This window comes from Myotis daubentonii, chromosome 5, assembly GCF_963259705.1.
Source record: "Myotis daubentonii chromosome 5, mMyoDau2.1, whole genome shotgun sequence".
In the NCBI taxonomy this organism is placed as follows: Eukaryota; Metazoa; Chordata; class Mammalia; order Chiroptera; family Vespertilionidae; genus Myotis; species Myotis daubentonii.
Window position 1 is genome coordinate 88704089 of NC_081844.1, and position 72089 is coordinate 88776177.

General features: G+C 38.1%; 1 protein-coding gene and 1 pseudogene across 1 annotated transcript; both read left to right on the forward strand.

The window, feature by feature from the left end:
• Positions 1-18412: 18412 nt before the first annotated feature.
• LOC132235821 (small ribosomal subunit protein uS5-like) lies at positions 18413-20165 on the forward strand (annotated as a pseudogene).
• Positions 20166-22160: 1995 nt separating this feature from the next.
• Positions 22161-30570, forward strand: MARCOL (MARCO like). Its single transcript, XM_059699543.1, has 4 exons — positions 22161-22209; positions 25524-26233; positions 28499-28620; positions 30525-30570. Exons 1-4 carry the CDS (start codon positions 22161-22163, stop codon positions 30568-30570), a joined length of 927 nt encoding a protein of 308 aa, XP_059555526.1.
• The last annotated feature ends 41519 nt before the right edge of the window (positions 30571-72089 follow it).

Genomic DNA, 72089 nt, shown 5'->3' on the forward strand with positions numbered 1-72089 from the left:
GTCCAAAGTACATTTACAGTTGTGAGTATGCAAACCACAGGGTCTGTTCTTGTATTTTATTTATTAATTATTATATTATTTTCCATATGACTAACTATAACCCTACTTTTACCCCACCCTGTATATTTACAATATATATTCTTTTGATGAATTGACCCCTTTATCATTGTATAATGACCTTCTTTGTCTCTGTTAAGACCTTGATGAAAGAAATTGAAAATACAAATAAATATAAAGATACCCTCTGTTTATAAGTTAGGAGAATTAATATTGTTAAACTATCCATGCAACAGCTGGCATGGCACAGTGGTTGAGCGTCAACCTATGAACCAGGAGGTCACGGTTTGATTCCTGGTCAGGGCACATGCCTGGTTTGTTGGCTCAATTGCCTGTATGGGGTGTGCAGGAGACAGCTGATCAATGATTCCCTCTCATCATTGATGTTTCTATCTCTCTCTCCTTCTCCCTTCCTCTCTGAAATCAATGAAAATATATTTTTAAAAAATGTGGAGTAAAGGGAACCCTTGAACACCGTGGGATTGTAAATTAGGATAGTCATTATGGAAAACAGTATGTAAATTCTCCAAAAAGTTAAAAAATAAAAATAACATATTGTCCAGCAATCCCACTTCTAGATACGTATTCAAAGAAATAAAACCTGGATCTCAGAAAGATATACTAGTATGCACTCCCATGTTCATTGCCGTATTATTCACAATTGCCAAGGTATGGAAACAACGTAAGTGTTCATTGACAGATGAATAAAGACTTTTTGATATATACTGTTAAAAGATAAACTGAGGCATATTAAAATTGACAAGAATTTATTTGGGAAAACATCTATTCAAATCATCCAGCTGTGAATGGAAAGTAGTGAGGAGTAAAATAGAAGTTAGGGGAAAGGCTTTTTTTATATATAAAAGAAGACATGGAAGGAAAAACCCCTAAACTTATTTGATTGTCTATAGCTTAACTGGTTGCCTTATTTGAGAAAGCGTGGTTGGCTATTCATGATTGGTTTTCTTAGGTTTTGTTTTCTCAAATTTGGTTGCATTGACTCTGGCTTAGTTTAGGTTTGCTTACTACACAGGCTACGAAGGCAATAGAGTTGCCTCAGTCCAATGGCCTCCTTGTTTAATTACTTTAAGAATATATATAATTGAATATTATTCAGCCATAAAAAAGAAGGACATCTAACTGTGCCAACATGGCTGAACTTGAACATAAAGCTAAATGTTGTAGCCAGACACAGAAAGGCACTTATATGATCTCGCTTACATATGGAATGTAAAAGGTTGGACTCATAGAATCAAGAGAAGAATGTCCATTGCCAGGAGCTGGAGGTGGGAGATTGAAGGGAGAGATTCAAGGATGTTGGTCAAAGGGTAAAAACTTCAATTATAAGATTATAATGATAAGATGAATACATTTTGTAGATCTATTATATAGCACTGTGACTATAGTTAATACGGTATTGAAAAGTATGTAAGTAAAAAGTATGTAAGATCACCTGCTGAGAAAAGGAAGCAGTGGTGAAAGGGCACCACACAAGTCTCAGGTCAGAGCAACAATGGCACTTAACATGAACTATTTTACTTTTCATGTGAATAGTTGGACTTAATAACTACAGTCCTGAAGTCCTCATTGTGCATGAAACTTCTGACCCAATAAAACCAAACACATTTTTGTGGTCATTTTATTAGATGTACAAGGCTTTCAAAATCAGTTTTATAGACTTAGACAGACACCATAAAATACTCTCTTACTCACCATTTCAAGAGGAATTGAGCTCTTCCTACAGGCGTCATAACTAATTATAGGTTCATTTGTGGAACTTACTGAAAACCTTTAAACTCTTTTATGTAAGTGAAACCAGCAGAATCCCATGAACACGTCACTGCATATGACTGCATTCCCACCTCTCTAAGGACACCAAGCATTTTGTTCCCAAATCCTAGAATCTGGGAAGAACTTTGCTTGTACTTTCTCATGAGCTCTTCATGTGCCTGGTTTGAAGGACACTTGTATCATGCTGCCTAGAGGAGAAGTTTGATACTGCAAAAACACACTGAGAGGGATGCTCTGCTTAATAACAATATGTAGACCAGCAGTCCAATGAGCAAAAAGATGGCAGAAGGGAATAATCATTTCTTTTCTGCTCCTCTAGCTCAAATGTCACCTCCTCAATGGGGACATTGGCAACTGTTGTCCTCACCTTCAACCCTATCGGTACTAGAAACCACTCTGTCTGTGCTCTTGCTACATCTGCACTATGAACAGTCCTTCTATTTTCTCCAGGGATGTTGAGCCCTTGGAAGGAAATGGGTTTGGAGTTAGACAGATATCTTTAGTTTGGCTCCCATGAGCAATTTTAGGTTAAATTATACTTGCTAATCCTTATAGTGCCGCACGTGCAATGATGGTGAGACTTCACAGATGTAATTTTAGAAAAAAAAATGAACATGTATAATGTGTATAAAATCTCTATGCATACTGTGTCATATACCTATAAGGAATTATGCTTTTAATAATAGTTTTGAAGGAAAATATCTTCCAGTCCTAGGGCAACAGCCCTGAAATACACTCAGTAGCCTTATTGAGAATGAACAGGATCTTCTAAGTATTTCTAGTTTTGTCTTTAGTTTCTGTCATAATTTTCCTTCTTTTAAATGAATAGACTTTATTTTTAGAGTACTTTTAAGTTTATAGCAAATTTGAGTGGGAAATACATAGAGGTCCTAAATATACCCTCATCTCCTCTCCAGCACCAACATCCCCCACCAGATGGGTACACTTGTTAAAATTAAAGAATCAACATTGACACATCATTATTATCCAAAATCCATAGCATACACACTGTAACAGCTCAATTTTGAAAATGAAATGTATTTTAATAAATACTACCTTTATAATTATTTAAAGTGTGTATACATTTTTGGGAGACCCCTGCATATACCTCTCTATCTGTCTATCAAACAGTTTCCTGTTTCCAAGTAACTTACCTGCATCCAAAGACAGAGAAAAAATTCATAGAAATAGGAAAATATCCAGTGTCCAACAAATAAAATTTATAACTTCTTGTATTCAAAGAAATAGAAAAAATTTACCCTAAATCTGGAAATATATTAATAATATAAACAGATCTAGGAAAGATACAAATGATATAATTGATAGATGAGGCTATTAAATAACTAATTATTTTCTGGAAGGTAGAGGAAAGATAGAGTATATAAAGAAAAAAATCTATCTATATATATTTAATCTATTTATCTTTATATGTGTAAAGCAAAATGAGAAGTAAAATATACCACATGGTATCAACAGCAGGTTAGCAATTGAGAAAGAAAAGACTTTAAGACAGCATTAAAAATGAAGAGAAATTAAACTGAAGGGATAGGGGGGGAACACCTGAAAAAAATATTGGAGAAAGCATTAGTAAGTTGTGGGACAACTTTATGCAGCTTGGAAGATGGGTGATTTGAGGGAATTAAAAAATTTTGAATAAATAATAGTTGTTTAATTTCTAAATTTGATAAAAAAATATAAACCGGTGCATCCAGGGATCTAAATGGACCCCAAGTACAAAAAAAATGACAATCCTTAACCTGGTCCTAGCCTATAAACCCTTTATCTGAAGCCCTGTCTCAGCATTTGAACCTAACCATTATTCTCATTTCTCAAAATATTCCTTAGTTCTTATTTGCCTCCTTTCATCCTTATTCTTGGAATGCTGGTTGTCACTCATGTGCCTCTGATTTTCAAATAATTCTGAGAGTCAGATCCATTGTGAATCCTGGTCATGACCACATCCTCTCTGCTATTCCTCCACCCCACTCAAACAAATGCACTCTCCTCAGTGTTCCCCTGAGTTATACACATATTTGTGTATAACTTTAATCACATGTTTTCTTCTCCATTAGCCTGTGAACTTCTCTTACTCAACTTCAAATTTCCAGAACCTAATTAAGTTCCTGAATCAGTAGGTTCCACCCAGCAAGTATTTGAGGAAAGAATGGAGAATGTCAGCTCTATGAATCTCTCTTTGTTGTCATTATATATCGTCAGTATCTAGTAATACTTAAAGTAATTGGAGGTCAATTATTATTTTTTTAAGGAAGGAAGGAATTTTTATTGCTTAACATTTGTAAAATCAGAATGATTGGTGGACTTCTATGTGCAAGACATTATTCTGTGCATGGAGAAATAAGTAGTGGTAAAGATCCATCAGCTTATATTTGTATAGGTAATTGTATATGTGTTTATTTGGTGGTGGGAAACATACAAGTGAATAATTAAATAACAAAGATCATCTTAGGTATCACAAAGCACTGTGAAAACAGTCTATTGATCTGATTTGGGGTGGGAGTATTTTGAATTGTTAGGGAAATCTTCACTGAGCAGATAATATTTGAATTTCTATTTCTAGAAAGAAGAAACTAGCCATTTTAGTTTCTAGAGCAGTTTCCCAGTAGAGTAAACAGTAAGATCTAGGGTCCTAAGGTGAAGACTACATGGTGTATTTGAGGAAGAGAAAGAAGATGAATGTGGAGGGCATTTTTGCACAATGACTAAAATCCACCTGGGAGATACTTGTTAAAATAAGAATGTTGCATAAGAACATCATGCATATGCTGCCTAAAAGGGAAGGTTGAAGAAAACAGCCCCCATTCACATTCACCTTGACTATCTAGAGTTTTAATTCCGTGACCATTAGGAGTATGCTCTTAATCTGTCTAATAAATTCCTCACCTCAAAAACCCTCACATCAGCATTATTATTTTCCTGGAAGAGATTATTAATATTGTGCACAAATTGTATAGACTGTCCTACAAGTTACTGCCAGATGAAAGCTGTCAGCCCTCAAGGCTTTGCTGGGGGAAGATCCCAAATATACTCGTTGAAAGAAAATGACTTGATCGCAATTATCACCATATGCTGATGAGAGCAAATTCTGGATATGTTATGTGTAATTCATTTCATTCTACTTAAACATCATAATTGACCATTGTTCCTGACTGTTTTAAAAAGGCATGAAATAAGCTTCTTTGGTTTCTGGTGTCTTTAATCGCTGAGGAAATAGATTACAAAATCAGGGTGGAGAACCTGGCTGGCCTCCCTATAAGATATTTAGATGCATGCCTATGGATCCACTTATAAATACAGCCTGTAGAACACCCACAGTGCTGAACCCTATTAACATATTCCCTGCAGACCTCACAGACCTCGCTGACATGAAGCCATCAGGCAGCCTTCTTTTGGTTAGCATGGTCTCTTTGTTCCTCTTGGCTGGTGAGTACTGTGTGTATATTTGAAATGAAATTCTGGACCAGACTGGTCAAGGTCAGCAGTCATGATGTGATAGTGTTTATGATAATGATGATGATGACAATGAGGATAAAGATTACAATGATGATAAAAAAGGTCAGTGATGGTGACTACCCATCACACTTTTAGAAGGATTTTTACTTACAAATTAGCTGCTTTAATTATATCATATCTCACAGATGGCCTCTTCTAGGTCACGTAGGCCCCAAGTGGCTAATCTAGAACTTCTAGGCCAATGGTGTTCCCCTCAGCAGATCACAATTGACAGCATAAGGTTACAAGTAAGCTTCATTTTTTCAAGGAAAAAATTTATATTTAAATTAGAAATTTTCATTTAAAGTCACCCTCAAGAAATTCTTATCTAAAGAGCTTCAATACCAGAATTTTTCTGAGATGTTTTCATTTTGCTGAAAGCTGAGTCATTCTTGCTTACCCTCTAAGTAAGGAGAGTAAAGAGATGATAGACAGATGATGATAGATAGATAAATTATTATTATTAATAATAATAATAATAATAATAATAATAGATAGAGTAGAAAAAACTCAGGACTGGGATTTTAAGAATTGCCTTCTAATTCTCATTCTGCTACTACCTTTCTCTTTAATATTGAACAACTCACTCCCTTTGGCTTCTGTTTCATCACATGAAAATAGAATGTGCACCTTATATATTTCAAGACTTCTTTCAATAAGAGGTTATGCTTAAGTACATTGGCTTTAGGGTCTAGGCGCCCTGGGTTTGCCTCCTGGCACTGCCACTTACAAGGCGTATGTCCTTAGACAAGTTGCCCACGAGCTCAGTTTCCTTATCTTTAAAACAGAAATATTAGACTTAATGTAAATGAAATTTAATACAGTGCTTAAAATGTAGAACTCTTGCAAGTAGATGGCAAACATTGTTAGTGTTAGTGGAAATGGTGATAAATCATATGATTTTTTCAAATACTCTCAAAATTATTTTGTATTATATCATTATATTAGCACCTGGTTTGCCAGTTGTCTTTATTATCCTTTAATTGAATGATTCTAGATTTTGGAATGTCAGCCTCTTTCTGGTAAAATATAGGCCTCTTTGACAAAGAAGAGATCCAGAGTTTGCCTTCTTTTCTTCAGGTATAGTCTAGTTTTGTGGTAACATTATGAAGAAGTAAACAACATATTGGCTAAATGTCACATAAATCATAAATAGCAAATGAAGTGGAGAGAGCTTTGTATTGGCCACTTGTAATGTGTCCTCTAGCTCAGCTGTGTAATTAACAAGGTGAGTGACCTGGATGAGTTTTCTTCTCTTTTCTGGGCCTCAGTTCTTCATCCACAAAGCAAGACAAGTGTAATGGAAGATCTCTAAGGACAACTTTTAACTGTAAAATTCTGGAATTCTTATGAGGTGTTGTGCTTAATCAATGTCTGTTTTCTCATTGCAGGGGCTGTGAGCCAAGGAGGCTCTCAGGTAAGTGCTCTTTGGTTATGACCATTTCTCTATTACAAGAGGTTGTCTTTCAACAACCGTGATGTGCTGGGAAGTTCTGTGGCTAGTTCATTAAGATTTCTGAGTTCATTTGGTTGGTCTTGCGAGAAGGTGGAAGAATGATAATATGACACATTGATCTAGATAAAGTGTCATTGTTAGTACAGATGCATTTTTTAACAGTGGAAAAGGACTTGAAAATGACCTCAAATTTTTTTATTAGTCGGATATCACATTTCCATAATAAGGAGTTTATATGTAGTCAAACTTTGAAAACAGAATAGTGCTTATACAAGTATGGTGTGAATGTTGTTTATTTTCCATATCAGGATAATTTTGAGAGTGAAAATAGTACTTATATGAATTATAACAAGAAAATCATCATAAACTGAGAGTACCCTAGGCAACTCAGAGTATATAGTTACTCTAGATCTGAACACTTTGTTCATAAGTCACTACAAATGCTTCATAAAATGCATATAGTATTTCTGCTCCTTATATATATATATATATGTTAGACCTATCAATAGGACTGGGACCTCTAGGAGTGTTGAGTTCTAGGAATCTACATTTAGGAAGCTTCCTGACATAGCTTTGTAAGTGATGACTCTTTTTTGTTCATCAATTTATTTTGTTCATTAGAGTCCACATATGAGTGAGATCATGGGATACTTGTCTTTCTCTGACTGGCTTATTTTGCTTAGAATAATACTCTCCAGGTTCATCCATGCTGTTTCAAAGGGTAAAAGATCCCACTTTTTTACACCTGCATAGTATTCCATTGTTTAAATGTACCACAGTTTTTTAATCCGTTCATCTACTGATGGACACTTGGGCTATTTCCAGACCTTAGCTATTGTAAATAATGTTTCCATGAAAGCAGTGTGGAGTTTCCTAAAAAAATAAAATAAAAAGGTATTTTTTATTCCTTGAAAGAGTTAATGATATCAATACCATTGATCATGAAATAAAATGAAGAACTTCATTTAAATCACAGGCTTTCTGCAGCAGCTATGAGAAAACAGCTACAGGTGAAAAACCTTGTCCCAAGATCCAAAAACCGGTCTGTGGTACTGATGGACAAACTTACAACAATCGCTGTGAATTCTGCAAAGCAGCTATGTAAGCACATGAAAGCAGATATTGGAACAGCACCCTTAGTTTGGGTCAATGGGGTATGAGTTGGGGAAATTATTAAGCCTCTACTATGATAAATATTTTGCATATAATTCTCATTTAAAATAAGGCAATATTATTATCCCCAAACAAAGCTAGGTCCCCATTCAGTTCATTCAGTGTGAAATAACCCATTTCCACTGTGTCTCATTCTGAGCGCCGTCTTCTTTCTTTCAGGAAAAAAAATGGAAAGCTTGGTTTCAAGTATGAAGGGAATTGTTGAATCCTCTGAGGTTGCAATGTTGGAAGTGCCTTCGGTTTGCCTTTTGCTTCGGAAGATTTATTTCCTGATACCCAGTCTCCACCGCAATGTAATTCCCACCAATAATTAATCATGAAAAAGCTATTTTAATAAAGGTATCTTGGCAGAACTTCTACATTGATGTTCTTTTCAGGTAATAATGAAGCCACCTTTGATTTAGTTAAGCTGCTCAGAGAAAAGATACAATTTGAAAACAAAGATAGGGCATAGCATGTATCACCACGCTTAGTGCATCCAGAATTCTTCATTCAGTACTCTGAGTCTCAATTCTTCACAATTACAAAGATGATGTCAAGAATAGTAAGGCTCCATCCAATAAGAGAAAATATACATCATCTGACACAAATTAGCATTCTTTCGTACATGGTATGCTTGGGAAGTGTTTTCCCCGCAGGACACATTGGGCTTGTTTTAAAGCATCTCGAGAAGTGAGTAAGGAGCAAATAAGACTAAATTTTGGTCACTTCTGTCATCAGGGCCGCTGAATAGGTTGCAGGACAGCTGAAGTCTTTAGCCTAGTTGATTCTCGCTTTATCAGTTTACCACAGTGTACTGCATAAAATATTATCATTTTCTATGTGTGCTAAGTGATTCCAACGAAGTTTAGAAGTATAGGTTTATTGAAAAGGCTTAGAAGTATAGGTTTATTGACATGTGGGTGCTTAAAATCTAAAAATGGATTGAGAAACCTGGCATTTTCAGAGTGTATATAGACTATTTGGAAAGTCAAATGTATATACTAACTAACTAAAATATAGTTTGATATGCTTCTGTTTATAAATGTACCAGTGAATGAATTGTTCCATTTATTAATTGCACAAATAACTATTCTATGCTTATGATATACGAGATACCACTCCAAGCATAGGCAAATGAGATCCCTACTTTAAAGGACTTTATGCTTTAGTGAATGCACAAGGATAAATATTTTTAAATATATTTACATTACTAATAGATTTATAAAAGAAACAAAATTAGACATATAATGAAGAAAATGGTACAATTTGGAAAGAGGACTTATTTGAAATTGGTCACTTTGATAGAATAGAGAGCAAATAGTAAGCAAATATGGAGGAAGATGTTTTAAGCAAGCAAAAGAACCACAAACATGAAAACAACAGGCTGGCCAGAGTGGCTCAGTAGTTGAGTGTCCACCTACGAACCAGGACTTCATGGTACAATTCAGGATCTGGGCACATGCCAGGGTTGTGGGTTCAATCCCTAGTAGGGGGCATGCAGGAGGTAGCCAATCAATGATTCTCCATCGTTATTGATGTTTATATTTCTCCCACTCTCTTCCTCTCTGAAATCAATAAAAATATATAAAAACAAAACAAAAACACACACAAAAACACACACCCAGTAGTGGATATAAGGTTGGCATGATCAGGGAGAGAGGTGCCAATTCATAAAGAGTCTTGGGAGCCACATTAAAACATTTGGATTTTATCCTAAGAATTCTAGGAAATAATTGAGTGTATTAAGAGAAGACTTTAGAGAAGGGATGGCATTTTAGCTGATCCATGGCATGGAAAAATTTTGCCAGTTCATAAAGGAGAGAGTATCCCTGGATGGCTTTGCTCAGTGGTTAGAGCATCGCTGGTCAGGGGCATGTACCTGGGTTGTAGGCAGAATCCAAGCCCAGGTCAGGGTGTGTGCGGGAGGCAACCGATCAATGTGTCTCTCTCACCTCACTGTTTCTCCTCCCCTCGCTCTCCCCTCGCTCTCCCCTCCCTCCTTCCCTTCCACTCTCTCTAAAAATCAATAGAAAAAATATCTATAGGTGAGGATTACAAAAAAATAAAAGGAGGGGGTAATAGTTTAAACAGAAAACAAAACAACTGTCCCTCCCCCAACCAGAAACATTGTGAAAAATGGTACCTTTTGAGAAGTTTGTTTCCGAAATCCCACATTGAGTATGTGGAAAAAATACGATCAGAACTCATACAGGGCACTCTAATATTACCTGCTTTAACATGGTGCTTCTACAGCAGAGGTCTCTAACTAATGATAAATATGTTGGGTGTGGCTTAGGGATGGTTCTCTAACTTACAAAGTTATTTTCAGTTAGATGCTAATACTTCAAAATTGAAAAACTTCACATAAAAAACTGGATTGCTAAAAACTCTTGGAAAATGAGAAGACCTGCTGAATAACCAACAATCGGGTAATTTCTGATTCTAGCTGAGTCGTTCACACAATGCCCAGGATCAGCTTCACTTTTGCACATTAGCTCCTGGTTCCAGATGGGAGGTAAGGTTTATATATCTACTTTAAGGCACAACTGTCTTGAACATCTCATTGAATACTCTTGATTTTGGAAAATTTACAATCTAAAGTACCAGCCTGCTCCATCAATAAAAACAATTCCTTGATAACGTGTTAGTATTTACCTCTTTATCACTTCCATCAAGTGGCAATACTTTGTTCAACTTTGAAATCACATATGAAAACATGGCTTACACACACACATGCGCACACACACACAAACTTGCACTTCCCTTTTTAATCCTCTTCCTTCAAATGTCTCCTAGACTTACCGTCTTTCAATAGAATATCATTAACTGTCTTAGCAAGCTTTCTTTAAAATCCCTTGTTCCAATAGTGTCAGCTTATACTAGTGATCAAGTTAGAAATCTAAACAAAAAGTAATAGCTAACATTCATTGAGTCTTCTAGTATTTTAATGTGCCAGACATTGTTCTAAGGACTTTACACATTTTTAAAAATATTTTTAATTGATTTCAGAGAGGAAGGGAGAGGGAAAGAGAGTTAGAAACATCATTGGAGGAAACCAAGATGGCGGCATAGGTTAACACCAGAGTTTGCTGCCTCGAACAACCACTTCAAAAATACAACTAAAAGATGGAACGGACATCATCCAGAACCACAGGAAGGCTGGCTGAGTGGAAGTTCTACAACAAGGAGGAAAGAGAATAGCATACCGAGACTCAGAGGAGACACAGTGCTAAAGTCAAATACTAAGGTGTGGAATGCATGTGGAGCGGGCTGGTGGCTGAGGGCGTGGTTGTCTGTTTCAATCGGGAGGGAGTCTCAGACTCTGAGCTCCAGATCAGGGCGAGTCTCTAGGGACCCAGACTCAAATGGGAGAAGCAGTACTGTCTGGCTTTGGTTGGAAGCCAGAGGTTCTCTCCGAGGTTTGCAGCGGTTGCTGGGACTCTGAGAGGCAGAGCCCCCGGGGACGGGACTGAGAGCAGCCATAACTGCTGGCTCAACCCCCCTGTTGATCCCCTGGGACATGCCCCGCCCAAGCCCTGCACGGAGGCATTTGCCGGATAGCCTTAGGCAAAGGCTAGATTAGCACCTCCCTAGAGGACAGAAGTTCTCTTACTGCAGACACAGCTGATTCTCACAGCCACTTGGCCTGGAGATCAAATCCCCTCCAGTATTACCTACAACAATCAAGGCTTAACTACAACAAGACTGCGCAAAAAGACCACTAGGGGGTGCACCAAGAAAACATAAAAAAATGCGGAGACAAAGAAACAGGACGCAAATGTCAGAAATGGAAGATATAGAGCTCAAAACCACACTTTTAAGGTCTTTCAATAATTTTCTAAAAACTGCCGATAAATGTAGTGAGATCCTCAAGAAATCTAATGAGACCCTCGATGTTGTGATAAAGAACCAACTAGAAATTAAGCATACACTGACTGAAATAAAGAATATTATACAGACTCCCAACAGCAGACCAGAGGAGCGCGAGAATCAAGTCAAAGATTTGAAATGCGAAGAAGCAAAAAACACCCAACCAGAAAAGCAAAATGAAAAAAGAATCTGAAAATACGAAGATAGTGTAAGGAGCCTCTGGGACAGCTTCAAGTGTACCAACATCAGAATTATAGGGTTGCCAGAAGATGAGAGATAGCAAGACATTGAAAACCTATTTGAAGAAATAATGACAGAAAACTTCCCCCACCTGGTGAAAGAAATAGACTTACAGGTCCAAGAAGCACAGAGAACCCCAAACAAAAGGAATCCAAAGAGGACCACACCAAGACACATCATAATTAAAATGCCAAGAGCAAAAGAAAAAGAGAGAATCTTAAAAGCAGCAAGAGAAAGAACCTCAGTTACCTACAAGGGAATACCCATACGACTGTCAGCAGATTTCTCAACAGAAACTTTGCAGGACAGAAGGGAGTGGCAAGAAATATTCAAAGTGATGAATACCAAGAACCTACAATCAAGATTACTTTATCCAGCAAAACTATCATTCAGAATTGAAGGTCAGATAAAGAGCTTCACGGATAAGGAAAAGCTAAAGGAGTTCATCACCACCAAACCAATATTATATGAAATGCTGAAAGGTATCCTTTAAGAACAGGAAGAAGAAGAGAAAGGTAAAGATACAAATTATGAACAACAAATATGCATCTATCAACAAGTGAATCTAAGAATCAAGTGAATAAATAATCTGATGAACAGAATGAACTGGTGATTATAATAGAATCAGGGACATAGAAAGGGAATGGACTGACTATTCTTGGGGGGGGGAAGGGGTGTGGGAGATGCGGGAAGAGACTGGACAAAACTCGTGCACCTATGGATGAGGACAGTGGGTGGGGAGTGAGGGCGGAGGGTGGGGTGGGAACTGGGAGGAGGGGAGTTATGGGGGGGGGAAGAGGAACAAATGTAATAATCTGAACAATAAAGATTTAATTTAAAAAAAAAAAAAGAAACATCATTGATGAGAGACAATCATTGATCGACTGCCTCCTGCATGTCCCCTACTGGGGATTGAGCCTGCAACCTGGGCATATGCCCTTGACTGGAATCGAACCTGGGACCCTTCAGTACGCAGGCTGACACTCTATCCACTGAGCCAAACCAGCTAGGGCTATATTTTTTAAACTGCACAACAACCCAAGGAGATAAGCATTATTATTGTATTTATCTTACATAAGGGGAATCTGAAGCACATACACTAGTGACCAGTCACCAACTTAATAAGAGGCTGAGACAGAATCCAAACTGTCTTTCTTCTCCTCCTTCTTCTTCTTCTTCTTCTTCTTCTTCTTCTTCTTCTTCTTCTTCTTCTTCTTCTTCTTCTTCTTCTTCTTCTTTGCCTTCACCTTCTCCTTCTCCTCCTTCTCCTTCTCCTTTTCCTTCTCCTTCTCCTCCTTCTCCTTCTCCTTCTCCTTCTCCTCCTTCTCCTTCTCCTTCTCCTTCTCCTTCTCCTTCTCCTCCTTCTCCTTCTCCTCCTCCTCCTCCTCCTCCTCCTCCTCCTCCTCCTCCTCCTCTTCCTCCTTCTTCTTCTTCTTCTTCTTCTTCTTCTTCTTCTTCTTCTTCTTCTTCTTCTTCTTCTTCTTCTTCTTCTTCTCCTCCTCCTCCTCCTTCTCCTCCTCCTCCTCCTCCTCCTCCTCCTCCTCCTCCTCCTCCTTCTCCTTCTCCTTCTTCTCCTTCTCCTTCTTCCTCTCCTAGATATCTGGGCCATTTATTTAAATGTTGAAAAAACAAAATATTAAACAAGTAATTTTTTCTGCTTTGAGAAAGACTGTAACTCTTTTGGCATAGGCTTTTTAATAGGTCCTCTCAGAACACAAATATACATTATTTTTATTTATTTACTTATTGTTTTTTATATTTCTCTTTTTTAACTGTCTTTCAATGTAGGAATTGTGTAAACATTTATTCATGGACTTATTAACAATTAGTGTTAAAGTGTTCTGAGATACCAGTGAAAAGCAGAGGAAATAAATAAGCCTGAATATTTGAATTGTGCTTACTAAATCTGCCATACTAATTATGAAATAGCCAAGGACTCCCTGAAACATCTTGAAATATCATGTTACACATGGTGGGTATCACCTGATAAAGGTGAGGAGCTTATTGCATTAAGTTCTAATACAGGCCAGTGTTTTTTAAAAATAGTAACAAAGAGGTGAAATTTAGGATATGGATCCAGTAACAATATAGTTCTGTGACATCGGTCTCTCCTTTCTCTGTAGAGAAAGGAAGGTAACATCAGCTACACAACTGGTTGCTTTAAAAGTTCAATGATATCATTCATATAAAGCACTCGGCACAGTGTCTGGTCCTGGGTAAATGTATAATAAACATTAGTTATTTTTAATATAGAGTATATAAATTGAAAGTAAATCTCAGGAAAAGACCAATAAATCAGGATATGAGTGTGGCAGAGGTTATATGAGAACCAACAGGCTTTATGTTCTTGGGCAATCTGTTTTCCCTCTCATAGATGTTATGAGAACTGTGGGACCCAGATAGCCTTGGCTCACAATACCAAGATCTCCAAGTCTTCTAACAAAAAAATAAAAAAGTCTAGAAAGCAGCCTTAAGTATGTGATGGCATCAAAATGTCATAGGCTGTCTGTATCTGATCTGGCCAGAGAGTTTAAATGGTCACATATACTCATAATGTGACTATTTATATTCTGTGGCCATTATCTAGCAAACAACTACATGAAGGAGTGAACACTGTAATAAGAATCAAATCCAAGCTTTGACGTTACATTTGGAGTTTTGGTGATTTTTTCCCTCAATCTTCCCTTTCCCATAAGTAAAATAAAAAATGTGGTCTAGATGTTCTTCTCTAAGGTACTTATAGTTGTGATAGTCTACTATTTAATTGCCTAAATATCCCAAATTTCCTTGTGATGTGTTCATTGGTGTCTGAAGCATTGAAATAAAAAATGTAACAAAAAATCCATGGATAATGTGGGATAGAAGTGTTGACACAATGTTTCTTAAACTACTAAACTGGTATTTCTGCTATAAGTTATGTGATATGATCTATTGAAAAAAAGTTAAGAGCTACACAATTGTTTTAAAGTGGATTTAGAAAAATAAAAGTAGCCCATAAAACAAATCATATTGGTTAAAATAAATGGCTCTAAATACAAAAGTTGATCAACTTAAAGAAAAAGTATAAGTATTAAATAGAACAAGTAGTACATATGTATATATACTACTATATATGTGCCAAACAAATATATGTTTTTTTCAAGAAAAACTGATTTCTTTTTGGAAACCCCAAATCAATAGATTATAGAGTTAACTTGTTTGTTTGGTTTGATAATGGCCATAAGTACTTTGAAAATGCAGTGTGATCCATGAGCTTGCTCTTGAAGAAATATGTCTACATACCCCCAAAATTTAATTCTACTGACTAATGGAACCATCTATCTCAAATTAAAAATGACTATGCTAAAAAATAAATCACTATGCTAGAAGCCAGTAGAGTTCCCCATAACCCTCCTGAGCAAGAACTTGACCTTGGCATCAGAAATGTAGGCTGTTAACTTAGTGTTAATATGTGAGATATGACACAGTGTATACCAGAGGAGACTCAGAAATCATCTCCATGTGGTGAACCAAGTCTCTTTTGAGCCATTACTTGGACTGGAATCTTAGTTCTGTACTGCCAAAGAGCAATTGATCTTCAACTAAGGGATTTAAAAATGTTATTTTACAAGTCACTATTTCTAGGAAGGACATTTGATGTTTCTAGACAGTCAGGAATGGGGTTGCTTAGACAGATATGTTAAAATATCTTTACTAGGGTAAACTGTGTAAAAATAGTTATTTAACAACCTTGTGCTTGAGCTTACTTACCAAATATTTACCGGTAGAGTGTTACCAAAGTATTGTTTTAAATATTAACCGAGATAATGCATATAAAATTCCTCAATAAATGATAACTATTATAGTTATCATGGGGTGTTAATTCAATGTGGAAAAGTAATTATTGTCTTATCAACAGTATATCTATTACTGCATAATAAATCACCTGTAACTTAATGTCTTTAAAAATAAGTCATTTATTTGTCCACAATTCTGCAATATGTTCATGTTCATCAGAAATGGCCTGCCTATGCTCCATATTGTGTTGGCTGGGTGGCTCTATCGGGATCCAGAATGGCTTCAGTCACTTCTGATATTTCAAGGGAGTCCTTAAAGAGGCTTCTCTCTTTGTCTCTCTTTTTCTTTATCTCTCTTTCACCCTCTCCACATTCTCTCATCCAACCCTGCCAGACTCTTAAGGCTAAGACCTAAAAATGGCATGTTGTCAGATCCACTGTATTCTATTGGTCAAAGAAAGTCACATGACCAGCTCAGAGTCAAGGTTAGAGGAAATGGACTCTTCTTCTATAGGAGAGGGATAACTTTGTAAAGAGAGATGTGAGGACTTGTTGGTGTTGATCTTTGTACATTATTCTAAAAATAAATTATTTCCTTTAAAAATATGAGCAAACATTATATGGAGGGTGACTAGAAGTAAAGTTTGAGAAAGGAGTTTATAGAACACCTGGACTTGAATAGCTAAAAATAATAAATCTGATGATCAACATGGGACCATATTGTGTAACTTGTTTTCTTTTAAGTATGAAGACAAAGTTTAAAAAAAAAGACACTGTAATTATTTAGAGGGTGGTGATAAGGAGGTTACTTTGGAGTTGAGAAAGACATTATATTGCATATTTTTTCCTTAGAATTTTCAAACTTGCACATCAAGATTTCCAAATAATAAAAGCCTCTGGAATAAGTCAACAGATGCAATATTAAATAAAGCATAATTATAATAGTCATGGACTAATTATGGACTAACTGGTCCATGACTACCAGTATTATAATTATGATTTATTTAATAATGCATTGTTCTCTGGTCACCACCTATGTATGCAACTAAAGTGAAGGTGGCAGAGGTATAATGACAATAGCTAACATTAACGGGACATTTTAATATGTGTGTCAGATATATGCATCGACTCAATGAACAATGATGAAATTAGGTATACTTACATTTTAAATTGGATTGAAATTTTGTGTGTTGAATGAAAAATTTAGGCCCAAAGCAGAAAATAAGTTACCCAAGATTCTATCTCAAGCATCTGCAACCCACCAGGGCTCCACATTCTGAAAATAATGACTCCATAGGGGTAAAGATTAGGTAAATGATTAAATATGTTAGTCAACTGAGAAATGGCAAAGGGTCTTAAGTTAGGTAGATATTACCTAGTGCTTACCCTTTGGCCTCTTTCTTAGTAGGATTGTGAAGTATTTGATGAGAGTTGGTCACCAACTGGCACTGAATTTAAGAGTCATTGTCTTCCATGCACTATTTAAAAGACCAGACCAAACAATTTGTCTGCTGGATTCAGTTCAACCTATTTATGTCTGTGTCTGAATAGCTTAATGAATGCTATGTAGCTGATACCTTCTATCTTTTACTATGTATGCTCAATTTTCACACACCTCTGGAGGTTCAAAGAACAAAGCTTGACATGTGCCTGAGGAAGAATTGAAAGGAAAGGTAGTAGGGAAAGTATTTAGCAGGAGAAAACAAATAGGGAGTTCAAAGTTCCCTACCCTTTAGCTGCATGACAAATGGCTTGTTGAGATTGAATCAGATAACTGGGCAAAGGATGCTATAAAATAGCTCACAAGCCGAAACCGGTTTGGCTCAGTGGATAGAGCGTCGGCCTGCGGACTGAAAGGTCCCAGGTTCGATTCCGGTCAAGGGCATGTACCTGGGTTGCGGGCATATCCCCAGTAGGAGATGTGCAGGAGGCAGCTGATCGATGTTTCTCTCTCATCGATGTTTCTAACTCTCTATCTCTCCCCCTTCCTCTCTGTAAAAAATCAATAAAATATATTTAAAATAAAATAAAATAAAATAAAATAAAATAAAATAAAATAGCTCACAATCAGAAACCAAAGAGATTAAACTGCAGATAGGAACTTTTCCCACCAGACCCAACCACTTAGTATAATTTGACTCTTTCAGTGGGCTATTATAATTTTAGAAATAAGAGGAAAGGGAAATCGAACGAGAGAGAGAGAGAGAGAGAGAGAGAGAGAGAGAGAGAGAGGCTTGCAGAAGATCACATAGCTTAAGAAACAGGAGACAAACAACTTGGGTCATTTGACTTCATTGCTGCTGTTGTTTCCACCCAAATATGCTGATTTCTGGAAGAATAGCCTTGACCAAGAATCCCACTCCAAGATACTGAGACAGCAAGCATTTTCTGAGCCTACTCCAAAATAGAATTTTGACCTTTCTCCCAAATGTAAAGGAAGATAATAATGGAAGACATTTCTAAAGGTGGGAGAATTCTCATCATAAAAGGCAAAATCAAATATTCCATTTAAGATAACTGAAGTATTAAAAACAATTATTGCTTCTTTTCAGACAAAACACCAAATGGCGGATGACGCACGTGCTGCGGGAGGGCCCGGAGGCCCTGGGGGCCCCGGAATAGGAGGTCGCGGCGGCTTCCGTGGAGGATTTGGCAGCGGCATCCAGGGCCCGGGTCTCGGCCGGGGCCGGGGCTGGGGCCGAGGCCGCGGAGCTCGTGGAGGCAAGGCCGAGGAGAAGGAGTGGATCCCTGTCACCAAACTGGGCTGCCTGGTCAAGGACATGAAAATCAAGTCCCTAGAGGAAATCTGTCTATTCTCCTTGCCCATCAAGGAATCGGAGATCATTGACTTTTTCTTGGGGGCATCCCTCAAGGACGAAGTCTTGAAGATCATGCCTGTGCAAAAGCAGACACGTGCTGGACAGAGGACCCGGTTCGAGGCATTTTTCGCCATTGGGGACTACAATGGACATGTCAGTCTGGGTGTTAAGTGCTCAAAGGAAGTAGCCACTGCCATCGTGGAGCCATTATCCTGGCCAAGCTCTCTATGGTGCCCGTGCGGCGAGGCTACTGGGGAAACAAGATTGGCAAGCCCCACACAGTACCTGATGCCGGGGTCCAACCCCAGCAGGTCCAGGGGTTCCCAAAGGCGTAGACGGAGTCGGGGAAGAAGGAAGGACACGGAGACAGTGTTCAGTTGATCAGCAGCCTAGCCAGGATCTCTAGCCCGGATCTCCAGCCAAGTTCTGGTCTGGATCTCCAGAGAGGTTCTATGTCCATGTTCTCTTGCTAGGTTCTCCAGGCAGGTTCAGTCACCAGGTTCTCTAGTCAGGTTCAGTGTCCAGGTTCCAGTCAGGTTCTCCTGCCAATCTCTGTAGTCAGGTTCAGTCCAGGATCCCCTGCCATGCTCTCTCGCCAGGCTCCGCCTCCAGGCTCCGAGGCCAGTCCCTGTCCAGGATCCTCCGGCATGCTCTCGCCAGCGAAGTTTTTCTGTCCCTAGAGAACGTTCTGTGTAGGTTCTGTGCCTAGGCTCTGTCTCTCTTGGTCCTGTCTTCCAAGCCCTGTGTCCTAAGTTCTGTGTTCTGAGTTCTGTCTCATGAGTTCTGTGTTCTGAGTTCTGAGTGTTTCTGTCTTGTTACAACTGTATTTTTACCAGTTGATTCCAATCCTATCAATCTCTATTCCAAAGGTTAGGGCGTTTCTTATCTCCATTCCAGGGAGTAAAGATTATGTAGCTTAAGCATGATTGTTCGTAGTTAAAGTGATTAATTACCTGCCTGGCACTTAGTTGAGGGGTTTTATTCCCTCCCTAACTTCAGGGGAAAATCCCTACCTGGGGAAATAACCTTTCTCAGAGAGGAGACCTTGGTTAAAACACATAGTGCCAAGAAGGTGAGCAAACATATTAAGAACCGTATGCTATATATGGCAGGTCCCTTGAAACAGTAAGGATGGACCGGCTCCCGGCAACCTTGCAAGGTGACTGGCCGCTGTGGCTCTGTACTGGTGCGCCTCACCCCTGCCCCCAGGGGTACGGGCATTGTCTCGGCCCCTGTGCCCAAGAAGTTGCTGATGATGGCTGGTATTGACGACTGCTACACTTCGGCCAGGGGCTGCACTGCCACCCTGGGCAACTTCGCCAAGGCCACCTTTGATGCCATCTCTAAGACCTACAGCTATCTCACCCAGATCTCTGGAAAGAGACTGTGTTCACCAAGTCTCCCTATCAGGAATTCACTGACCATCTTGTAAAGACCCACACCAGAGTTTCTGTGCAGAGGACCCAGGCTCCAGCTGTGGCCACCACATAATTTTATACAAGAAAAATAAAGTGAATTAAGCCTGCTAAAAAAAATAAAAAATAAAAAAAATTATTAAAAAGGCCTTTGGAATAGTTTGGAGAATAAGCACATAGTGAGTGCACTGCTTTAGTCAACACAACAATACCTCCAACTACTCAGGAAGGCTATCTCTGAGACCTCAGAGGATAGGCGTGATGAGCCTGTCTTCCCACTGCAATATCCTCACATACAAGGCACTCAGCCCTATTGGTTATTTATACATGCCACTTTGAAGTATGATAATACTGAAGTTAAGAAAAAAGCATGCCAAAAGAGATGATGGTGGTATTTAAGAAATAATTTTCCTGAAAAAATGCGAAGCAGCTGTTGTGGTCTATTTGTTGATATTTGGGGATGTACTGCATTAAATGCTATTGATGAGTTTCTATATGTAAAATTAACTGTCATCATATTTACCCAGTTTGGCCAATATATAGTAGAGCAGATATAGCAAAATTTTAATTGAAGAATCCTGGTGGTATGTATATGGGTTTTCACCATGTAATTCTTTCAACGTGTCTGTATTTTGAAACTTTTCATAATGAAATTTTGGTAAAAGTCACTTGATCTTTAAAAAATGTCTATATACATATACACATTATTGGGTATATTATATGGGTTATAACATATGGTATATATATATATATATATATATATATATATATATATATATATATATATATATATAATTCCAGCCATTACAGAGAATAATTATGTACAGGGGAAAAGTTGCCTTTTTACTATAATAATGTATACTTTTGTCTTTTTTGATGCCTTAAAATTGTTGGCTTGATTAAATAAAATAATTTATCATTATCAAATTTGGCCTTCTAAATAAACTAATGTGAAAACCAAACATAATTCAAAACCCCTAAATCTGAGGACCTTAGAATTGGAAGGGATTGGAAGAATCATTTTGTTTACCTTCCTTCCCAAAGCTGAAATTTGAATTCTTTAGAATTCAAAAATATTTATCCTGCACTTATATTAGAATGAATTCTGTCATCCTGAGCTACAAATTCTATCAAATTCTATCACCCTTCACCATTTAATGCCCTTCAGATGATGAATGCAATGCCACTCCTAAGTCTGTCTTTATTCATGCTTCTATTTCTTACTGCCATCAACAAACTTTATGCTCTCTGGTCTCCAGACCTCACTTTACCAAGGTCATTTTCTTTTGAACATGCTTCAATTAATTCACATTTTTCTTATGTGGAGCAGCCATTATTAAAGACATTATTCTAGGGCTTTATAATATTATGTTTATGACTGACTAAGTATCCCAAAGTGACTTTCACATGAGCTTCTGTTTGGCGTAGTATCTTGAGGCAAGAAGGCTCAGAGTGTAATGTTATTCTCAAACATGAAATCTATTGTCTCCTATTACCTCATAAAACTAAATTACCTGTCATTATTTCCCACTGGATGTATTCATCCCTTAGTAATTGCCAATACTCAATGTGGTTTTACTTGCTTTTAAAATATAATTTGAGGTAAATAATTGGCAGCTAATTTACTTGCAGAAAAAGGTCATGGGAATGTCTATTGTAGACATATAAACTTACAGGGTCAATAAGACTACTGACTAATGATAAATCCTTTCTTAACAATTATAAAGTGAACACTAAGTTTACTTTCCCATATGGGTTTCTCCATTTTTATTTAATTTTTTCTGTGAGAAAAATATCCTATTGAAGCATATTAAAGTTTGGATATTTATGGGAGTTGAGGTGTGAAGCTAATTTAAAAAATGACAATCACTCAAGAAGCAACACCTTACAGTTTGCCAAAGTTACTCTGTAATTTTATTTTCTCACAATGACCATGTTTAGCAATTAGGGTGGAGGAGTTTTCAAATATATAACATGGTGGTGATCAACATGCTTTATTCAGAAAGCTTCTACTGAAGAGTTACCCTTAGCTCCATTCAACCCAACTGAGTCTGAAACAACTGGCTTTAACATGAAGGCTTTTCTTTTCCTTCCCTTCATGTTCTTGGCCATGTTCCCAGGTAAGGAAAGTTGCATACAATGACTTTTCTTCCAACTCTCAAAGTAAAGAGTTAGAAATGTTCAGTGATTTACTGAGACATTGTCAGAAAATTTTTAAAAATGTGAGTATCTATCAGACATTGAAATGGAATAAGGTAATTTCATACAACATATAGATCAGGGTTATAAAAATAGTGATTGGGTGAGACAACAGTGGATAGTTTGATGTGTCTGAAGAGAAACAGAAGCAAGGAAATGGGAAAAGTAAGACATTAGACTAGAAAGAAAAATTAGTCTAAGAGGATTAGGTGAATTTGTAAATGCTCAAATTTATGTTCCACAAAGAATATGATTTTGTGTGATGATGCAGGTCTATATGGTAAAATAGAAAAGGGTTCGAATCCTGGCTTTTCACTTTTCTACTTATGTTCTTTGGAATAATTTACTTAACCTATTTTAGCCTCAGTTTTCTCATTTGCAGAATGAAAATAATTAGACATTCCTACAGGGTGTTATAGGAATCACGTGTACACTAGCACTAGACACCATTACTTGCATTCTTCTTAGGTGCCTCTCACTCAAAATACTTCTCTCTATTCCTTACCTCTGTACAGTTAGGTTGTCTGTTTTCAGAGTTGTAAATTTCCAGCAAGCAATGAAAATTTCTCAAGATAATAAATGACACAGATAATATATTTCTCAAGACAATAAGTTAGGATAAATGAAACCTATTTCAATTTATCTCCAAATTATGACCTCCTACTTGATCATTCTTTTCTTATAGCTAGTGAAAGGAAGTAATGAAAATAAAGTGCCTATGACCTTCAGTTGCTTATTGTTGGAACACAAGATATCGTGGCTCTCTTCTCATTTTAAGCCTTGCAGTTGTTTTCAGATTGTTGAGTACAGGGGTGTTCAGAGCCATTCTGTTAAGAGATATCTGTCTGTGGTGATATTGAAAATAAATTGGATGTGTGAAAAGTTGTACAGATATGCCATTTAGGAAACTGTCAAAGTAACAGAGTTAAGAAATAAGATTATAGAGCTAAGTGATAGGATGGGAAAAAGGAGGAGGAATGTGTGTGTGTGTGTGTGTGTGTGTGTGTGTGTGTGTGTGTGTGTTTCTCAGGGGACAAAAGCATACAGATAAAAATTCCTTACTAAACATGATGCCAGGTACCATATTTCTTGTGTATTTCAGTGTCTTGATAGATAACATTTAGTATGTATTCAGCAGGAATTTGTGGCTGGAAGAAAGTACATTAATAGCATATGTAATGGTTATATGGTTTTGAAGGATGAAGAAGAGTGAGAAATCAGGAATGCCTATTATAATATACAGCGATGACAAGAATTAATTTAGAGTTTGTAAAATCAGAAGAGAAAAGTATGGAACAAAAACTGAAGATAATTATTTTACAAAATTTTAACTTAAAAATGGGCGGTTAAACCATATTTTAATATCTTAGTTATCTTTTTTTACTTAAATATTTCACCACTGGTTTTTATCCTACAAATTTATGTATTATTAGAAATGTCATTAAATCATGGTTTGTAATAAAGAAGAAAATAAACTAAGGACTCATTGCTAAAAGACTGGTTAAATAAATTATTGTAAACTTAAATGAGATCATATGCAGCCATTGGGGTCAATAATTAAGGTGCTCTCTCTATATTGATATAGAGGTAACCTGACTACATATTTCAATGGAGAAAATGAGTACAGTAGTGTGTACAATGTGCTACCAATTGTGTTGAAAAATATATTCAAATAAGTTTGTAAATACAGAGATATCTGTAATAATACAGAAAGCCCTGGTAAGTATCATTGTGTTCTAAGTAGAGATTGGAGGTATTAGGACAGAAGATAAAGGGAAAGTTACTTTAAACTATTTCCCTTTTTTATATCTTTAGGTTTTGATGCAATTTCTTACTAGTATATGGCTTTGTATTATTTTGAAAAGCCAAACAAACTACAACAACAACAACAAAGATCATCCAATCTTTTTATTCATTTCATCTAAATTTTTATTCTATTTGATTTCTACTCAAAGTTAGTGCCTGCTAATGAACAATGTTTGGTTCTTAAAACTCAGGCATACACTCATTGCTCTGCTAAAAATAATTCTTTTATTATCAGTTTTTCTGGCTATATAACCTGTACTTCTTATATGAAAAAAAAAATACCAAGGAAGCTCATTAAGAAAAATAAAAAGAACCTTAATAAAACTTTTGTGGAAACCCCAAATTAAGAAGGTGGGGGAATAAAGATGAGTCATCAAATAGAAAAGGCAAGAAAGCCAAAAATAAACCCTTGTACCAAATTGAGTACAAGAAAAGCATAAGACCTAATGGAATACCATTGTACTGAACAGCTCTGAAGTCATTCCATTTGCTTATACATTGTGTTCCAGAGCCTACACACTTTGGAATAGAATCTGAATAAATCTAATACATATATAATATATCTAGTATAATAAATCTATCTATCTATCTATCTATCTATCTATCTATCTATCTATCTATCTATCTATCTAATCATCACATATACATACAGATTGGGTGGGCTTCCAAAATAAATTTGAGAAGCAGGTAGAGTAGATAAGATAGAGTGAGTAAATTCTGAAATATGGGTTTTAAGATAGTCACATAATATCTACCATTTTTTTGAGTGGTTTGACCACAAGATAAAGACACAAATAACCACCAGAGAGAGTATGAGCGATTGATTAATCCTAAAGATTTTATGAGAAATGTGGGCATAAAGGTTATGGAAAAAAATATATTCTCAGTAAGGAAAACCACTGCCTTTGGGATGGGGTTAGTGGGAAAGAATATATCTACAGAAAACAAATATAGAGATGGAGAAGAGAATATGAAAGATGGACTCACGCTTGACAGCTTTTATATCTGGGGAGTTGATGACATTTACATAAGATAATGTTGGGAATATGAGAAAGGGTTCTGTGATATGAAGAAAGCTTACATAAGGCATTAATCAGTTTTTTTTAATTAATCAGAAAATCATTAAAAGGAATTTGTGGTAGTATTAAGGCCCAGTGCAAATAATTCAAACTCTGATTTAGAAACGAATCAAGCTCTCTTGACCCCATGCTTTTGGGAAACCATGTAATATGGTCAAGAAAGAAATGGAGGACACAAAATACTCTAAGGTATCAAAAGTGATGGGGAAAAGATTCTGTCTTGAGGTTTGGTCAAAAAAATCAAAGAGGCATTAAATACATATTATATCTTGGGATGAAGGATGTTGATTTTAAATTCTTGAGGTTAAGTAACTTTATTTTTATTTTTGTCCTTTTTTTTTAATCTCCAGTGTCTTCAACACAGACTTTGAAAACAAGTGTTATTAAACTAGAGGAGGGTCCAGAACCTGCACTTATCTTAGAGAGAAACAATGAAGCTAACCCTCAGGGGGAACAAAAAGAATCTAATGAGAAGGGTGATAGCAACACACAAAGAAAATCAGAGATCTTTATTTTTTCTGGAAAACCAGGGTATTCTAACCAACCAGGGAAACTTGGGAGTCTTAATCAGCAAGGGAAGCCAGGAATTTTAAATCAGCCTGGGAGTCTGCAAGGGAATTTAGGAGAATCTAACCAAAAAGCTAGTTCAGAAATGTCTAGTGAGCACGAAAAACCAGGATCATCTACCCAGCAAAGGAAGCCAGGGTCTTCTGGCCAGCAAGGGGTTTCAGGATTATCTAGCCAGCAAGGAAAACCAGGATCTTATAGCCAGCAAGAAAAGTCAGAATCTTCTGGCCAGAAAGGAGAGCCAGAGTCATTTAGCCAACAAGGAAAACCAGGATCTTCTAGCCAGCAAGGGAAGCCAGGATCATCTAGCCAACCAGGAAAACCAGGATCTTCTAGCCAGCAAGGGAAGCCAGGATCCTCTAGCCAACTAGGATCTTCTAGCCAGCAAGGGAAGCCAGGATCATCTAGCCAACGAGGAAAACCAAGGTCTTTCTACAGTCAAGAAGAAAGAAAAAATGTAGGTAACCTGTTGGGTGGCAATATGAAGAGTCAGGTATGTGTTAATTTCTTTTTTTCCCTTCTTTGGTCAACTTATTTCAGCAATTCTATTTTCCAAGTTTTGAAAATTGTTAACAGAATACACTTTACTAATGACAAACACTTTGCAATGACAGTGATTCAATAAAAGAAGAGAGAATTTGGAGGTGGTTATTTTTGTATACATCTATGATCATTAGTATCATGGTCTTACATCCATCCCTCATTTACTACCACTCTTTTCAACTCAGGCATTCCTACCTTTACTGGGCTAGCTCAAACCCTCATTAATTGAGCCTCATTTCCACCAGATTTAACTTTCATGCTCATTTCCATCCCATCCATAATCTATACCCCACTCAGGTGGCATTTCTAAATCACAAATCTGACCTGATGAAAGTTCTTCAGTGGTGCCACACTGTCTAGAAGATAAAATCCAAATCCCTGAGCAAGGCATTGGAGAGTTTTTAACATTGCACCCCATGTCTGTGATTGACATCATGGAACATGTCATGCCACTCTTGCTCACTTATTATAATACTAGAGGCCCAGTGCACGGAATTCGTGCACAGATAGGTTCCCTAGTGGCTACCAGCTGCCGGCCAGGGTCTCCCTTCCCTGGCTGCCAGCTGCCAGCTGGGACTTTCCTTCACTCTGTGCTTCCCGCTGGTGGTCAGTGCACATCATAGTGAGCAACTGAACTCCTGGTCAGTCGAACTCCCTAGGGAACACTTTGCATATTAGGCTTTTATATATATAAATTGTACAAAATCCTTTGATTTTCTACAAATGTATTCCTAATTCTAATGATATCCTTTATTATGGTGTGTACCTTATTGCCTTATAATTGATTTTCTCTCTATTCAGTTAGCATGAACTTCATAAAGAAAGAACCTTTTTTTTTCCAAACCTGTATCCCCAAATCTCAGAATAACATAGGCATAGACTGGGTTCTCTTAAACTATTTGTCGGATAAGTCGACAAATGCCTGATGTCTGGGAGCCATCATGCAAACAGGTGCATATCCATGACACTTACATTGCCTTCTGAGGCCTACTGTGCTTGCCAGTCTCTCTTCCAACTACCAGCCTCCTAATTCCATTTAACAGTGACTCTGTACACTTCACTTAAGACATCCAAAGGGTTTTATAGAACACTACTTTGATCTCATTTTATTAATGAAACTTCATTTTTTATCTCATAACTGGCCATTCCTCAACTCCCTTTCAATGAAAGCTGCCTGTACCTCTCAGTGTTTACGTCTTGGCTGGCATGAAGTAGTAATGTACCAGGGATGTTCCTGCCATCCAGACTTTAATGCCACCACCAGACGGGTCTGAGTGTTTAGATTGTCACAACAGAGAATGTGAAAAGAAAAGTAATGGATTGATGTGAAAAGGATGGTAAGCTCTAAACCAGGGGTCTTCAAACTTTTTAAACAGGGGCCCAGTTCAATGTCCCTCAGACCATTGGAGGACCGGACTATAGTTTAAAAAAAACTATGAACAAATTCCTACGCACACTGCACATATCTTATTTTGAAGTAAAAAAACAAAACGGGAACAAATACAATATTTGTATTTGCATGTGGCCCGCGGGCTGTAGTTTGAGAACCCCTGCTCTAAACCAATAGAAAACACAAAAGTATTTATTCATCTTCCTTGGCCCCGAAAGACTAAGCCTCCGATTGAAGGTCCTCACCATTGTATCCAGTGTTTCTGTTCCCATCTGCTAGTCAAAGCTTCTTTATATTCACAGGCTTCTGTCATTCTATAACTTGAATCTGAGTAAATGCTTCAGGTACTGCTTAAATGACTGCATAAATCTACCTCTTGACTCATTTTCTTTCATGGGACAAGAAAGAAGTAAGGTTCAATAAATTATGACCATATGTGTTTTGTATTTGCCAGTAGACTTTTCCCTAATTGTTATTTCTCAGCTAGGGGAAGGTTTGTCTACAAAGGATTAAAGTAGAGGCATTCTGACATGTGCTGAAGCAGTGGCTCTCAAATCAGATAACGCAGGGTTTGAATCCAGCTTGAATATTTAATCCATAGATGGTCTTGTCACTTAAATACAATACACCTATACCTATACAATAGAACAGATTGTACTCGTCTTTCATATTGTTGCATGGATTAAGTTAAAATACAAAGGCTCAACAAAACGATTGGTTTAGTATAATGCTTAATCAATAGCTAATCAGCAATAAATATTTCTTACAATTTCAGAATTCAATTAGTCCCCTATATTTCCCTAATGGTCTTTCTCATTACTGTAGACTGGCAAGGGCAGCAGCAAGAACCCAACTGTAAAGATAAGATGTCACTCTATCTACAAACCAGTCTGTGGTTCTGATGGTAAAACCTACGGTAACCGCTGTTTATTTAATGAAGCAAAAAGGTAAGAGGACTTGATGTTTCTTTGGATCAGAAATATTATTCTGTCCAAAGGGAATAAAGAACATTCCTCTCTGTGTCTTTGTAGTTTCCTCTCAATAGTACCTTGGGTATTTGTCCTGAGGCATGTGTTATATTTAGCTTTTTAAGTTAGAAGGAAATCTATTATTCAGTCATTCATTTTCCAAATATTCATTAAACACTATATAGCATGCATTGCTCTAAGCACTGGTGGTAAGATGGTGAGCAAAATACATAGCATTTCCAACTCCCATGGAGCTTTTATTTTTGTGCAATAGAAGACAGCAAATAAATGAAACCTATTAGTCAATGAAGGGGACTTTGAATCTCATGGGTCCCTAACTGTAAACTATGAAAATAGATTTCAAACTTAAATAACAATACTAAAAAGATTGGATTTGGTGAGCCATGCCAACCTTTAACAATTACACTTTGTTTATCTACAAGACAAGAAATAAGGTGATTATAATAAGGCTGTTTAAAATTACAACATGTGGCTAAAAAACAGTTAGATATCTCAGTTTTCAAAAATCAATGAATGTTCATCTTTGAAGGTGGGAATAAGGCAAAATCATACTGCTCTTGTTTTTTATAGTTCCATAGTTTATTGAGTGCTTGTTAAATCATTATTGCAGAAATAAATGTTAAAGGCAGCGTTCCCTATAGTCTTAAAGTTAGAGTTGAAAGGAAAGTTAAGCACTCATTTTTTCTTTATTAATTAATTTTCCTCACCCAATGATATGTTTATTGATTTTAGAGAGAGGAACGTAGAGAGAGGGAGAGAGAGAGAGAGAGAGAGAGAGAGAGAGAGAGAGAGAAGCATCGATGTGAGGGAACACACAACTTAGGCATGTGTTCTGACCAGAAATCTAACCCAAAACCTTTTGGTGTGCCGGACTACACTCTAATCAATTGAGCCACCAGGCCTGGGCCATTCTCTCATTTTACAGATAAGGTACCCACCCAGGGACGAGACAGGACTGGCACAAAGTTCATAAATGTTCATAGCATTCAATGTGAAACAGGCAAGCCACAGCCTAGGCTTGCTTTTTTCCATGTGATTTTTATTTACTGATATATTTTTTATTCATTGAATTTATTGGGGTGATATTGATCAACATGATCATGCAGGTTTCAATGTTATAAGATCTGTATATTGCACTGTGTGCTAACCCAAAGTCAAATCTTCTCCCATCACCATATGTTAGGACTCCCTTCCCTTCCCACCCCCTTCTCTCTGGCTACCACCAACTGCTGTTTGTGTTCAGGACTTTCAGTTTTATATTTCACATATGAGTGAAATCACATGGTTCTTAGGTTTTTCTGTCTGACTTACTTCACTTAGCATGATATTCTCAAGGTCCATCCATGTTGATGTTGTTGCAGTATTTATTCAATTGTGTATATGTACCACATCTTCTTTATCCAGTCCTCTATCATGGTTTCACTGGATGTTTCATGTCTTGGCCACCAAGAATAATGCTGCAATGCACATAGGGGTGCATATATCTTTGTAAATACATGACTTGGGGGTTTTTGGGTATATACTCAGGAGAGGGATTTCTGGGTCCCCTGTGATTATTTTTTAAAATATATTTTTATTGATTTCAGAGAGGAAGAGAGAGGGAGAGAGAGATAGAAACATCAATGATGAGAGAGAATAATTGATCAGCTGCCTTCTGCAGGCCCCTACCGGGGATCAAGACCTCAAGACTGACATGTGCCCTTGGCCAAAATCAAACCTGGGACCTTTCAGTCCACAGGCCGTCGCTCTATCCACTGAGCCAAACCACTAGGGCCCATGTAATTTTTAAATCACATTATTTTCTCTATGGTGGTGCCACAATTACTTGGTCCTTGATTTCTCTCATTATCTTTTTTTTTCAGGTTGAGTGGTGGAAACCTGAATCTGTATCATGATGGAAAATGCTAAGCATTTACAGCAATTAAATTACCTGGAACCTCAAAATTCACTTTCAATTTTCTTTAAACAGTGGATTTCCCTGGGAGTGCAACTGAGGTTAGCAAGAGTCCTCCAGATATAATGGATCCTACACTACTTTCAAGTTTGTTCCACTGCAAATAAAGTCAGTTCCAAAGTTGCTTCTGACTTCTGGGATTGTTTATTTTCTAGACTTCCCCAAACCTTGTGTCTATCATTTATCTGTTCCCAAATTGCCAAAGTGACTGATACTTCAGGACCTATCACTGCAATTTGTACACCCTAATAGTTAAAAAAAATTTCAAAATTCATGTAAAAAAAAAAAAAAGGACTCCCCACTTTAGAAATACTTATGCTATAGGTTGCTGGTAACACACTACAGGTGTTTCTAATGAAGGTTGTCTTTGGACACTTGACATTAAACTGATTTAAGATGTTTTTAAGGATGCATTGATTGGCTTCAGAAGATCTTGAGGCCATATGCAAAATAAATTGTCTGTGTTCTTTTTTCTTCAGGGTGTCCAAAACTCCCATTAAATTCTTAACGGGATACATGAGTGCAGATATATTTTGAAATGATTACAGATATTGAAATGTAGATATTTAATGTATTTATATGAATTGTTAATAGGACTGTTAGAGTCTAAAACTCAAATGATTAGAAGGCTCTCACTAGGATATTAATCATGTTGATTAGCAACCTGGGTCTCAAGGAAAGAAAAAAGACCCAACACAATGGTGGGGATTGAACCTGTAACCCAAGATATGCACCCTCATCCTGGAATCGAACCTGAGGCCCTCTGATGTCAGAACAGACTCTCTAACCACTGAGTGACACAGGCCAGGCAGGTATCTTTACTTTTAAACTTTCTAATCCATTCCTCCTAGAGCAGCAGAGTGATCTGTTTGAAATGTAAATTATATAATGTCACTACTGCTCTCCCTGGTTATAACTCTTGAGTCCCTAATATTTGGGACCTACAAGACATTCAGTATATTAAATTATTTCTTGTACTAAACTCCTCCTTTTAAGCTGTAATTTAGGCATGATGGCCTTTTCTTTTCCAATTCTGGTATACCCATGATTCCTCCAAATAATTCTTCATTCATTGCATCCTCTTAGAAACTCCACACACCATCCCCACCCTGCCTTTGTCTTTAACACTTTAAGAATACTTTATTCAGAGACAACTTCCTAACCACATCCACTGTCTCCCCTGCTATATAATATCGCCTTCTAAACACACAGTATATTTTTCTTCGTAACATAGATCACTTATAAGTGCATGCATTATTGATTAGATATGCCCTCTAATATTCCCACCAGCAACAGATGCCGCGTCCAGATCCAGTTCTTCCAAATCCTCTCTCGTATCTGTTGGAACTCCATAACTATAGCCAACCTGGCAGGTGGCTTTAGTCCTTTTATGAGATGTCAGTCTTATAAGCACATAAAATTGGAGTATATACGCATCCCATGGTCAACATTTTGAAAAGTCGGAAAATGAATAGAAGATAATAAACCAAAATACTAGAAGTGGTTGACTCTGGCTGGTGGAATGAAGATATTACTTCTTTTCGCCTTCTGGTATCACCCTTTTAAAATAAAACATTATCACTTTAAAATAAAGAGGATGTGACCGTCAGTTGACCAGCCGCCCACTGACCATTGACCTTTAGGTGGATGTGGGCTGTTTGGAGGCCCTCCCCCTGCCCCCGCCCCTGGCCCTGGAAGGTGGTTCCGGCCTCCGGTGGTTCCGGCTTCCTGCCGCCGGAGCCATTTTGAGGCGCAGCCTTGAGAGGGCGAGGCGTCGAGCGGCTGGACGCCCACGTGAGGGACCCGGGCAGGTCGGGCCAGGCCTCCGTGTCAGCTGCCGAGACGTTGGCGGTCTGGACGGCGGAGACCGCGCGGCTGGCTGGCGGGACCCACGGCGAGCCTCGCAGGTAAGTTCCTTCGCTTATTCAGCCTGCGCCGAGCGCACGAGCCCTTGGCCTCTGTGGTCCCTCGCGGCCCTCAGGGGACGGAGCCCAATTTTGAGTTTCCACCAGGGACCGGAGAGGGCTGCACCCCAATGGTTGGCTGGCAGCGGGGAGACCAAGGGCAGGCCTCTGGGGAAAGGCATCTGCGGGGGAACCCAAAGGGGCCGTCGAGCGCTGAGATGGGGAGGGGTGGTTTGCGTGTTCGATGCTGGTGGTCGCCCTGTGAGTACCCGCCCCCCTTCCCCCAATGCCGGCCGCTTTATGCCGTTTGCTTTTTAAAAATGCTACATGGTACCCTGTGGCGGAGAAGCGAAAAGAAAAAGGAAGGTTGTGGCGGTGGGCTGACCTCCGCTGGGGGCAGCTGGGCGGCCTCATGGCGCCGGTGCCCCACCAGAGCCGGAAGCTCAGGCGAGGAAGCCGGAAGAGCTGAGGGTAGAGGAGGACGTGCCCTTGGCCACCCTTCTGCCTGGTTCTGGGTTAGCAGACGCGGTGGGAGAATCAGATCCTAAGCGGGAGGGAGGCTTTAGCTGCCATTTCATGGATCCGGGGGGTCCCAAACGGCCATGGGTGAAAGCAGTGCTTGTGGCAAACCTCCCTAGAGCTGTGAAAGGCGGAATCCCTGGGAAGCGAGGAGAACGGAGCGGGGAGGCTGCTGTGGTGGCTGAAATGAAAATGGGCCAAGAGCCCCGATGCTGCCCAACCCCTAATACAAAGGGAAAGTTGAAATAGTAACCACAGACTTCTGATAATAAGAGGAATCTACCCCAAAACTTGGAGGAGAAAAAGTACCTGCTGTTTGTTTGTTTCTGGAAGATGTGACTTTTATCATGCCTTTGATAGGCGATTCCAAGCATGGGGTGTTTCATTAGGCCCAAGGAGCAGCAGGGTAAAGAAGTTCTGGTGGTGGAGACTGAGGAGGCCCCCTCAGGGGCCCTGGAGTAGCTCATATATCCCGAGTGGGACATCCTTGGCAAATCCCAGTAGGTGATGCCTTTCCCAGGCAGGATGGGCGTGTGTTCTCAGCACCAGAGCATGGTGATCCGTGGGAAGAGGCAGGGCAATGGCTGTCACCTGCCCGTCTTGCGCCTTTCTGCTATTGGGTGTGTTGGCAGGGGTCTCCAGCCTGGCGGGTGGGGGTAAGAGGCCCTATTGGTTGATCATTCAAATGTATTAAAGCCTGGGATTGTACTTTAGTCCACCCGGATAAGGTGGTTTTACCTGTCAATAATTTAACCTGCTGTTGTAATCGTCCCTACTTCCTTTTGGTTAGCCATGCTGCTTGTATGTTCTTTTGTCCAGTCTTGCATTTCATGACCTTTGAAATGTGACCTCTGATCACTGAGCATATCTGTACATGGTACTCAGCTTCACTAATCCCTTAATGGTGGCAGAGAAAGCTTGAATTTAGCCAGATGCCAGGATCATAAAATCCTTAGAATCCTCACTTGGAGGGAGGTGGGGGCAATATATTCAATTTGTCAGTCTTTCACCAGTTGGAAACTGGTGAATGGTCCCAGATTCCTGTGGCAGTTGCCTTGGGCATTTTATTATGTTCCCTTGAAGTAAGTGTTTATTATTTTACCATTGCCACGTTATTTTGGATTAGGTAGCATTATAGTAAATCTTAATATTGGGTAGTGTGAGCACTATAATTTTAATTTTCTTTTTCATTAGTTTGTTGGCTATTCCAGGCATTTGGCTTCCTATATAATCCTTAGAACCAGGTTGCAGATATCTACAAAATTACTTGCCATGAGTTTGATTGGGATCATATTGAATCGATAGATGAAATTGGGAAGAATTGAGATTTTAACAATATTTAATATTCCCATAAATAATCATGGTATATTCCTCTATTTCATGAGATCACTTTTGATTTTTTTTTTTTAGTAGCTTTCTGAAAAATAGATCTTGTGCGTATGTTGTTAGGTAATATCTAATTTTGTGGTGGTATAAATGGTATTGTGCTTTAATTATAGTAAATGGTATTGTGCTTTTAAAATTTCAAATTCAGTTGCTCATTGCTGGTGACTTTGTTTCCTGCAATTGTACACACTTACTATTTCTTGGATTTTTAGGGGTAGATTTTGGGGGATATTCTCCATTGCAGCCATGTCACCTGCTGATAATAGTTTTATTACTTTATTACTTTCCAGTCTTTACTGTAAGTATTTCTTTGTCTTACTGCACTAGCTAGACATTTCAATAAGATCTTGAATAGTAGTAGTGAGAAAGGACATCATTGCCTCATTACTGATATTACTGGTGTGTCCAGTCTCTCATTAGGTCTTTTCATAGGTGTTCTGTATCAAGTTGAGGAAATCACTTTCTCCTTCTAATTTACCAAGAGTTTTTATCATGAGTGTGTGCTTTTACTCTGTAAATTGATATAATTATATAATTTTTATTCTTTAATTTCTAGATATGATAAATTACATGGAATGATTTTTGAATATTGAACTAGTCTTTCAGATCTGGAATACATCAAAGTTGGTTATAGTGTACAATTTTTTATAAGTTGTTGGAATCAGTTTGCTAATATATTGTTGAGAATATTTGCATCTATAGTTATAAAATATATTTTTCTGTTGTTTTCCTTTCTTATAATGTGTTTATCTGGTTTTGGTAGTAAGGTAATGCTGGATTCACAGAATAATTTAGAAGTGTTCTCTCTGCTCCTGTTTTCTGAAAGAGATGGTAGAAAAAATGCTGTTATTTCTTTCTTAAAATTTGGTAGACTTTATAGTGAAACTATATGGGCCTAGTGCTTTCTTTTTGGAAGGTTATCAATTACTGATTCTATTACTTTAGTTGGTATAGGAGAATTTCACTTATCTATTTCTCCTTGTGTATGTTTTAATAATTGTGTCTCTAAAGAATAGATCAATTTTGTTGAATAAATTCATGGGCATAGACTTATTTGTCTTAGAACATTTTAATTATTCTATTAATATCCTAAGGATCAGTAGTTATGATACTCTTTCATTTCCAATAATGGTAATTTGTATATTTTTGTTTGTTTTGTAGCCTGGAAAGCACATTTTCCAATTTATTCCCCTCTTTTAAAGGAACAGCTTTGTTTTCAATGACTTTCTCACTTATTTTTATTTTCAGGTGCATTACTATCTCCTCTAATTTTGTTTCTTTTGTTGTACTTGCTTTAGGCTTAACCTCTTTTTTCCCCTTTGGGATGCTTAGGTTGTTCATTTCAGATATTTCTTTTATTTTTCTTACATGTTTTAATGCCATGAATTTTCCTCTAACACTGGTTTTGCTTCATCCCACAAAGTTTGATTAGTTTTATTTAATTCATTGAAGAGATATTACACACCTGTAAATTCAGTGGACTCTGTGTAGCCAAAATAATCTTGAAAAAATCAGTAAAAGAACAAATTTGGAAGATGCACATATCCAGATTTTAACAAACCACAAAACTATAGTGATTTAAAAAAAAAGCAGTATGCTATTGGCATAAAGATAGACATATAGGACAATGGTATAAAATTTAGTCAAAATAAATTTATACCTATATGCTCAATTTATTTTTAAGACTTAATTTGTAGAACAGTTTTAGGTTTACCACAAAATTGAGAAAGAAGTGGAAATTTTCCTGTTCCATGCATGTATAGTTTTCCTTATTATCAACATCACTCACCAGAATGGTATTTTTTTTTTTTTAATCAGGATAAACCTACATTGACACATCATAGCCAAAGTCTATGGTTTACCTTAGGGTTCACTCTTGGTGTACATTCTGTGGATATGGACAAAGGTTTAATGAACTATATCAGTCATAAATATAATAGAGTATTTTCCCTATCCTAAAACTCTCTGTGCTATGCCTATTCATGTTTCTCCCCCTTCCTCCTAAAAACCACTAATATTTTTATTTTTGCCGTAGTTGTACCTTTTATAGAATGTCATACAGTTGGAATCATACAGTGTATAAACTTTTCAGATTTTTTTTTTCAATTAGTAATATGCATTTAAGTTTCCTCTATGTCTTTTCATGGCTTCATAGCTCATTACTTTTTATCACTAAATAATATTACATTCTTCAAATGTACCAAAGTTTATTTATGCATTCATATACTGAAGGATATCTGTGTTTCCAAGTTTTAGCAATTAGGCATAAAGCTACTACATTAATAAAGATTTTTTTGTGTGTGAAAATAAATTCTCAACTCCTTTGGGTAAAATACCACGGAGCATGATTGCTCAATTGTTAGTAGAGAGTATGCTTAGTTGGGATGAGGAGGGGATAGGGTCTGGTCAGAGAGGGGTAAAAGTGGGAGGGAAATGGGAGAGATCTATAATACTATCCACAATAAAATCCTATATAATAAAAGGCTAATATGCAAATCTACCAAATGGCGAAACCGACTGGTCGCTATGACACGCACTGACCACCAGGGGGCAGACGCTCAATGGAGGAGCTGCCCCATGGTGGTCAGTGCTCTCCCACAGGCGGAGTGCTGCTCAGCCAGAAGCCAGGCTCACGGCTGGTGGGTGCAACAGTGGTGGGAGGAGCCTCTCCCACCTCTGCGGCAGTGCTAAGGATGTCTGACTGCTGGCTTAGGCCTGCTCCCTGTAGCGAGCAGACTTAAGCTGGCAGTCAGACATCCCCCAAGATCTTCCGGACTGCAAGAGGGCGCAGGCAGGGCTGAGGGAAATCTGCCCGCCCCCCCCAGTGCACGAATTTTGTGCACCAGGCCTCTAGTATGTATAGATTTTAAAAAATAAAACTACACCAAAAAAAGAGAAACTTTCCTCCTTTGTCAAAGATCATTTTGCTACATTTATATGGATCTATTTCTTTTCTTTTTAATTAGTTAAGGTATTACAAATGTGTCCTCATCCCCCCCAACCCCTCTCCCCTGCCCCCCCGGACACTCATGTTCCCATCTCCCTATTGTCCATGTCCATTGGTTTGGCTTATATCCATGTATACAAGTCCTTCGGTTGATCTCTTCCCCTTACCCCCTCCCTCCCCTACTTTCCTTCTGGGGATTGATAGCCTGATCGCTGTTTCTCAGTCTTTGGATCTGTCCCTTTTCATCAGTCTATGTTGTTCTCTATAATCCACAAATGAATGAGATCATGTGGTATTTATCTTTCTCTGACTGACTTATTTCACTTAGCATAATGCTCTCCAGTTCCATCCATGCTGTTGCAAAAGGCAAGAGTTCCTTCTTTTTTACTGCAGCATAGTATTCCATTGTGTATATGTACCACAGTTTTCTAATCCACTCATCTGCTGATGGGCATTTAGCTGTTCCAAATCTTAGCTATGGTGAATTGTGCTGCTATGAACATAGGGGTGCATATATCCTTTCTGATTGGCATTTCTGGTTTCTTGGGATATATTCCTAGTAGTGGGATCACTAGGTCAAATGGGAGTTCCATTTTTAGTTTTTTGAGGAAGCTCCATACTGTTCTCCACAGTGGCTGCACCAGTCTGCATTCCCACCAGCAGTGCAGAAGGGTTCCTTTTTCTCCATATCCTCTCCAACACTTGTTGTTTGTTGATTTGTTGATGATAGCCATTCTGACAGGTGTGAGATGATATCGCATTGTCGTTTTGATTTGCATCTCGTATAATTAGTGACTTTGAGCATGTTTTCATATGTCTTTAGGCCTTCTGTATGTCCTCTTTCAAGTAGTGTCTATGTAGGTCCGTTGCCCATTTTTTGATTGGATTGTTTATCTTCCTTTTGTTAAGTTTCATGAGATCCCTGTAAATGTTGGAGATTAAACCCGTATCGGTGGTATCATTGGCAAATATGTTCTCCCATGTAGTGGGGCTTCTTATTGTTTTGTTGATGGTTTCCTTTGCTGTGCAAAAGCTTTTTATTTTGATGTAGTCCCATTTATTTTCTCTTTAGTTTCCATTGCCCTAGGAGCATTATCAGAGAAGAAATTCCTTCAGCATATGTTGGCAATTTCGCTGCCTGTGGATTCCTCTAATATTTTTATGGTTTCCCATCTTACGTGTAAGTCTTTTATCCATTTTGAGTTTATTTTTGTGTATGGTGTGAGTTGGTGGTCTAGTTTCATCTTTTTGCATGTATCTGTCCAATTTTCCCAACACCATTTATTGAAGAGACTGTCTTGACTCCATTGTATGCTCTTGCCTCCTTTGTCGAATATTAATTGGGCATAGTGGTTTGGGTTGATTTCTGGGGTCTCTATTCTATTCCATTGATCTATATGTCTGTTCTTGTGCCAGTACCAAGCTGTTTTAAGAACAATGGCTTTGTAATACAGTTTGATATCTGGTGTTGCGATCCCACCTACTTTGTTCCTCTTTCTCAGGATTGCTGCAGCTGTTCGAGGTCTTTTTTTATTCCAGATGAATTTTTGGAACGTTTGTTCTAGATCTGTGAAATATGCTGTTGGTAATTTAATGGTGATTGCATTGAATCTATAGATTGCTTTGGGTAGTATGGACATTTTGATGATGTTGATTCTACCAATCCATGAACACGGTATGTTCTTCCATGTTTGTCTTCCTCTATCTCTTTTTTCAGTGTCCTGTAGTTTTTTGCATATAAGTCTTTTACCTCCTTAGTTAAGTTTATTCCTAGGTATCTTAAATTTTTTGGTGCGATGGTAAATGGGATTGCTTTTTTAGTTTCATTTTCTGTAAGTTCACTATTGGTGTAAAGAAATGCCATGGATTTCTTGGCATTAATTTTGTATCCTGCTACATTGCCGAATTCATTTACTAAGTCTAATAATTTTTTGATAGCGTCTTTCGGGTTCTCTATGTACAGTATCATGTCATCTGCAAATAAGGACAGTTTTACTTCTTCTTTTCCAATCTGGATGCCTTTTATTTCTTCTTCTTGTCTGATCGCAATGGCTAGTACTTCCAGTACTATGTTGAACAGGAGTGGTGAGATGGGGCATCCCTGTCTTGTTCCTGTTTTTAGGGGAAATGGTTTTAGTTTTTGCCCATTGATTATGATGTTGGCTGTGGGTTTGTCATATATGGCTTTTATTATGTTGAGATATGATCCCTCTATTCCTATCTTGCTGAGAGTTTTTATCAAGAAAGGGTGTTGGATTTTGTCAAATGCTTTTTCCGCATCAATTGATATGACTGTGGTTTTTTCCTCTCAATTTGTTCATGTGATGTATCACATTTATTGATTTGCGGATATTGTACCATCCTTGCATCCCTGGGATAAATCCTACTTGGTATGGTGTATGATCTTTTTGATGTACTACTGGATCTGATTTGCTAGGATTTTGTTGAGGATTTTGGCATCTATGTTCATGAGGGATATTGGCCTGTAATTCTCTTTCATTGTGTTGTCTTTATCTGGTTTTGGTATTAGGGTGATGCTGGCTTCATAGAATGAGCTGGGAAGTGTTCCTTCCTCTTGAATCTTTTGACATAGTCTGAGGAGGATAGGTTTTAGGTCCTCCTTGAATATTTGGCAAAACTCCCCTGTGAAGCCTTCTGGCCCCGGGCTTTTGTTTACTGGAATCTTTTTGATTACTGCTTCGATTTCCTTCAAAGTTATTGGCCTATTGAGATTTTTAGGTTATTCCTGATTAAGTTTTGGAAGGTTGTATTTTTCTAGGAATATGTCCATTTCCTCCAGGATGTCTAGTGTGTTGGAATAGAGTTGTTCATAGTATTTTCTTACAATCCTTTGTATTTCTGTGGGGTCTGTTGTTATTTCTCCTCTTTCATTTCTGATTTTGTTTATTTGGGTCCTCTCTCTTTGTTTCTTGGTGAGCTTGGATAGAGGTTTATCAATCTTGTTTATCCTTTCAAAGAACCAGCTCTTGGTTTTGTTGATCTTTTGTATTGTTTTTTTGGTCTCTATGTCATTTATCTCCTCTCTAATCTTTGTTATTTCTTTCCTTCTGCTTACATTTGGCTTTTCTTGTTGCTCTCTTTCTAACTCTTTGAGTTGTAGAGTTAGGTAATTTATTCTCATTGTTTCTTGTTTCTTGCAGTAGGCTTGTAGAGCTATGAACTTCCCTCTCAAGACTGCTTTCGCTGTGTCCCATAGGTTTTGGATTGTTGTGTTTTCATTGTCGTTTGTTGCCATTATGTTTTTTATTTCTTCTTTGGTCTCTCTGGTAACCCAGTCATTGTTTAATAGCTTGCTATTTAGTCTCCATGTGTTTGATTTTTTTGGCTTGTTTTTATTGTAGTTGATTTCCAGTTTTATGCCTTTGTGATCTGAGAAGATGCTTGATATGATTTCAGTTTTCTTGAATTTGAAGAGACTTTGTCTGTGACCCAATATATGGTCTATCTTTGAAGATTACCCACGTGCACTTGAGAAGAATGTATATTCTGTGGCTTTGGGGTGAAATGTTCTGATGAGGTCAATTCCATCTGATCTAGTGTGTCATTTAGGATTGATGTTTCTTTGCTGATTTTTTTTGTTTAGAGGATTTTTCCAGTGGTGAAAATGGGGTGTTAAAGTTCCCTACTATGATTGTATTGCTGTCAATCTCTCCCTTGATCTCCTCCAGAAGATTTCTTATGTATTTGGGTGCTCCTATATTGGGTGCATATATATTTACTAGAGTTATTTCTTCTTGTTGGATTGCTCCCTTTAGTATTATGAAGTGGCCTTCTTTATCTCTTTTTATGCCCTTCACTTTGATGCTCCAACCAACTGAGCCACTTGACCAGGGCTATGTCCTTCACTTTGAGATCTTATTTGTCAGATATAAATTATTGCTACCCCGGCTTTTTTTTTCACTTCCATTCGCCTGAAAAACATTTTTCCATCCCTTCACCATCAGTCTGTGTGCGTCTTTTTTTTCTGAGGTGGGTTTCCTGTAGACAGCAGATATATGGGTCATGTTTTCTTATCCACTCAGTTACCCTATGTCTTTTGATTGGGGCATTTAACCCATTTACATTTAAAGTTATTATTGATAGAAACTTGTTATTCACCATTTTTGTTCTTTACCACTGTGTTCCTTCTTTGTTTCCTATTTTTTCTTTTTTATAGTAGACCCTTTAGCATTTCTTGCATTGCTGGTTTGGTGGTAATAAACTCCCATAGACCGTTTTTGTCTGTGAAGCTCCTGATTTCACCCACAGTTTTGACTGATAGCCTTGCTGGGTACAGTATTCTTGGATTCAGACACTTCCTTTGCATGACTTCGTATATTTCATTCCATTCCCTTCTTGCCTGATGTTTTTCTGTTGAGAAATCAGTCGCTAGTCTGATGGGGTATCCTTTGTAGGTAACTTTCTGTCTCTCTCTGGCTGCTTTTATGATTCTTGCTTTGTCGTTGGTGTTTGCCACTTTAATTATAATGTACCTTGGCCTCTGTCTTTTTGGGTTCATTTTGTTTGGGACTCTGTGAACTTCTTGGATTTGTGTGAATTTTTTCTTCCCTATATCAGGGAAATTTTCTGTTATTATTTTTTCAAATAGGTTTTCTATTCCTTGCTCAGTTTCCTCTCCTTCTGGCACCCCTATTATTTGGATGTTGTTTCATTTCGTGTTGTTCCAGAGTTCTCTTAGGCTCTCCTCCTGCTTTTTAATTTTTTTTTCTAGAAGCTGTTCTGCTTGGGTATTTTTTCCTACCTTGTCTTCTAGCTCGCTGATGCAGTCCTCTGCTTCTTCTAGTCTACTGTTGATGCTTTCTATTGAGTTCTTTATAGCAGTGATGTCATTTTTCATTTCTTATGGTTTTTCTTCATTTCCTCTTGGTTCTTACACATATTGTTGAATTTGTTTTACATTTTTTTCATCCACCGTATGGACATTTCTTTGAATTCTTTCTCTGACAGGTTGCTTGCCTCCATTGCCTCCATTTCGTTTACTTCCTTTTCTGATGATGCCTGTTTCTCGTTCATATGTGGGTTGGTTCTTTGTTTCACCATGATCTCTCTTCTTCAGGTGTTTCGTTATGTAGTTCTCTCTCTGCTACATTGATTTAAAGGCACAAAATACAACACAACAAGGCACAATGTACAAGGCACTGAACACAAATGTATTCACGATATTAATAACCCCAAATAAAGGTGACCACCCGCACGAAGAGAATTAGGGGATAAAGGAGAAAAAAGAGAAAAAGGTAAAAGAGAAAAAAAAAAAAGGAGTGCAGAAATGAGATTGGGAAAAGGGAGAGAGAAAAAAGTGAGAGAGAGAATGAAATAGAAGTGGGGAAGAGACTATTTATATGGGGAGAAAACTCTAATAGAACTGCCAGTAATCCCAACGAATTCCAGCAACAGATCCCTGGAGATGAATGCAAACTACAAACAACCACTAATATCAAGCGAGGCAAGGGAAAACAGAAGCACAAAAATAACCGGAGAAAGAAGAGAGAGAGAGAAAAAAAAAGCAAAACAGAAAAATGAAAATAAAAAACAAAAAAATCTCACAAACAAGCATAAAAAAACCCAGTGTACTCAAAAATCAAGCAAACAATAGCAAAATGACAGAGAGAGTGAAGAAAAAAAAATTTGGATAGTGAAGAAAGTTAAGAGAGGGGTGTATATGGATTTAGAGCAAGGGACTGGAATTTAGATATATAAGTAGGGTGAAATTTAGACGGGGTAAAAAGAAGGGATAGGGAAAATATAAAGCAGGAATAGGGTAAGAGAAACAGGACAACAAAAGGGGAAAAGTGAGGAAGAGAGTTTTGGCTTAAAGGTAAAGTTGAGATAGAGAAAAATGATGCTAATGGAATGATGAAAGTAGAGTGTAGAACATTAATCCCAAAATAAAATAAAGAAAAAATAAAATGACACTTTAAAAAATGGTAAAATGATAGTAATAATACTGGTTAAAAATAAAAATGTACTAATTAAAAAGGTAAAATCAGGTGATAAAAAATAAAAAAATAATAAAATAGGTTCTTAATTAAAAGGTGAAAAAAGAATTAAAAAAATAAATAAGAAGAGTAGAAGATCTGAAGCACCTTCACTACTGCAAATGTGCAGTAGTGAAGGTGCTTCAGATCTTCTACTCTTCTTTTTGGCATGCCTTAGTCCTGCCACGTTTATGTGATACATCACATAAACAAATTGAGAGAAACAAACCACAGTCATATCAATTGATGCGGAAAAAGCATTTGACAAAATTTCCCTGTGATACACTGTTCCTCCTTGTTGTAAACCACAGTCCTGATTTTAAGGCAGGCTGTATTTGTTTCCCAGACTGCCTTTATTTGTGTTTACAGAAGAGTCAGTTCGTGGCTCTGCCTCTGGGTGGCAGTGTGTCTGGATTGACCTCTGAGGCTATAAGTCCTCTCTATCCAATAGTTAGGGTTTATTTTCTCTATTGTACTTGAAACTGGCTTGGGAAAGTCCACTGCCCAGAGCTGGTTCTTTAATCGTTACTCCCTGCTCTGTTTCCCAGGTTCCCCAAAAAACAACTTCCCCCTACAGGCTCTGCGAGTGACCCCAACTGGGCAATCCCATGCACTGGGTTTAATAATCAAATGCACAGATTTAAGGGGAAGTGTAAAAATAAGAGCTTGAGAAGTTGTATGAATTCGCAAGCCTCCACCTTCCAGGTCTGTGCACAGTCTCCGCGCACCCTCTCGCCCCTGGCACCAAGTAGCTGGCAGACTGGCAAAATCTGAGGCTGCTTTTTTGCATCCAGTCCAGCTATGGGCTTATTTTTAGCATACCCTTCTGCCAGCAGCCCTGCGGGAGCCCTTTCACACTCGCGGATCACGCTGGCCCCAAAAGCCGCGGACTTTGTGGGGCGCAGAATGCCTCCCGCACGCGTTCCTCTCTCCAACCTGAATTGCAAACCGCACCTTTAGGGGAAGTCTAACCTTTCCGTGAGGAGAAGCAGTGCTCGTCTGAGTTCACGTAGTCGCGCTGCTTGAGATCTGTTGTTTACGGGTTAGTAGCTGATCTCTGGATGCCGGTAACAGCCACTCAAGATGGCGCATTCTCCGTGGCTGAGCTGGCGCTCCAGGACCCTTTTTCTGGGAGTCCTCTGTATTTCCTGGCTGCAAACTGTCTCTCAGCTGAATATCCTCTGCTTATTCGGGCTGTATGTTACCCGTTTCAGCTGCTCACCCTTATCTGCTCCGGGACAAGGCACAGGACACGTCTGTCTATACCTCCGCCATTTTCTCTCTCTGGATCTATTTCTTTTTTTAAAATTTTATTAGGGTGACAGTCAGTATGAACATAGAGGTTTCATGTGTGGGTTACTAATTTACAAAATCTGTATATAGGACCATGTGCCCACCACCCAATGTCAGATCTCCTCCTGTCACCTCATACTAGACTCATTCTCACTCATTTATCTATTTTCTCACCAATACTACACTGTCTTGGCTAATCAATTGATTTTTGACAAGAGTTCTAAGAAAATTATAGGGCCAAAGAATAGTCTTTTCAACAAATAATGCTATGACACCTGGATAGCCACATGCAAAAAGTAGCCATCATTCTCACCACATACAAAGATTAACTCAAAATGAATCAAAGACTTAAATGCAAGTACTAATGTTATGAAACTCTTAGAAGGAAACCTAGGTGCAGATCTTCTTGAGCTTGGATTACCCATCAATTGCTTTTACCAAACAACCAACGTACAAGCAACAACAAAAAAAAATAAGTTGGAATTCATTAAATTTGTAAAAATTGCAGCAAAGGGGACATCAATAAGGTATAAAAAGACAACCTGAAAATCAGGAAGAACATTTGCAAGTTATATATCTAATAAGGGCCTTGGATCTAGATTATATCAAGTACACTAACAACCTTTGTCTTGACTGATTTGTGAATAACAAAGAAAATAGTGTAAATTTCCCCTGAGCCTCAGAAATCATACAATATCTTTGATTAGACCTTGCAGTTCATTCAATTATAATGACCTATGTTTTAGAATACAAATCCATATTGCTTAATATTGATGATTGGAAGATTGACCTCTTCTAGAGGTTTTGATTCTTTCAGATAAAGAGGAAAATAAGTGTCTGTACTTTTAATGAACACCCAAGAAATGGGTTATTTTTTCACCTTTGAAAGTAGTTACTTATAGTTACCAAAAGTAATCATGTGTTTTAACCCACTAATCAACAAAAGGAGGGATTTTTAATAAAGATAATATTTAACATTGTACTGGTTGAAATATTTCAGATTGTAAATTGCATTAGGTTTTATATTATCAAATACATGATTAAGGTAGTTTTCAACTGCTATTTAATGATTGAACAGAGAATGACAATTAGTCAAAGGTTCTTAGAGTCGGGAAATAATTTTCAACATCCTATAATCCATCTTGTATACAATAGAAGGCTTTGTCTGGTCACCTATGAATTTAAAATCCTGATTGAAAAGACTCCGATTGGCTGTAGAACCGCTGCAACATAGGATTGCCATAAAAGCCATAGGAGTGTGTAGCTCAGTCAGTTGCATTCCCCATAATGTTTAAATCCAAATTCGTTATCATTACGTCTGTAAAAAAAAAGTAAAGAAAAATTATTATAAACAGCATTTAAAATTACGTGGGTATTGCACTAAGTACTTCTAAATGAGGAGTACAGTGTGGAGAGGCTGTGCTCCACCTCCACAAGCACCTGAGAGTCACGTGCTCTCCAGCCCTTCACACATCCTTTCCTCATCTGGGGCTACTTGCTCTTCCTACATTGTCAGTCCTGGCTCAGTGGTGGAACCCACCCAGACTGGAGAGAGGAGAGGGTTAGAGATTGTTTTGGTGATTCTCTAGAAGAAGAAGCCAATTTTGGGGTTAAATAAGAGGATATAAATTTGAGAGAAAACGAGGAGGAAGCTAGGAAGGCTGGCTGAACCTTTCGACTGCAGACTCCTTTGGAGTGAAGCATATAGGAAAGGAGGTTGAATGGAAGGGTCCTAGAACACCTTGCTCTCTCAGGAAGGTTCACAGTCCATCATAGAGTTCAGGAGACAACGTGGACCATCAGAGGAGTCCCTTCCTAGCACCAATAGGCCCATTGTGATGGGTTTCAAATTTCTGTAGTCAAGTGGGATTTCTAGGCTAGTTATGCTCCCTATAGCTTGAAGCTCCATCACAGAGATTATCAGATTTATGGACTTCAGAATTCAAAATATTGGTCATAGATAGCCATTAGTAAATCATGATGATTAAATGAAATTAAATTAATTGATCTGCGCATTTACAGAATATCCAGCATAGTCATATTGAGAAGTCAAATACAAAATTGCTTTAACAAAAGAGAACTCCCAGGAAAGTTTCAGGGTGTTTCTGTGGTATTTACTGAGATAGTACAATTTTCATCCACATATACCATGCCTAGGCTATAAGAAACATGGGTTTTACTATCATTTTTTGATGTTTCCTTCATTATTTTGGAAGAGCCAATATTTAGCTTCGTGTTCTTACCTTACATTTCAGAAAACGCATGCACTTGCGTAAGTTTGACCATTGGTTGCGCAGATGTGTACCGAATTGGGGCCACAATCATTTAGTCGATTCTTAAATATTTTACAGTTTGGCTGTTAAACATAAAGAACAGTATAAAATTTGTCAGATAATGAACTTTTTGAATAAAATTTTCTTTAACCTTAGTACAAGATATAATGTATCAAAATGCAATGAAAATATCTTATATTGAGGTTTGGAAATAATCCAGTTAGTCATAAAATATTATTAATATATTTTTACAAAACCAATATCCTTTTTAAAAAGCAGACAAATGCCTGAATGTATTTTTATAATGTAGCCACTGTCGTCTCACTTCTCCTCATGCCTGCATCAGGTTATTATTTCATACTATAAGAAATAATAAAAGAAATTTTAATAATTTCCCCATTTTTCTCAATGGTTTCACTAGTAGAGAATCAGGTACATTCAGAATATAACCACATATGTATATATTCACAAATGTCTTATATTTGCATATATACATATATATTATTTGGTTAGTAATGGCAGTATTGGTAATTTACATAAATAAACAATATGGCTTGTATTCTTACCTGACCAGATTTTAAAATGTCTTTGTAACCTTTATCAGTTTATATGTTTCTTCACTTCTATAAAATATTCTTCTCTATGAATATATGAAAATTATTATTTTGTCCACCTTTAAGTGGATAATTTTTGTAATCCTCTTGTTTTGATTGGCTAAACAATTATACTTTGAATACACTATAACCTTTATGAGATGCTTGCAGATAACAAGGATACACAAAAATGGAATCTTTGAAATTATGGGATATTTTTATCTTGTCCCAAATACCAAATGGTTTTATATGGCTGGCTAAATTTTATTTATTGAGCTTAGTATAATAATGGCACAGTTCAAAAACATTTTTTGAAGGATCATTCTGTTGCACATTTTGTTTGGTGAATTTTTTTTAATAAAAGAAAAGAGAGGGACTAGACCGATAGAAATATCAATGAGAAAGAGAGACATCTATCAGCTGCCTCCTACACACTGCTACTGAGGATTTAGCCCACAACCCTGTTATGTGCCCTACCTAGAACTGAACTATGGACTTAATTCATGGGTTGACATTTTACTACTGAGCAGCACCGGCTGGCTGTTTGGTGAAATTTGCTGTTAAAACTTAAAATATAAAACAATTGAAAGTTTACCTTTTTCAATATCGAAATTAATTGGTATTAACTTACTCCTTTGGGATCAATTCGAGATAAAAAAAGACATTTCTGCAACAAGTCACAAAGAAAATGTAAAAACAATAAGAAGAGAGGAAAGCAATCAGAGACTATCGTGGGAAGAACCTGGATCTTTTAGTAGCCAAATTCTATATTAATTGCCTATTCAGTACCCCCAACTTCTGAGGTGAGCCTTTTCTGGTAGTATCAAAACAGTAAGTTCACAAAATAGATCCAAATTGGAAATATAATTTCAAACTATTCTCATCTGTGAAAAATAATTTTAAGTGTTGTGCAGTAATCACCAACCTCTCCTGTGAAGATACTGTAGTTCTTTTTATTCTTTTTTTAAATAAAAAGACATCCTAGTCAGAGAAGAAAATGCCTTGTTTAATGCCACCTAATATGCCTTGCATAAAATCACCTAACATGAAGAGATTAATTACTACTTCATGAAATAGTACTCAGTTCTAATGTCGGGGGTCTATTCAACACCTCACAGCTACTTTACTCAAATTTATCAGTCTCCTTGCTCTAAAAGAAGGTAAATTTCCAGGAGAGGGATCAATGAGTTCTCCCATTACACAAAGTTTTGACTTTAGTGGAATGAGAACTGGAAGACAACAAATCAGATTGTCAAGGAATATCAGATCTAGAAGACATCATTACTCCCTACAACCTGCATTTAGCAAACATGGAATCTGACCTCCCCCCCCCCCAAAAAAAATTAGGTAAATATCTTTAGTCATAAATGAACAAAAAGTTAAGTTCTGCTCATTTTAACCCACCTCCCTGCCTCCATCTCTCTAAGGTGGGAAATTAGAAAAAGCAATCCACTGATGTCATTTTTAAAAAGGTGTTTGTAGCATGCCTCTTTTCATTTTGCCAGTTCAAGTATTACAAACCCAATAAAAGAAGCTGATCCATTTCTAGATAATAGAGGTTGTCTCCTGCATTTTCTAACATGCGTGAATTGCTTCATCCAGAACTGAAAAAGCACTCAACAGAATAAAGAGGAAATTCCAAGGCAGTGATGAAAATAACTTTGATCCATGATGAGGAGAAAGACATTTTACCAAGTCTGTAGAAGAAACCCAAAAGGAATGTTTACAACACTTGACACAGACAAACTTCCTATTTCTAAAAGAAAGTTTCTTACAGGTGAAGGGCCTGCTTACTCCCCTACATACCTTAATATGTTGGACTTTTCCATTTTTTCTTGCCCAAACCCACAGGATCAAGGGACATACATGGAAACAGAAGGCCTCGTAGAGACTTGAGAGAAACAGCAGGACACATTCTCAGCACACTTAAGAAGGAGCTGTTCATTCCCAAACCTTGGCTCAGCCCACAGAAGCCTGACACCACTTAAGGAAATATGGGCACTGGAATCTTTTTTCTCAGAATATAGAAACATTTGAGGAAGGACTGACCTGGAGCAGGCCTCACAGCAATGCTGCACACCATGGCCAGCCCATAGATTCCCCACTCAACCTCCCTGAAACAGGAGGCAGTGGAGCCTGAGACCTACAGCTTTAGAAACTGTGCCTATTTTGTTCCCTTTTCTTTTCAACCACCTTCACCCAGCTGAGGTGTCTCCTTTACTGGCTTGCTGTTGAGGAGCTTGATGGAGTTAAAATAGATGGCTCATAATAACATAAGGCAGAGGTATTCTGTTTTCTGCTTAGAGGCTGGAAAGAGCTAGTGAGACATACAACATCAATAACTCTCAATAGATCTTCCCTGACTGGGAGGTTTGGGACAATTTTATTATATACCCAGAAGTATAGGGTGGGAATAAAGTAATAAACAGTTCTTTGAAACACTAAAATGGAAAAGAGATGTGAAAACTTTTCAAGCCACTGAGTTGGAAGTAAAGGAGAAACAAAGGAAGAAAGAAAAGAATAGATACATACCTAGCCCTTAGTATCTGCAACACTTGAAGCACATTAGATTCAGTTGGATATTTGGTTTATTATACTTTTTATTTTGAAATAAATGGAGATTCTCATAAAGCTGTAATAGTACAGACAGTTATCAATTTCTCCCAAAGGGGACTTCTCATAAAACTATAGTACAAATTCACCACCAGGAATATTAAAAAAGCTCCAAGATTAATATCAGGCAGCCAGCTTTGGACCCTGGGCTTGAGTATCACATGTAAATATTAAAATCAGGAGAGAAAGAAGGCTCAGGAGTAAACTTGAGACAAATTATATACTGAAACATTTGATTGCCCTAAATTATACATATAATCATTTGATCTGAGTAATAAGTGAAGAAAACAAGATCAAGTTAGTATAGCCAACCTGACTTAATATAGAATTTGTATAGTCAGGCTGGGAAAATTAGTTCAAACCAAATGGGCTGAAGCATGAGGAATGGATTTTAACTAGCCTGAGGACTAACAAATGGAGGGATATTTAATGTTCATGAATATGAAGAAAATATTGTAAAGATGTCAATTACTCCCAACTTGCCTTAGAGATTCAATGCAGTCCCAGTCAAAATCTCAGAAAGTTATTTTGTGGTGTTATTAAACTAATTCTAAAGTTTATATGGAAAGGCAAAAGACCCAGAATTGTCAATAGAATATTGAAAGAGAAGGACAAAGTTGGAGGATTGATGCTGCTCAACTTCCAGACTTCTTTAACTAACTCAGTAATCAAGACAGTACATTGTTGACAAAAGAAGAGACATGTAGATTAATGGAGCGGAACAGAGATCCCAGTAATAGACCCCCATGGACCCCCATAAATGTAGTCAAATGGTTTTTGACAAATGAGCAAAGGTAATACAGTGAAGCAAGATAGTTTTCTCAAAAATAGTGCCTAAACAACTGGATATCCACATTCAATAAAATAAATGTAAACACAGACCTCATACCCATCACAGAAAGTAATTCAAAATGAGTCACAGACATAATGTAAAATGCAAACTATAAAACTCCTAAGAGATAAGATAGGAAAAACTTCTGTGACTTTATGAATGGCGAATGCTGTTAAAATACAATGCCAAAGGCATAATCCATGGAAGAAATAACTGATAAGCCAGACTTAATTAAAATTAAAAACTCCTGTAGTGTGAAGGACGATATTCAGAGGATGAGAAGACAAGCCACAGACTGGGAGAAAATATTTTCAAAAGATACATCTGTTAAAGGACTTTTATCCAAAATATACAAAGAAATAATAAAATTCAGAAATACGGAAACAGCTTGGTTTAAATATGGGCCAAAGACTTTAACAGGCACCTCACAAAAAGAGGTATACAGATGTCAAATAAGCATGTGAAAATATTCTCCACTCACACATCAACAAGGAAATGAAATTGTAAAACGAAATGCACCACTCACCTATTAGAATGGACAAAATACAGAACATTGACAATTCCAAATGCATGTAAGGATATGGAGCAACAGAAACTACCATTGTCGGTGGGAATGCATAATAGTACAACCACTTTAGAAAATAGTTTGGTAGGGTATTACAAAACTAAATGTATTTACCATGCAAGCCAGTAATCTTGCTCCTTGGTATTTACCCAAAGGATTTGAAAACTTACACACACACACACACACACACACACCTCACACTAATGTTTAGAGCAGCTTATTCATAATTGCCAAAACATCAAAGCATCAAAATATCCATCAGTAGGTGAGTGAATAAGTAAACTGTGGTATATCCAGCCAATGGATTGTTATTCAGACTTAAAAAGAAATGAGCTATTAAGCCATGAAAAGACATGGAAGAACTTTAAGGTATGCTACTAAATGAAGGAAGCTAATCTGAAAAGGCTTCATACTATATAAATCCAACTATATGATATTCTGGTAAAGGGAAAACTATGGAGACAGTAAAAAGATTAGTGGTTGTCAGGGGTAGGGAGGTGGAGTGATGAATAGGTGGAGCATAGAGGAATTTTAAGGGAGTAAAAATATATAATACCATAATGATGAATATATATCATTATATATTTGTCCTAACTTGTAGAATATACAACACCAAGAGTAAACTGTAATGTAAACTATACACCTTGTGTAAATATGATGTGTCAGTGTGTTTTTGCATCATCCTATATAATAAAGTACTAAGATGCAAATTGTCATCATGCCCTAATGGCTCAGACACTCAACACTGAGGAGAGAGGAATGGGAACCAGCCAGGCTGTGGCCCGGGAGGGGGACAAGCTGCCTGCCCCATGGTCCCAGGCACCAGTGCCTGCGGCCCGGGAGAGGGGCAAGCCGTCCACCCCACACGTGGTCCCGGGTGCCAGTGACTGTCTGTGGCTTGGGAGAGGGACAGTCGCTTGCCCCATGGTCCCAGGCGCCTGCGGCTGCAGCCTGGGCAAAGCCACCCACCCATGGTCCCCTGTGGCTGCGGCCAGCCCAGGCAAAGCTGGCCCAGGTTCTGGGTGCCTGCGACTGGCTGGAGGAGGGAATTGTGGGTCCCAGGTGCAAGGCAAGGCAGCGGTGGTTAGGGGTGATCAGGCCAGTAGGGGAGCAATTAGGGGCGATCAGGCAGGCAAGCAGAGGGGTTGGGGCGATCAGGCAGGCAGGCAGGCAGGCAAGTGGTTAGGAGCCAATGGTCTCGGATTGTGAGAGGCAGTCAGAGAGCCCCCTAGGGGTCTTGGATTGGAGAGGGTGCAGGCTGGGCTGAGGGACACCTCCCCCCCCCATGCATGAATTTCATGCACTGGGACTCTAGTTTGTAATAAAGGTAACATTCTGTTGTTTATGTTGATAATGGAGAAGACTATACATTTGTAGGGCAGAGGGAATAGGGTATATAAAAAATCTCTGTACTTTCCTCTCAATTTTGCTGTGATCCAAATATTGTTCTTAAAAATAATTTCTTAATAAAAATACATATGCACAAGGTTAATATACAGAATCAGTAATTGCTAAAGTTAGAAACATTATAAACCAGAATATAAAAGATTGAATTATCTCTTGTAGTTCCATGCAGAAGAGTACTATACAGCTAGTTAAGAAGGAGTAATATAGGCAGAATAAGTGTGCTTCTAGATTGCTGGAATTTCTGTATTTTCTTTTTTTGTTATTATTATTATTGTTTGAATTTCTGTATTTTCTTTGGAGAGGGTAATAACTTAAGATTTTACTTTCTAATGCATCATTATTATTGCAAGAATTTTTCCATAAAACAATCATTTTATAATAATTTACAAAAAAATGAAATGTTTTCCATTTCCTAATGAGAGGTAATTTATCAGCATCGTAAAATTAAAGATTTTAGCCGACTTCCTGCAAAATAAAAGACATTAAATAACTTGGTATCGCCAATGATATTTCCACATCTGTTGTGAGAAGACATGGATGCAGTTCTTTTTAATGAAAACACAACAGGGCACGAGTGAGCCTCCTTTGGCACTGACTGTAGATAGGAAAGTAAAATTGCCAAAACTGGGACCCCTACTGATTTCCACAGTAGATCAATCTGTGTCTCAAAAATAGTTTATTATTTCAACCCAACAACCCCTTCATTTAAAGATACATTTTATAGATGAAGAAACTGAAGATCAAGAAATATAATAACTTGCTAACATCATTCTAAAATAAAGGGGATTAATACTGTTGATTTCAGTATTTTTTCCAATATCCATGCAGTTGCCTCACAATAAACAACTCTCAATTTCAAGGCAGATGAATTGCCACTAGAGCTATCAATGAGGGTTTGCCTAACATAGTTTTTGATGTTAGAACTGGTAACTGAAAATATCAGACCTGAAAGAGATTATTCTAACACATTCCATTGGAAAATATGACCTCCAAAACAGAAAAGGATTCTTCACGTACTTCAGCTTTAGAGGTGGGAAACAGGATGAATTTCCCTGACCCAGTATCCAGTGGCCATTCAAATTCACTATACAGTTTCTTTCCTTTTACAATATAGGGACTTTTAAAAGTCCGTCAATGTAATCTTAAAGGGGTATGCACACTCTTCTCTGTTTTGATTTACCGATTCAAGGATTCTAAACCAAATGGAACAACCAACATTGTTCCTAAATGACACCAAATCTTGACTGCATTTTCTAGAATATGAGAACTCTCTATCCAGGATTGGAAAATTTTCTCAGTAGGAGAAAATGGAAATGCCAACATAATGATCAAAGAACTGGTTTTGATATTCAATGAAAAGTTAGCTAGTAGATGTCTTTAAAAAATTGTAAAGAAACCAGATTGTTGTAAGAAAGTTGTAAAGAAATAAGAATGTTTGACACAGCCCCATAATGATTTCAGTGAGCAGAACCAGAGATGTCACTTCCTGGATCCTCCAACTTTAGAAAGAACAGCTACAACTCCTGAATTGTTAAATCCTTTATATGGTTTTTTTTTTTTTTTTAATTCTCAACTAAATATTTTTCCACTGATTTTCACAGAGAGTGGAAGAGAGCTAGTGGGGAAGGCAGGAAGGGAGAGAGGGCAGGAGAGGGAGAGGGAGGAGGAGAGAGAATGGGGGAGAGGGAGAGGGGAGGGGGAAGAAGAGAGAAAAATAGAGAGAAAAACATCTATGGCAGGGAGACCCATTTACTGGTTGCCACCCCTATGCCCAGATCAGGGCCAGGATAGAAACTGCAACTCTGGTACTTGCCCTTGACCAGGAATTGAACCTGAGATACTTCTGGGAGGTAGAGGAGGCTGACACTCCAACCACTGAGTCATATGGGCAAGGGCTAAACCCCTTTACTTTTCATTAGGGAAGACTGTTCTTTTTTATACTTTCACACCCAAGTCAATTAAAAGTAAGCATGTTGAACAACACATATCGAAAAAAGCTCAAGTGAACTATCTCTTGTAGCATTTAAGAATACATGCCATTTTGAACGCTCAATTTATCCTTCAGAGAACCAGGAACAATTATTCCTAGAAGGACCAGAGCTGGAGCATTCCTGAGAACAATACTGTACAAAAAAACACGCAGTAATGTGTGTCCCATGTTACCCACCTCAAGAAGACACAATACAAAGTGAGACTGTGGATGACTTGTTTACTTGTGCAGCCTCAGCCAGCTCCTCTATGTTGAGCAGTGTATTTTAAATGCTGCTATGTAGGAAAACAAATGTCAGGAGAGATAGGACATAGAAGGATCATATATCCTGGCAGTGACTGGGATGTTGCCACACACAGAGGTCATCAAAGCCATTCCTACAGCAGGAAGTTTACAGGACAATTCCATCTGAGAGGCACAATGAATGGGGAGGGGAGAAAATGATAAGTATGTTTTAGATCCTAAAATAGGTAAGACATGAAGTCTTTCTAAGCAAGGGAGCTGTGTAGGATCAGGAGATAAGGCAGGTAAATAATTTCAGAAACTACAATTTACAAATATGTCTGGAACCTCCATAGTTTGAAAACATAGATAGCTATGAGAAGCACCTGGAGGACTTTGTAAAATTACCTGTGCCCATGTTCCTTCCCCAAGGTTGCGATTCCATTTACTATATATGAGATCCTAGTAACTGGTATTTTCTAAGATGGTAGTAACATACAGCATGACTGAGCAAGAGCCACAGAGCAATCTCTGGGACACTATTGCATCAATCTTTCTACTTCTCTAAACCAGAACTTTCATAGTTGAAGTTTAAACAAACCTGTTTTGGGTAGCTTTATTCACACATTTAAATTGGACTTATTTTGGAAATTTATCCTGTTTCAAATTTCTGTGATCCAGTCTCAAAAGAAGGAAAATGAATTCTAAAATGATAATGACAGCTCATTCTTAAGAATCTAGATAGAGCCAACCCTAGCTGGTGTTTCTGAATGATTAGAACAGTTGTTCTCAACCTTGGCTGCACATTAGAATCACCTGGGAATCTTTTTAAAATCCTGATTTCTGGGCCTCATCCTCCAGAAATTCTGTTTCTTTGTAATGAATGTTGTGGCCCCACCCAATAACAAAGAAACAGAATTTCTGGAGGATGAGGCCCAGAAATCAGGATTTCAAAAAGATTCCCAGGTGATTCTAATGTGCAGCCAAGGTTGAGAACCACTGGATTAGAGGGTCAGCCCATGCACTGAAGGGTTTCAGGTGTGATTCCCAAGTCAAGGGCACCTACCTGGGTTTCAGGTTAGGTCCTCAGCCTCTACCAGGGCAAGTGGTGGAGGTAATCAATCCATTTGTCTCTCTCACATCTACTAGCATGTCTTTTTTTCTCTCTCCTCTACCCCCCTCCCACTCTCTCTAAAAATCAATGGAAAAAATATCTTTCAGTGAGGATTAACAACAACAACAAAAGAATCTAGACCCAGACAACTGTGCTTCAGGTCTTAGCTCTGTGGCTTAATATGTGAGTGACCTTAAAAAAATTGTATATATTGCCCTGACTGGTTTAGCTCAGTGGATAGAGCGTTGGCCTGTGGACTGAAGGGTCCCAGGTTTGATTCCAGTCAAGGGCATGTACCTTGGTTGCGGGCACATCCCCAGTAGGGAGTGTGCAGGAGACAGCTGAATCCATGTTTCTCTCTGTCTCATCAATGTTTCTAACTCTCTATCCCTCTCCCTTACTCTCTGTAAAAAATCAATAAAATACATTGATTTATTTATTTTTCATATATACATTTTTTTTCATTTTAAGGTTTTTTTATTGTTTTATTGCTTAAAGTATTACAAAGGGTATTACATATGTGTCCTAGGAGGGAGGGGGGTAAGAGATCAACCAAAGGACTTGTATGCATGCATATAAGCATAACCAATGGACATAAGACATTCGGGGGTAGGGGAGGCCAGGGGATTGTCAAGGACGGGGAAAAAAAGGGGAAAAAAGTAAAATATATTTAAAAAGTTGCATATATTCTCTGATTATAAGTTAGCTCATTTGTAAAAAAGTGAATTAAAATACCTGCTTGCAATTGTTAGATAATTTTTTATATACAAAATGCCTAAAAGTGCCTGTACTAGATAAGCATATAATAAAGACAGAAGCATTTTCAAATAGTTAATATTGAATACAGCAATATTTTTATAAAAATATATTTTATTTATTTTTTACAGAGAGGAAGCGAGAGGGATAGAGAGTTAGAAACATCGATGAGAGAAACATCGATCAGCCGCCTACGGCACACGCCCTACTGGGATTGTGCCCGCAACCAAGGTACATGCCCTTGACCAGAATTGAACCCCGGACCCTTGAGTCCACAGGATGTCGCTCTATCCACCAAGCCAAACAGGTCAGGGCAGCAATATTTTTAAAGGATTATTATGAAATCGAATTTTCTGGAACTCAAGGTTGATTCAGCATTTGAAAACAAAGAAATGTAATTCACTACATTAACAGAGTAAAAGAGAAAATCATATGACCAGCTTAATAGACAGCTATTGATGATACAAAATTTTGATGACTAAACTATAAGTAGGCAGTTTGATGAAGGATATCATACCAATCAACTTATTTGATGCTGTGATTTTGATTGCTTTCCCATAAGATGATGATTCTGTGCAATAAAGAAAGGAAAAAGAAAAAGCAGAAGTGCAGGGGAGTTTAAGATTGAGAAAGAAAAGTAAAATTGTCTCTATTAGCAAATGCTCTCTGCAGAATAGCCTAAGAAGTGTATATTTTAAAAGGCATTTATAAAAATTAAAAATTATAATCACAGGTTACAAGGTCAATATATACTAGCAAAAATTATAAAAGTTGAAGTTTTTTCCCCCCCGACAGCTTTGCTGAGGTATAATTAACATACAGTAAACTTCACGTACTAAATGTGCAGTCTGATAAATTTGATATATGTATGCACCCCTGAAATGATCTTCACAATCATGATAGTGAACATATCCATCACCCTCCAAAGTTTCCGCCTGTTCCTTCTTTCCCCTCACCCAGGCAGCTGATGATCTCTTCTTACTTTGTATTAGTTTGTTTTATCTAGAATTTTACATAGATGGACAGTGTCATATGTACCATAGTTTGCCTTTCATTCAGCATAATTATTTTGAGAACCGTCTGTGTTGATGTGTGTATCAGTATTTCTTTGCTTTTTATTGCTGAGTAATATCTACTGTATGGATAGGCCATAATTTGTTTACTCATTTGCCTGCTTATGAACATTTACTTTATTTCCAGCTTGCAGATATACAAAATAAAGCTGCCACAAATATTCATATACATGTCATTCTTAAGCATATGCATACATTTCCTTTGGGTGAATAGCTAGCAGTGGAAGGGCTGGAACACAGGGTAGTTCATAAGGTTAAAAGTTTCTTAATTTTCAAAGAGACTGCAAAATTCTTTGTCAAAGTATTGTACTGCTTTACATTCCCACCAGTTGTGCCTGAGAGTTCTAGCTGCTCCATACTCTCACCAACACTTGATATGATCAGTCTTTTTATTTATAATGTTAACCCCTCTGTTAGGTATAGAGTAGTATCTTATTGTGGTTTTAATTTACATTTCTCAAACAACTTTGGCCTTTGGAGGGGGTTATTTTTAGTGAAATCTAGTTGACATAAACATTGTGTGATTTAGAGGTGTACAGCATGTTAGTGGTACACATTTACATTCTACAATAAGATTAACACCATAGCACTAGATAAACCCCTACCATGTCACCTAATCATTTCTTTTTGTGGTGAGAACATTTAAGATCTAGTCTTCAGCAACTTTGAAGTATTGTTGACTGTAATCACAAAGCTCTGCATGTCTGCAGAACTTATTCATCTTTTAACTCCGAGTTGTACCCTTGATCAACATATCCTTATTCTCCTGAGTCTCCAGTCACTCCTAACCAACATTCTATTCTCTGTTTCTATGACTTAAGCTGTTAAGATTCCATGGTATATGAAATTATTATATAGCATTTATTGTTCTCTGTCTGACATCTTTCACTTGACATAATGTTCTCACGGACCATGAATGTTTTCACAAATGGAAGGATTTTCTTCTTTCTCATGGTAAAATAATATATAATTATGTAAATAGCATCTTCTTTATCTATTCATGTGTTGAAGGACAATTAAGTTATTTTTCTGTCTTGGCTATTATGAATAATGCTGCAATGAACATGGGAGTGTAAGTATATTTTCAATATTCTGTTTTCATTTCCTTTGAATATATACCAAGAAGTGGGCTTTTTCTGGGTTAGATGGCAGTTCTATTTTTAATTTAAGAAGAACCGCCATTCTGTTCTCTATCATGGCAATACAAACATATATTCCCACCCATGGTGTAGAAGACTTTTCTTTTCTTCATATCCCGCTCAGCACTTGTTTGTCTTCTTGATGATAGCCCCTCTAACAAGTGTCTGGTGATATCTCATTGGGTCATTGATTGGCATTTCCCTGAAGATTTTCCAGTACATTTTCATGTACTTGTTGGCCATTTGCATATCTCCTTCAAAGAATTTTCTGTACAGATACCCTTCCCATGTTTTAAAATTTATTTCAGAGAGAATAAGGAAGAGGGAGGGAAAGAGAGATAGAAACATGAATAATTAGACAGTTATTGATCAGCTGCTTCCTGCATGCTCCCTACCAGGGATCAAGCCCACAACCTGGGTATGTGCCCTGACCTGGAATTGAACCTCGACCTCCTGGTTCTTGGGTCAGTGTTCAACTACTGAGCCACACAGGTTGTTCTCCCCTGCTGCTTTTGAATTGGATTTATTGTTCATATGAATTCATATATATTGCATATATTAATTTCTTATGAGATACTAGAGGCCCGGGGCATGAAAATTAATGCACTGGAGGGGGGTCCCTCAGCCCGGCCTACCCCCACTCATAGTCTGGGATCCCTTAGGAGCAGGAGGCGACCCTGTGATCAGGGGAAGGCAACACCCCATCACACCTGTGCTGCTGCCACTGCTGGCAGCGCAAGCCTCAGCCGGCCCTGGTTACCTGAGCCTCAGGTGGCCCTGGGAAGCTGGGCAACTGCCATCTGAGGCTTGCCTGTGTCTCAGGCGGCCCCTAGGCAGCTGGCAGCAAGGCCAGGCCCATGCAGCCATCCCAGCATGGCTGAGGGGACTGGGCACCGCCATCTTGTGGCTGTGGGTGCCACCATCTTTGAGGGCATGCAGTAATTAGCATCTACCCTCCTTATTGGCTGTGGATGCTGCCATCTTTGTGGGTGGGGCAGTCAATTTGCATATTCCCTCCTTATTCGATAGGATTGGGTTTACTTAATTTGCTGCCATTTTATAGGTTGCATTTTCATTTTATTGAAATATTGGTTGTTTCTTTTGCTGTACAGATGTTTAGGTTGATGCAGCCCCTTACAATCCTATTGATAATTATCTAACTTTAAACTAGGGATGCTATCTTAAAGCTTTTTATAGAAAATTGGTTCTGGGTTATAAAAGTGAGGGCCTCTGAAAGCTTTGTGGGGATTTTATCCACCACATTGAAGTATTTCAAGTAGTTTCATAACAAATTTTAACAAATAATATGTTGTTTTCTAATAGTGATTCTTAAAGTAATTGAAAAAATCCTTCCTGTGAGTTGGACAGCAAGACCATCTATGAGAATAGTAGTGTGTTTATTAAAATACTTCTTTTTACGTGGGCTCTGATTCAGTATCTAGAAATACTGGGAATTCATAAAAGAATTTGTGCTATGAGAGAACCAAGGTGGGATGAGACTAGCCTATTTAATTTAGACAAATGCCACCAATGTCAGATGTTGGCTTATTGGTACCAGGAGAAAAAATAGTGATCAGATCTGTCTGCTAAATACTTTTTGAATCCAGAGAAATAAGACAGAAGGAGGGGAAGGAACAGATATTTGATACAGTTTCCTGGTCCCTACTGAATCAAAAGCTAAACTGGAGAAGTATAGGAGTCAGAATTGTTAGTGTAATCTCTTGTGATTCTTTTTTTTTTTTAAATATATTTTATTTGATTTTTTACAGAGAGGAAGGGAAAGAGAGATAGAGCTAGAAACATCGATGAGAGAGAGAAACATCCATCAGTTGCCTCCCACACACCTCCTCCTGGGGATGTGCCCACAACCCAGGTACATGCCCTTGACCGGAATCGAACCTGGGACCTTTCAGTCCGCAGGCCGACGCTCTATCCACTGAGCCAAACCGGTTTCGGCGCGATTCTTAAGTAAATTAGGAAAATGCTGATTTCCAAGATCTTCTAAAAGGAAGGTAATATTAAAGGGTTGTGCCTTTAGAGTTAGATGTTTCCCACCAATAGGTGAAAAATGGCCATAATAAAGTGGTTACATTTTTTATTAACATGGGTCTTTTATGAAGCATTCTAGAACATTTGCTTCAGGAGAGATTAATAATTCTAGGAGTAAATTGAATAAGCACAAAGTAATCTTATATCTGGGCCTTGGGTTATATTTGCCACAGTTTTAAATATACAGAATCAGTTCTATTAAGATACAGTTATATTATTCCTTATCTCTGAGAATACGCCTCAAATATTCAGAGTGTCCATCGCTGTCAGATATGGTCATTAGTCTTGCAGGACATTTAGTCCTGTTCAAAATGACCACTTAGACATTTGGTCCGTGCCAAAAGGTCCTTGATATTTTGTTCTGTCCAAAACATCCATGGAGACATTTGGTCCATAGTTAATATAAATCCTGCTCTTCTACAAGATCTGAGCCCTGACCCATCTATCTACCTGTCCCATGTCTCATTGCCAACCATGCTACCAAGATAAGAAGGGCTATTATTGGCAATACGGCCACAATACAATCATTGGACTAATAAAATATGATAGAATTTTTATGTCTGAATCCTGTAACCCAGAAGTATAAATAAACCTTAAGGACGGTTTGAATGCAATAATAAATTCTTAGGTCTGTATGTGCCCTTTAGAAATATATACATATATATAACTAGAGGCCCGTGCACAAAATTTTGTGCGCTGGGAGGTGGGGTTCCCTCTGCCAGGCCTGTGCCCCCTCGCAGTCTGGGACACCTTGGGGGATGACCACCTGCTGGCTTAGGCCTACTCCCCGGGGGATTGGGCATAAGCTGGCAATCAGACATCCCTCTGGCAGCCAAGCAGCCCTCGGGGGATGTCCACTTGCCAGCGGGGAGCAGGCCTAAACTGCAGTCGGACATCCTTAGTGCTGCTGAGAAGGCAGGTGAGGCTCCCACCACCAGCGCTGTACTGGCAGCTATCAGCCTGGCTTGTGGCTGAGCAGAGCTCCCCCATGTGGGAGCACACTGACCACCAGAGGGCAGCTCCTGAATTGAGCATCTTCCCCTTGGTGGTCAGTGTGTGCCATAGTGACCAGTCATTCACAGTCTGTCTGCTGTTAGGTTCAGTTTGCATATTATCCTTTTACTCTATAGGATAGAGGCCTGGTGCATGGGTGGGGGCCGGCTGGTTTGCCCTGTAGGGTGTCCCGGATCAGGGTGGGGGTTCCGCTTGGGTGCCTGGCCAGCCTGGGTGAGGGGCTGATGGCTGTTTGCAGCTGGTCACACCCCCTTCAGGGTGGGGGTCCCCACTTGGATGCCTGGCCAGCCTGGATGAGGGGCTGATGGCTGTTTTTAGGCTGGACACCCCCCCTTCAGTGTGGGGGCCCCCACTGGGGTGCCTGGCCAGTCTGGGTGATGGGCTGAGGGCCTTTTATAGGGTGACCTGTGTCTGAAGCTCCCAGCTACTCTTTTTTTTTTTTTTAATTCTGGCATTTATTTACCTTCTATAATTGAAACTCTGTTGCCTTCACTGGGGCTCCCAGCTCTGAGGCCGCGGCTGGCTTAAAGCAGGTATCTGGGGTTTGTTTCGCTTCTATAATTGAAACTTTGTTTCTTTTGGAGCTGTTGATTTCGGACCTTAGAGCAGGCCGCGGCAGGCGGGGAACCTTGGCTTCCTCCATAACTGGAGCAAGCAAACCTCCTGCTTGCATCAGCTGCGTGGCTGCCGGCCTCCGTCTTTGTTAGCAGTTAATTTGCATATATCGCTGATTAGCCAATGGGAAGCGTAGCGGAGGTACGTTTAATTACCCTTTATGTCTTTTATTAGATAGGATGTCTTTATTGATTTTAGGGAGATATGAAGGAAGAGGGAGATAGAGGGGGTGAGTGAGAGACGAGAGAGCGAGAGAGCGAGAGAGCGAGAGAGAGAGAGAGAGAGAGAGAGAGAGAGAGAGAGAGACATCAACCTGTAACCTGTTGTATGTGCCCTAACTCGGAATTGAACCAGTAAGCTTTAGGTGCATGGAATAACACTCACCCAACTGAGCCACACTGATCTAGGGCAAGTATTTATGTTTTTGACAGAATCAAATTTCAAAAACTTTTTGGGGTGAACCAAATGTCTCCATGGACATTTTGGACGGGACCAAATGTTGATTAAGTGTAATTAGGGGTAAGGATTGTTAAGAAATATGTATAGCTGCTTGAGTACTTAGCTCAGACACCAAAATTATTCTTGTCATTACCAACAAGTTCCAGGTCATTTATTTAAAGAGAAAAAGACTTCCTTGTTTGGGTAAATATCACAAGCCGTTTGCCAAAAGCTGGGCTCAGGCTATCACTCATGCATGCTACAGAGGGTGTCTCCTGTGAGGGAGTAAGGGCCTTTTGTGATGCTTAAGAGGCTGAGTTTCCTTTGTCTAAATTAATGTGTACACCTTCTAACGAAGTTTTGAAATGTGGTGGTTGCTTCTTTTCCACTTCCTCGATCTTGCTGGCTGGGTTCTGGGAGAATTAAAAATTTGGGGTTAACATATTAATTTTGAGATACCTTACTTTCTTGAAATACCTCAAATATTTATCATTGTCTTGCTTCCCCCAGAAGTAGATTTTGTGTTAAAGATTTTAAAATAAATTTGTGGTTTTGGCAGACGAATACCGAATACCTCATTAGGATATTGGGAAAATGAGGCAGGAAAATGATGGAAATAAATGAACAGTGGGTTTTCCAGCAGGTTAGTTACCACTATGAATGTGGAATTCACTCTGTAGTAAGATTCTGAAACTAGTGTGCAACATAAAGGTCAGATGTATCCTACTCTAAAGGCAAGGGAGCTGATATATATATGGCAAATATGCAAACTGTCCCCTTGGGAGTTCCACTGGGAGACCTGGAGTTCAGTCACTCCCTATGACATGCGCTGACCACCAGGGGGCGGTGCAGAATGAAGGAAGGCCCCAACAGCCAGCCCTCATCCTGGGAAGGGAAGCACTGTCCTTGATCTGTGGCCAGGCCTAGGGACTCTATCGCTGTACAAATTTTGTGCTCTGGGCCTCTAGTATTTATATACCAACCCTCATCAGTCATTGATTGAGAGATGACCACAAGATGAGTTGACTTTCTGGTGCTTCTGACACTTTGTGTATTCATAGAAAGTCTTTTAGGAAAGAGATTCAGATATTGGCTGTTGGAAGTTGAGAACCATGAAATGACAGACTGAGCCCAAAAGGATCTGAGCAGGGCATGAAATTACTACATGGGAGTGGAGATATCATATCAAGAATCTAGAATTCAGAAACAAGGATTGAAGATACTAATTTGAGTCATTGATGTAAAATGGAATTACAATTCATGAGACTGGATAACATCAATTAGGGAAATAGAAAAGAGAAGAGAACAGGACTGTACATAGAGTACAAGCACAGAAATGACAAATGAAATCAGTAAAAGAAAGCAATAAGGAACAAGAGATGATAAAGGAGAAAAAAACAAAAGAGTGTGATATCATTGAAGCCAAGTTTTGAAAAGTGCATTAAGAAGAAAGGAGTCATAAACTGAAAAATGCCACTGACAGGGAGAAAACAATGAGATGTGAGAAACCACTCTTATATTTCCTATAATATAGGTGTCATTACTGACCTTAACAAGAATTAGTAGATTGTAAACATGAAAACTTGATTGAATGGGATCAAGAAGAAATTGGCAAATGAGAAATTAGCAAACATCAACAGTGTTTTAAGGCATTTTGCTGCATGTTGAAGAAATGGCACACTAGCTAGCAGGGAAAATGGAGTTAAGAAAATGTAAAGATATGGATAAAAACAGCCCATTGTATTCTGACTGCAAAGATACAGGGATAGCAAAATGTAATCACCTAGAAGAGAGAGGATGCTCTTGAGGTGAGAAGAAATGGGAGTTAATGTGTCTATGGTAACAGAGAATAGATACAGGTTGTGGTGAGGACATATGGTAGTGGTAGTCTGTGGAAATTCTCATCAGACAGCTTCAGTTTTCCTCAGTATAATGCAAGTAGTAAAGCCAGTAGAAGAGACTGAAAATAAGACACGGTCTTTCGGGGAGGTTTGGAGACATGAAAGAGTGTCATGATCATATATAAGAGAGCCAGAGCCATTGGATTAAGAAATATAATATGAAGGGTATTTATAGTTTATGCTCTCTTGAGTTTTGTGATTAAAAAAAACCACTATTGTGACCATATATCACGGTTGTAGAATTATTCCCATAGCCATGTTATACTATGTGAGCACAGGCACAGATTAGGCAGAAGGTCTGATTTAACTGGGGTGTAATTTGGCCACATGAGCAGGATGAAATAAGAGGAAGAAAGATGAGATGTGTGTGTGTATATATATACACACTATGGAAGTAGTTAATGTCATTGGCCATGAAAGTAAAACTGAGTAAAGAAGGAAGAGAAGACATTAATTAGGGAGGGACAGTGCAGAAGTGGAACAATCCATATTTTTGAGATCCAGGTAGGATCAGAACTTCATTGGGTTTGATATAGTAGAGCAAGTTAGCTGGAAATATATAGGAAGTATTCTTCAAAAAGTTAAATGTGTGAAATAGAGGGGTTGTAGTTTTTTGAAAATGACATCACCTGTTTTTCTTCACATTTTATGCTGGAGAAAAAAATGGCCTTTATTAAAGCAAACACTTGGGTTGCACAAGATGGCGCTTCAGTCTTATGGAAAAGAAGTTCCTGGTTATGTGAAGGAAAAATGGGTTCTCACCTAAGAAAACGTGTTAAGAAATAGGCTATTAAATGATATGTAAGGTGTTGACTTTTCTCCCTTTGGAATGTCCACCCACCATCCATATCTGCAGATTGCAGGAGGTCCAGAGCTGATGTGGACTTCCTGGAGTGGGGTGGGGAGGCGGCATATCTTTTGCAACATCATAATCAATGTGAGTTGCCTATTACATTGACTGGATCAGAATGAGTAAACTTCCCCCTTTCCCAATCCTTCACACACATGCATGTATGAAAACATTTGCTGAGATCAAGTATTAATTATCAAAAGCAGTGTAGTTTTCTTTTAGATTTTTTCACTTTTTTATTGGTTTCTAAAACTCACTGAGAAAACTTATAATGAAATTTTAATAAGAAAAATAGAAACTGTGAACTCCTAAATGATGGGTTGTTTTCTATTTCAGTAACTTAATTTGTGTTTATTTCTGGGAATTTTTTGAAAGTTCAGGTTTTTCTCAGTATCTGCACATGATCCTATTATTTCTTAAAGCTATTAAATGTCACTGGATTTGAAGTCTATTATATTTAAAGTTTTCATGCCTTTCAATAAATGATCCTTATTATACAACATTTTACTATGGCGGAAAAACAAAGCATGCTCTTGGCACTCTATGTTATGCTTTTCATAGAGAAGAAATGTTCTAAATTTGCATGGGGAACTTTGTGGTAAATAAGGATTACAATGACATAAGAAAATAAACATAAATTTTAGATTAACTATTTCTCAGCCAAGTCCATCCATTTTAATTGATTGGCCCCATCAGAATCCCAAAGACAGAATTTCATCACTCTTCCTTCTCAGGTACCTGATGGTTTCTTCTTAAGACTCTTTTATTTGAGCTTAGGCAGTGTAGCTCATGGTTGATTCCTGGTCATGGCACCTGCTGGGTTGTAGGCTCCATCCACAATGGCTAGTTAATGATTCTCTCTCATCATTGAAGATTCTTTCACTCCTTTTCTCTTCTTCTCTAAAATAAGTTTAAAAGTATATATTATAAAAATGCAAGTAATATGACAATTCTTTATGTCAGCCTCAAATCACTAAATAAACAAAATAAAACAAAATAAAAATCAGTTTTTAATTCTCCAGATGATTTTCAGGACCTCGCTTTAGAGATGTCACTGTTTTGTCACCATTATAGCTGAGATCCTCACTGAGGGCAACAATACCCCGTCAAAATCATTTAAATATGAAGAATTAATCAGTGCTTTGTTTATTAGCTGTTTGTTGTAATTGTGTGCCACTTTCCAGGAATACCTTATTCAGAAATTGAAGGACCACCATAAGCTTTAAGGAAGATAACTTTGTACCAAGAGTAGCAATGAGTTTTATCCTTACACAAGGCCTTGATATATCGGGATCAGAGCAGGCAAACCTCAAATCAGATTGTCAAGCAATACCAGACCTAGAAGAGACCATTTCTCCTCACACTTTGCATTTAATAACCATGGAATGTGAGCCCCAGAAAGGAAAGAATTTAAAGTTTAGATTAACAATAATATTAAACCTATTGTCCATTCTAGCCTACCATGGTGTCTCTACTTCTCTAATGTGGGAAATCAGGAGAATCCATCTACAACTAAAATGTGAAATAGGTATTTCTAATTTGCTCAGTTTCACTTTACCAGGTTAAGTTTCAAAAACTTAATAAAATCAGTTACACCAGTTGTTTCCTGCATTTTTGAGGATATAGGAAGTGTTTCATCCAAGACCAGAATGAAGAGGACATGCAAAGAAAATGATGAAAATAGCTTTGATCCATGAGATGAGAGGCATTTTGTAATGTCTCTGAATGAAACATTTAGAATAGTTTTTAATTTGTGAAAAGGATAATCCATATTCTACACATGATAAATTTATTACTGGTAAAGGACCTTTTCAGTCCCCTAGATTCCTAATTTAGGTGAACCATTTTGTTCTTTCATCTCCCAAGCCTCAGATTCAACAAGACAGAGCATATGGTCCCCAGGCCCTATAAATACGTGAGAGAAACCCTGGGAAAAGCCCTGTTTACCCATGGAAAAGGCGGTGCTTGCTTTCCTAATCCAATATGTCAGCTCATAGGGAATTTCTTAAGGAAATGTGCTTATTTGGAATAGTGCTCATAGCAATGCTACATGTCAGGGCTGCCTTCCCAGATTTCCCCACCTGATCTACCTGAACCAGAGAAATAACAGCGAGGGCAGGCCAACAGCTCATGAAACTTGGCTATCTGGCTCACCATTTCTCTTCAATATTTTCATTCAATTAAGTAACTTTTTTGAGTATATATGTGAGGAACTTAATGGGGAAAATAGGAGAACCAGGGCAGACAAAGCAGAGAGTTACTCTCTGTGCTCCCCGGAGGCTATAAAGTAGATCATGAGAGATACTTCATAAAGCCTTCCCAATAGATCATCTCTCAGGAGGAATCTTAGGGACAACTTGATAAACAAAGATTATGGGAAAGGGAGGTTATAATGTAACCTATTATAGATTCTAAGATATGTGAAAGTTTTCAGACAATTTAATTGGAAAGGAAAAAGATAATTTAAAAAGAAGAGTAGTTTTACTTATATATTCAATTGTGTTTAATGCCAGAATTTCCTTATACTCAAATTGAAACCTTTCATTCTTAAATCGTGTTGTTTGGTTTGGTTTGTGTTTACTTTAAGAAAATTGTAGATAGAAAATTAGATGAAATAATGGAGTGCGATCCAGTTAGACCAGGTTCCCCTAATGGTTACTTCTTGTGAGACTATTGTACAGTAGTTCAATTGGAACTTTACCCTATTCTTGGTGCTCAGCCTCACCACCAAGACTGTTTAACAAGTGTTTATAAATAAGGCTTGGGGAATGGTAGGCTTTTTTAATTTTCCCAGCGAGTCTCAGGACTATCTAGCTTTGCCAAGCCTGGACCACAGCATCGATATGAATTTCTTAGACAGTAGGAGAAAGGGCTGGGGAATTAAATTAAAACTGCAATTAAGTTGTACAGTTGGTAGACATTTGTCATTCTGATTCTGTCTGCCTGTTTTCAGAATAAAGAAACCCAGGTTTTAGAAAGAAACATCTAATTTTAGTAATTTTATGTCAATTTAATTGAAGGAACTAGTATAGTAAAGGAACCACATAGCAGTAAAGTGACTATTACTCTCACACTAGCCCTTTGAATTATTTATGTAGATACTATCAGAGTTGTCTGTGATATACTAGTCCTTCCCATGTAGGATATTTAAGGGAAAAGCAAACTTGAAACCCAGAGTAGAAGTTGCTGGAAAGCTCTTTATATTACACACACACACACACACACACACACACACACACACACAAGCTAGCACACAAATACACACACAACATGGATATTGACAACATGCTTCCAAAGAACAAATGGATCAATGAATGGGTCAATGAGGAAATCAAAGGGAAATAAAAAATACCTTGAAACAAATGAAAATGGAAAAATAGCGTACCAAAATATATGGGATAGAGTAAAAGCAATTTTAAGAGGGAAGTTTATAGAGATCAGAAAAACTACATTAACGGAGAAGAAACATCACATTTATATGACCTAATTTTACACTTCAACGAACTAGAAAATGAAGAACATATGATGCCAAAGCTAGCAGAAGGAAAAAAACAAAACAACAGAGCAAATATAAATAAAATGGCCCCCAGAAGAACAATAGAAAACATTAGTGCAACTAAGAGTTGATATTTTGCAAAAATAAACAGAATTGACACACCTTTATCAAGATAAAGAAGAGAATGTAATATATATTATATATAAAGAGCATGTGGTCTTGAGTATTGTAGCTATTTAGTAGCATATATGAAGACTTGGTGCAGAGGGAATGAGGTGTTTTAGTTTTTAAAAATTGTTTCTTCAAATTGCTTTAGCCATTCTAGTTCTTTGTCATCTATACTAATAAAAGGGTAATATGTAATTAGAGCGGACATCTTCTAGACATCTTTCCGGACGTCCTTCCAGACAAAGCTGCAGTAGCTGTTAGGGCCAAGGGTAGGCAGCTGTGGCGGTGGCTGTGAGGGCCGAGGACCGGCAGTAATGGCGGTGACTGCGAGGGTCCAGGGCAGGCCGCTGCCCTGAGGCAGGCTGCAGCCGCAGCCACTGCAAGGGCAAAGGGCAGGCTGCCGTGGAGGCCGGCAGTGGCAGCAGTAGCAGTGTGATGGGGGCAGCGCCTTCCCCTGATTGCTCAGTCACCCCCCACAGAGGGAGGCCAGAGGCAGCAGCAGTTGCTGGGGTGATGGGGGAACACCTCTCCCTGATCGCCCTGTTGCCCCCAACAGAGGGAGGCCAGAGGCAGCAGCAGTGGATGAGGTGATGGGGGCGTGCCTTCCCCTGTTTGGAAGCAGAGGGAAGCTAGACTGAGGCTTATGTCTGCTCCCCTAGGGACATCCCTGAGGGGTCCCAGATTAGAGAGGGTGCAGGCTGGGCTGAGGGACCCCCCCCATGCATGAATTTCATGCACTGGGCCTCTAGTTTCATATAAAATTAAAGATAAATTTGCTTTTATTTACAGAAAAGCATAGGATTTTGAAAGAAAAGTGTTTTATTGTTTTTTTTTGTTTTGTTTTGTTTTACTCTATAGGTCACTTTAACAAAAATTGGCATCTTTACTATTTTGAATTTTCCAACCATGAACAAAATATGTCCCTCTGTTTATTTAAAAATTTTTATAGGTCTCAGAAGTGCATTTTATGGTGTAGAACAAATAACTCTTGTGACATTTAGAGCTTTCATGCCCTGGATAAGTTTAATTCAAGTGCCCTTGCCTACATACATTTGTATTGATGGTTATGTGAGGCATCTTTTAAAACATGGTGTATGTCCTTGAATAGGATGGTCCCTTTAAGAGGAAGTGGGCCAGTGAATAAAGTAAAGGTCCATAAAGTGGCTCAGTATGACAAAGGAGCGAAAGCTCTCTGCTTGGTTTAGGCCACAAGGTTTTTGTGTTATGGCATCCTGTGCCTCCATGAATATGAGTTCTGTAATCAACTGATACCCAGTAGTCAATAATGGCCATTTCTTTTATCATACAGATGGGAGAAAAAGTTCAATTTACAAACTCCTTTACACCCTCCTATGAATATCTCCATCAAGACACTTAGTTCCCTGCACTTTTGGTACATACTTCATTGGAAGATTCTAAGCTTTCTGGTGATACCCAGAATGATGCCATATGCACAATTGATTCACTACCACTTGGATAAATGGAAAACATTAAGTTGAAAAGATTTCAAGTTGTGTGCTAACCAAGTGTCATAAGTTTGAATGAAGAGAAGGTTTTGGTGATCATCACCAAACCACAAAACTTCCCAATAGTCCATGTCCTGTATAGTTTGTTGATAGTTGCTATACACAGGTGTTAGAGGATTTTTGTAAAGGAACAAGTAAATTCAGAACAGCCTATTTTATATGCCCCTTATGTAGTTCAGGGAGCATGGTGGGATGGATAGCAATAATGGCTGTGCATGCAGACATTTAGCTTGATTGAGAGACCACTCAGGAAGCTTTCTGCTCTTGTTTGGATCTTAATAAAGCTCAGCGTATCAGACTGGGAAATGGAGGGAACATTTTACTGTCTCTTACTGTTTGGAATTAGGAATGTTCAATAGGTAAAATTAGATTATTTAGTGTTAAAAAACTTGAGATATTTTGTTGCTTTGTTTGGCTGCCATTTTCCCCTTATTATAGTAAAAACATGTTCCTTTTTAAGGTGAAAGATTCAGAAAGCTGGAAAAGCAAACATATAATTACACCAAGAGGCAACTATTGTAGCATTTGGTATATGAGCTTCTATTAATTTTTGTTAAAATTATTAATATTAAAATATATAGCCTCCTATCAAGAAAAGAGTGATTAATTGGTTTAAAGTCTTTTTATATAGGTGTATAGCTATTCCATAACTACATCCATGATCTTCCCCCAATAGATCATATCTCTCTCACCCCCCTTACCAGAAGACATCACCAAACTGAATTTTCTGATTGTTATTTCCTATATTCATCTATAGATTCTTTGTAGATCAGTACATATATTCACTACATACA

Coding starts and splice junctions, on each gene's coding strand:
- MARCOL (XM_059699543.1), top strand. CDS start 22,161: ATGAAGGCTTTTCTTTTCCTTCCCTTCATGTTCTTGGCCATGTTCCCA. Junction 22,210..25,523: donor GTTCTTGGCCATGTTCCCAG/GTAAGGAAAGTT, acceptor TTTAATCTCCAG/TGTCTTCAACACAGACTTTG. Junction 26,234..28,498: donor GTGGCAATATGAAGAGTCAG/GTATGTGTTAAT, acceptor TCATTACTGTAG/ACTGGCAAGGGCAGCAGCAA.